We start from the raw sequence: 72,089 nt of genomic DNA, 5'->3' as shown, positions 1-72,089 counted from the left end.
ATAACGAAGACCTCCCCACGCCGCCATGCACACTCCACACGGGCACTCTGTGATCAGGCGATCCCTCTGACGGTTATGTTCAGCTGTCGTTTCCAAGCCCAAAAGAGTCGTGCAGACCACGCGAGGCGTCCTGTTTTTGTGAGTATACATTTATCTATTTATTGTACATAAAATAACATGTAGGTATATTATAACACACAAACGTTTGCGCGTGTATATTATAAATATATGGATAGGCGGACGCATGTTTTACACTCGGGTTTATAATTTATTTGCCGCCCCTAAAAAGGGTTTGTAGTCAAGCGCGGGGTAAACGTTAACGGTTGAAATATGTAAACGATAATATTTTTTTAAAAATTTAAACACTTATTTCGATTTCAACTGAACACTTGGGTACAGCTGTTGTTGTGTGACAAATATATTTTAATAAAACGCAAACATTGTTGGTCATGTAAAAAAAAAAAATGTTTGTGTACATATTATACCATATTTGCTTACAAATATACATTATTTTACACATTACATGTAGATTTGTATGTAAGAAACATTGTCACGAAGGTATTCATCAACTAGTTTTTAGTCTAGTTGTCTTAAGAGTAAAAACACTGATCTGATAATATTTCTGGAATGCTCATCGGCGGATATATTTAAGAATATAGAAAAACTAGTGTATTGTTTGTGAAAACCCTTTCAGTTTTTAAAAACTGCCAACGTATTGACCTTAGAGGTATGCACTAATATGTCATTATTATATCAAAATAAATTATGTTGTACTTTATAAATTAACTTGACAAAATGCACTAGTACGCAGTGTAGGGTTGATTGAAGGGTCCATAGTAAGAACCAGGTTATCTCCTTATTTTGAAATTGTTCAGGACAGCCAAAAGAAAATCCATTGTCCCATTTACCACGATTGGCGGGAAAAAATGCGTTTTGCAATATCTTTGTAGGTAATTGTCCGATTTTATGATTTGTTTGATGCACGAAAGGGTAAATTATTTTTCCATGAACATCTTCCCATAAAAAAAACAATTTTTTATAAAAAGTGAAGATATGACCTGGTTCTTGCTCTGGCCCGTTCAATTAATATTTATTTCATTTTCAGCTTAATAACTAAGCCTTTGTGAACAATTTTCTTTTTAAGTAGTTTTACAATTATACTTGTGGATTTTTATTCATATCATTCCCGATATTACATTTCCTAGTTATTTCTAAAATGTTATGTGTAGGTGATTTTAATCGGGTACTCTTTTTTTTTTTACGGTAACAATTAGTTTAGGAAATAAATAAAATATAGCATCTGAAATTGTTACTTAAGCAACACTTTACCATTTTCCCAGATAATTGTTATGTTTTTCAAGGTTTGATCACAATAAGTCTATTAGGTATTAATTATTTGTTACCTGAATTAGTCGTGTAACGTTTATTGAATAGTTTCGTCTGGTCATTATTTATATAACAGGATTTTATCCATTTACAGACATGAAACTCGCTAGTTTAAAATAACAGAAACAACCGATTTCCCAAAACTACTTTAAACCACGGTGTAATTTTTTGTAGACAATTTACAAGGGGTTTTGAAAGTATTAAAAATAATTTAAAGAGGTCTGGATTACCTACAGTATTTTTCTTGGATAATATGGGTTGTTTACTCGGTTGCATATGATGTGCATGTTGTCAGCTTTAAAACAATTGCGTCTTGTTTATACTTATATAAATAAAATAACAAATCAAATATTTTAATACAAAATAATTTTTTTTCATATCACAATGGCATATTAGCGCATTAAGATTTAAACTTTCTGAAAAATACATACAAGTATTAGGTCCGCCGATGTGCAGTCCAGAAATATTATCAGATCAATGTTGTTACTATTAAGACAACTAGCTAAAGAATAGTTGATGAACACCGATCTTCGTGATAATGTTTCTTACATACAAATGTGTTTGTATACGCCGTATAAAATTTAAATATTACTTTTAAAATAATTGCAACTTTTTAGCGTTTCATTTTGGAATCATTTTTATTTATGTTATAGTACAGTTTTAGACGATATTCAAATTTTTTTTTTTTTTGTATTTGGTAGAGCCTTTTCAACTTACAAAACTTAATTGGCACCGTTTTATTTAATTTGATTTTTAAATTAAGAATAATTTACTGTCAAATTTGACTGGTTCAAAACCAGTTATGAATAATTATTTTTGAAGTGGGCAAATAAAAAAATAACTCTTTAATCTCCACACTTCCTCCCGTCCTAAATTTTAAACGTTAATAACTTTAAAACTATTTATTCAATACTGATTATCGACCAGTCAACATTTTTTGCAAATTATTTTTAATACAAAAATAATAATAAAATATGCAGTAGACTGTACAATGAAAAATGGGTATATTTTGGTAAAAAAAAAAATACTTTCCGATTTTTTTTTTGGCTAGTCGCATTTTCTATTTAAATAACCTACAAAATATACTGTTATATTAATTATATAAAATAATGAATATTGTCTCATTTAACAATATAGCATAAATAAAAATGTTTAAAAAATAAAAGACACTACTAAAATTAAATTATCTTAAGAGTAAACCAGTGCAGGGCGTTCAAAGAATCGCTTGGTTTATATGTTAAAATTTTTTTGCATTTATTGATATATTTAAAAAACCACCGAAGACATTACGGGAAATAGTTGTAACTTATAAGCCTCCAATTCCCTATCCTGGATAGTGAATAATGGATAATATGTTACTGAAACAGTGTGAGTACAACATTGTCTGGTTTTTTCTTGGTTCGTTTTGATTTGATTTCGGATCATAATATAACATTAAAAATTATTTTAGGTATCTTAAAAGAAAAACAGACGTGTACAATAGATGACAAAAAAAACTGTTGTTTTTTCTTAACTTTTAACAAATAAACAAATAATTGCTGTAGCGTTATCATTCAAATTTGTGCACGTGGCCTTACGGTTTACATAATCATCGTCATGCTTAGCGGGTATTTGGTTATAGTTTTTCCTCAAGTAATATATATATTAACATAACTATGGTTAAGGTACGATAAAATAAATGTTGAAGAAGGTTTTACTGAGAAGTCATTTAGTAATAGTAATATATTTAGTTCAGTGCTAGTGCCCAAATACAAAATTAACTGCTGGGTAGTGTAACATACACAATACAATTTATATTATACATCTACAGTTATTATGATAACATATTAATTATACACCAAAAACATTTAAACATGTGATGTATCAAATAAATAAAGCCCAACATCAATTTTTAACGTCTATTTTGACATGAAATTAGATTTATTGTGTAATTTAATTGAGCATCAAAACAAAAATCATGAAATTAAAATAAAAGGAATTAATGCATATTGCTTTGACCAAATAGTATCCCGTATTATACAAACCTAATGACCTAATGAAATGTGGTTTTTGAGGAAGCTACTAAAGCATACATCACATTGGTAGGTAATATATGATAAATACTACCAGTGTGATGTATGCTGAGTAATTTTCTCAAAACTCTCTACGTAAAATATACAAACTTCAGTGCGTGGATTAATAGGCTAATTGAACAATTCATACATTCAACAATTTGCAATAAGTGTCTTTTACTAGATAAACATTTAAAAAAAGATAATTTGTTTCTATTTATCATTCAATACTTTTTATTTGTTCTAAATGATGTACAGCTTATATTTATTTTGTATCAGTATAATTTTATCGATATAAAATGACCAACTGGTATCAAATATCACGTACACCTAATGACCTAATGAGATGTGGTTTTTGAGGAAGCTACTAAGGCACACATCACATTGGTAGGTAATATTTGATAAATAATACCAGTGTGATGTATGCTGGGTAATTTTCTCAAAACTCTCTACGTAAAATATACAAACTTCAGTACGTAGATTAATAGGCTAATTGAACACTTCATACATTTGACAATTTGCAATATTCGACAATCAGCACAAGAAAATCAGCAGACAAGCGAGAAAAAACTAACAACATTCACCTACACCTACATATGTGGAATGAATTTTTGAAGAAGCTACTGGAACAAATTTCGCATTTGTTGGTAATATTTGATACCACCAGTGCGGAATTTGTTTAGTAATTTACTCAAAAACCATCAACGTAAAATATACAAACTTCAGTGTGTGGATTAATAAGCTAATTGAACACTTCATATATTTAACAATTTGCAATAAGTGTCTTTTACTAGATAATCATTTCAAAAAAGATAATTTTTTTCTATTTATCATTCAATACTTTTTATTTGTTCTAAATGATGTACAGCTTATATTTATTTTGTATCAGTATAATTTTAGCGATTTTTAGAATGTGTTATGCTTTATGCTTAAGTATGTTAAGTAGATTTTTTTATAATTTAAAAACTGTGCAATTAGAAAAATCTGAGTACAACTTGAATACAAATACAAATCAAAAGAAGCGCTTGGGGAACTAAACTAGATTTGTTCCTCAATATTTTCTGTTGTACTTTTTTTGTGTACTCAAAATGAATCATAATACTAATATAAAATACTACGATTTATTTATTTGATACATCATGTGTTTAAATGGTTTTGGTTTATATTTAATATGTTATCATAATAACTGTAAATGTATAATATAAATTGATTTGTGTATTGTATTTACACTACACAGTAGTTAATTTTGTATTTCTCTAGTACTGAACTAAATATATTAATATTACTAAATGACTTCTCGGTAAAACTTGATGATGATTATGTGAACCGTACGGCCACGTCAACATGTTTGAATGATAACGCTCTAGCTATTATTTTTTCTATTTGTTAAAAGTGAAGAAAAAACAATTTTTAAATAAAATACAACACAGTATTTTTTGTTATTCATTGTACACGTCTGCTCTTCCTTTAAAATACCTAAAATAGTTTTTAGTGTTATTTTAAAATCTGAAATCAAAACAAATCGAACCAAAAGATAACCAAACGTTGTTGGCAAAAATTGGTGAAGTACAAGGGTATTTTAGTGGGAATATATTAATATAAACTTTATCAATTAATAATAATTATTAAGGGTTTATAATCATTGTTTTTTACCTTTTATAGGCAAGTGACAGATTTATTGGAATTATAAAATATATCAATTAATGCCAAAAATGTTAACATATAAACCAAGCGATTCTTTTAACGCCCTACACTGGTTTACTCTTAAGATAATTTGTGTAGTGTTTTTTTTTTAACTTTTTTGTTTATGATATATTGCTAAATTAGACAATATTAAAATTTCTATCTATCTTTTTTATGTATTTTTAGAGCTTTATCAACTTTTGAAACTTAAATGATACCCTGTATATTAGACTGGTTTAAATAAAATTGTTTTTTTTCCACCTCCACAATAAAAAATGAGTACTTTGGCATTTTTCATTTCCAATTTAAGTAACCCACAAAATATACTAGTTTTTTTTTTTTTAAATTAAACATAACTTATTCAATTTTTAAGATGTGCGGTTTTAACATACAGCGTTTTAAAGCTTATAAAAAGTTGTCTAAGATTGATTATAACTATAATTGAGTTTTGACAAGTAGCATTTAAAACCCTCGGAATATCGAAACAAAAAAACAAATTTTAATATAAATATCGAATTAATTTTATTGTTACAGCTCTTATCTTATCTTCTTTTGTTATTTTTTCAATATTCCGAGGGTTTTATCGGCTAAACTACTTGTCAAAACTCAATTACAGTATATTAATATTTTATTTTAATTGAAGTAATTGAATGCTTACTGGGCGATTTGTTATTTATATTTATATTTGTTATCTGAAACCGTCATAATAAATTTCCGTTTATATTCACATTATTACCAGCACCGCAGGTGTCATAAAGCGAGAAGAGGTCGCTTTCCCATAGCTTTTATAAATTTAAATTTAAGTGCTAAAAACAATAGGGTTACAACTTAAAAATATTTAAACAAGGTTTACTGGATACCATTTTTTTAATTCATAGAGAATCGTAAGAAATGTTTGTTTTAGGTTTTCGTTACTTGCAATAGAATAATATTAACTTAACTTCATGTTTGTTTATGTCAGAACTTTCCGTATAATTCCTAAAAACAATGTTATTAACTTGGACTATTATCTTTAAATACCGAAACGAAAATCTCTGATGATTCTTATAGGTCTTCAATACGGGCGTTTTTTTATAAAAGGAAATCACATGAACACATAGTTAATAATTAAGCATATCTATAATAATAGTAGCATAATATTCATAGTAGGTATCCAAAACCTGGTTATTAAAACCAACATTCGTGATTTCAAAAAATGACATAGATCACTGTTTTTACAAAAACTTATTAATCAAATTTGATATTTAGGTGGTATGTACTTTTTAATTATTTTTAAACTATTTTATTTTTTTACCTAAATTTAAAAAAAATTAGTTGCTTTATTTCCCAACAAAATAACATAATTCGAATATGTTTTATATTGCTTTAGACAAAGGTAAAACTATGATTTATGAATGACAGATCATAAAAAATAAATTTAATTTTAATTGTTAAGATTTATGGAAAAATTAAGTCATTTGTGTTTAGTTTATATTATTATATTAACCACTTTGTTATCGCCCTTGAAAAATTGTGCTTAGAGTAGATAACCAATTATATTTTATATTTTTTTCTGGTGACGGGTAGTAGTGATGAGAATAATATAATGTCACGTTCTCTCTCCTTTCTTTGATTTTTTTTTATGTTAAACAATTGTGTGGAAAATACATACACATATAATAGAGTTTTTAAAATGTTTACCGTATTAATAAAATTATCACGCAATAGATTTTATTAAAATAAAAGATAACACGCTCTAATTTTGTACTTAAAAATTATAAATAAACATGAGAAAAACAAATATTTGGGGAAAAAGGACCTCTTGTCACAAAAATCAAATTTTAAGTTATTATATAGTTGTTTTTAATTCTAATTTTAAAAATGTTGAGACCAAAATCATTCTCCTATCTTGTTAATTGGCCAAAATATATATAAACTTTTTTTCGGAAAAAATGGTTGTTTTAAGAAAAAAACTCTTTAAGTTTTGTAATGATGCCAACTTTTAATTTCCATACTAAAGGAATGAAACTTAATCAAAAATTAAAATAAAGTGCCCTTAAGCAGATAATTTAATTTTTTTTCATAAAAATGTTTCCAACCCGGATAGATGTTTTAGCCTCTCCTGCTATTCTCGCTGGAACATGTCACTTTTCCCTTTCCGCCTCACAAATGCTTGTGTATTTTTTTTATGTATATAAGTTATTAGTCATACAGAAAGGTAGTTATAGCGTAGCATGGTGTAATCAATCATTATATTTTCAGGCGTACTGTGGTCGTTGAAATTAACAATGAACAATAAAATAGACATGGAACCCAATTTGGACGATACACAAAAGTATGTTTACCGTTGTAATCAGTGGAATAAGTGCAGATAACTCAAGTTGTGAACTAATTTTATTTTTTTTTTTCATAGAGAGAATAAAAATAATACTGCTTGTGTCAGCGATTCAAACTTCGAAGTAGTTGAAAATGTCGAAGGAGATATTCAGCCATCTCATTCCAACGCCGACGGGCCTTCTGTGACAACCGGTGTAAACGGTGAATCGACATCAGCGACTGTATCCGTCGGGCCGATAAAAAAGCAGTCGTCCAAATAGAGAAGAAAAATAAAGAAAACAAATCTTAACAAATTGAAAAGGAAAAGTAGAAGACTACGCCAAAGGTTGAGGGATTTATTTAACCTTAGGGCGGTGGCAAGAAACAATATACAAACATCCAAGTCTCGTGCTGCATGCCGTCGACCTGTGCCAAAACGACATCGACAAAAATGGGAAAAAAAAAACCGAAATCGGTAAAAACAAAGGGCGAAGGACTGTTGTCGCGACAGCACCCGACCAGGAGCCGAACAGGCTTTGTACGATAGAAGACTGTGAAGTAATAATCATATCGGAAAACGAAGACGACGAATACCAACAGCCGACCTGTTCTACAGCAGCAGGACCAGAGATGAGCCCCGAAACGATTCCAACCTCGGCCATCATTGATTTGACTACTTCTGACGAAGAGGACGCGGGCTACGTTTTAGCTGACTATTCGCCGGTCGCCGACCAGCATGGAAACGATGACGATGACGATGAACTGATGATTGAAATCGATGTAGGCCGTCCTTCGGAACACGCGGAACCTTGGTTAGTCAGTCATGCCGACGTGGAACTTCCTCTGCCGCCGGACATCGTGGAGCTCAGAGAGTTCTTTGGCATAGGCATGACGGTCAGAAGTTCGCGGCCCAGGGTGCCGTCGACTGTACAGCCGCAGGCTACACGACCACCGCGGCCAGCGCCGACCGGTGTTATCGCACAGTCGCCGAACGCGACTTCACTGGAAAGCCAAGTGGTTAAGTTGAAGAATAAAATCCGGGGGACCGTGGTCGAATACGCGTACTTGTACGAACCGAACTGCATCGTAGACATGCTGGTGGCGCGATTGCGGAACGGCGATTTTGGAGAACGTGGATGACCACCGAACACTTTCTGTACGGGTGTTGCTACGTCGACCACGTGCTGTACAGCAGAGCGGCCAAATACCGATCTATGGAACGTCGGATCAAATGGAACAAGGTAATGGCGTTCAAGTGGTATTTCCGGATAGCGTCGTACCACGTCCCGTTGCCGTCACCGTCCACCGAAAATCAAACCAGCATCCACAGGATAACATTTAGAAGCCTCACACCTCCATTGACTGAGCAGCCAGGAAAAATAAATATGGTTGACCAAGCCGTCCAAGTGAACATAGGATCTGAACCAAACCTAGCTTCTATATTAGGTAAACATTTAACTTTACGAGTATACTTAGGGAAAAGTCTTAAACGATGACCAACAGACGTAGAAAAAAACATTTTTTTTTTTTATACAAACTTAAGCTAATATAACAAAACTATTCTGTAAATAGTATTCTTTGCCTTGCTAATATTAGTTTAAATTCCAATTTCCCAACATAGTTCGCCCAACATAGTTTATCTTTTATATTTTAGTTTTATTAATTTTACATATTTTATAAATATTTTCGTACTTCATTCTATTTATATATTAAATAATACCTATGTCTATGTGTCTGTTTAACTCTATAAATCGCAAATTTCATCTAGTTGGTACTTTGGGGGGGTAAAAGTTGAAAAAGTTTAATTCTTCTCAGACGAAAGTTGAAAAAACAAAAAAAAAACCGTACGAGTTTTTAGTTTAGAACTTTTACTGGCTATAATTTCGAGAAAAATAGTCGGATCGAGTTGAAATGTATAAGAAATAATTATTTGGTATGCCCGCACACGTCAGTTGTGTCAAACTTAAACTATACCCATTTTCCACCCCCCTAGGGGTGGTACAATTTTTTTTGTTTTTCGGGGTTTTTAGCGGTAATTTTGAAACTTTTGGGTTGAAAATTTGCCAGTAGTTGGAACTCATATGTACCCATAACATATTAAACGGGAAAAAAATTCGGCACTACAGTTTTTTTTTAATTGCCGGGGAACTGTGTTTTCGCTGATTTCGTATATTTTAATTTGATATTTAGGTGGTATGTACTTTTTAATTATTTTTAAACTATTTTATTTTTTTACCTAAATTTAAAAAAAATTAGTTGCTTTATTTCCCAACAAAATAACATAATTCGAATATGTTTTATATTGCTTTAGACAAAGGTAAAACTATGATTTATGAATGACAGATCATAAAAAATAAATTTAATTTTAATTGTTAGATTTATGGAAAAATTAAGTCATTTGTGTTTAGTTTATATTATTATATTAACCACTTTGTTATCGCCCTTGAATAATTGTGCTTAGAGTAGATAACCAATTATATTTTATATTTTTTTCTGGTGACGGGTAGTAGTGATGAGAATAATATAATGTCACGTTCTCTCTCCTTTCTTTGATTTTTTTTTATGTTAAACAATTGTGTGGAAAATACATACACATATAATAGAGTTTTTAAAATGTTTACCGTATTAATAAAATTATCACGCAATAGATTTTATTAAAATAAAAGATAACACGCTCTAATTTTGTACTTAAAAATTATAAATAAACATGAGAAAAACAAATATTTGGGGAAAAAGGACCTCTTGTCACAAAAATCAAATTTTAAGTTATTATATAGTTGTTTTTAATTCTAATTTTAAAAATGTTGAGACCAAAATCATTCTCCTATCTTGTTAATTGGCCAAAATATATATAAACTTTTTTTCGGAAAAAATGGTTGTTTTAAGAAAAAAACTCTTTAAGTTTTGTAATGATGCCAACTTTTAATTTCCATACTAAAGGAATGAAACTTAATCAAAAATTAAAATCAAGTGCCCTTAAGCAGATAATTTAATTTTTTTTCATAAAAATGTTTCCAACCCGGATAGATGTTTTAGCCTCTCCTGCTATTCTCGCTGGAACATGTCACTTTTCCCTTTCCGCCTCACAAATGCTTGTGTATTTTTTTTATGTATATAAGTTATTAGTCATACAGAAAGGTAGTTATAGCGTAGCATGGTGTAATCAATCATTATATTTTCAGGCGTACTGTGGTCGTTGAAATTAACAATGAACAATAAAATAGACATGGAACCCAATTTGGACGATACACAAAAGTATGTTTACCGTTGTAATCAGTGGAATAAGTGCAGATAACTCAAGTTGTGAACTAATTTTATTTTTTTTTTTTTCATAGAGAGAATAAAAATAATACTGCTTGTGTCAGCGATTCAAACTTCGAAGTAGTTGAAAATGTCGAAGGAGATATTCAGCCATCTCATTCCAACGCCGACGGGCCTTCTGTGACAACCGGTGTAAACGGTGAATCGACATCAGCGACTGTATCCGTCGGGCCGATAATAAAGCAGTCGTCCAAAGAGAGAAGAAAAATAAAGAAAACAAATCTTAACAAATTGAAAAGGAAAAGTAGAAGACTACGCCAAAGGTTGAGGGATTTATTTAACCTTAGGGCGGTGGCAAGAAACAATATACAAACATCCAAGTCTCGTGCTGCATGCCGTCGACCTGTGCCAAAACGACATCGACAAAAATGGGAAAAAAAAAACCGAAATCGGTAAAAACAAAGGGCGAAGGACTGTTGTCGCGACAGCACCCGACCAGGAGCCGAACAGGCTTTGTACGATAGAAGACTGTGAAGTAATAATCATATCGGAAAACGAAGACGACGAATACCAACAGCCGACCTGTTCTACAGCAGCAGGACCAGAGATGAGCCCCGAAACGATTCCAACCTCGGCCATCATTGATTTGACTACTTCTGACGAAGAGGACGCGGGCTACGTTTTAGCTGACTATTCGCCGGTCGCCGACCAGCATGGAAACGATGACGATGACGATGAACTGATGATTGAAATCGATGTAGGCCGTCCTTCGGAACACGCGGAACCTTGGTTAGTCAGTCATGCCGACGTGGAACTTCCTCTGCCGCCGGACATCGTGGAGCTCAGAGAGTTCTTTGGCATAGGCATGACGGTCAGAAGTTCGCGGCCCAGGGTGCCGTCGACTGTACAGCCGCAGGCTACACGACCACCGCGGCCAGCGCCGACCGGTGTTATCGCACAGTCGCCGAACGCGACTTCACTGGAAAGCCAAGTGGTTAAGTTGAAGAATAAAATCCGGGGGACCGTGGTCGAATACGCGTACTTGTACGAACCGAACTGCATCGTAGACATGCTGGTGGCGCGATTGCGGAACGGCGATTTTGGAGAACGTGGATGACCACCGAACACTTTCTGTACGGGTGTTGCTACGTCGACCACGTGCTGTACAGCAGAGCGGCCAAATACCGATCTATGGAACGTCGGATCAAATGGAACAAGGTAATGGCGTTCAAGTGGTATTTCCGGATAGCGTCGTACCACGTCCCGTTGCCGTCACCGTCCACCGAAAATCAAACCAGCATCCACAGGATAACATTTAGAAGCCTCACACCTCCATTGACTGAGCAGCCAGGAAAAATAAATATGGTTGACCAAGCCGTCCAAGTGAACATAGGATCTGAACCAAACCTAGCTTCTATATTAGGTAAACATTTAACTTTACGAGTATACTTAGGGAAAAGTCTTAAACGATGACCAACAGACGTAGAAAAAAACATTTTTTTTTTTTATACAAACTTAAGCTAATATAACAAAACTATTCTGTAAATAGTATTCTTTGCCTTGCTAATATTAGTTTAAATTCCAATTTCCCAACATAGTTCGCCCAACATAGTTTATCTTTTATATTTTAGTTTTATTAATTTTACATATTTTATAAATATTTTCGTACTTCATTCTATTTATATATTAAATAATACCTATGTACTATGTGTCTGTTTAACTCTATAAATCGCAAATTTCATCTAGTTGGTACTTTGGGGGGGTAAAAGTTGAAAAAGTTTAATTCTTCACAGACGAAAGTTGAAAAAACAAAAAAAAAACCGTACGAGTTTTTAAGTTAGATCTTTTACTGGCTATAATTTCGAGAAAAATAGTCGGATCGAGTTGAAATGTATAAAAAAAATTCGGCACTACAGTTTTTTTTTAATTGCCGGGAAACTGTGTTTTCGCAGATTTCGTATATTTTAACAAAAACACCTAAAATCTATAAAAAAAATTGATCAAATCATTAAAACTATTTTATTTATATCTATGCAGAATGATACTATTAGGTTTTGTGCTCAAGTACCACTTTTGACTTAAAGTTTACACAAATTCAATTTTTTTTTTTTTTTTTACTTAAGTTCTTTCCGGATGATTAAAATTGAGAACTGATAACAAATTCGTAATCACCGACCCCAAAAACATATAATTTGACCACTTTTGATGTCTTTTACACAAAAATCCAGAAAAATGTTTTAGCTTCGATGCAAAGCGAGAAGGTATTGGTTTTACTCTGATGTGTGTTTTTTTTTTATCTGTATACACTGTAAGTTTTTTAATACTGGACCAATTCCTTCGAGTAGCAACTCTATAAATCGCAAATTTCATCTAGTTGGTACTTTGGGGGGGTAAAAGTTGAAAAAGTTTAATTCTTCTCAGACGAAAGTTGAAAAAACAAAAAAAAAACCGTACGAGTTTTTAGTTTAGAACTTTTACTGGCTATAATTTCGAGAAAAATAGTCGGATCGAGTTGAAATGTATAAGAAATAATTATTTGGTATGCCCGCACACGTCAGTTGTGTCAAACTTAAACTATACCCATTTTCCACCCCCCTAGGGGTGGTACAATTTTTTTTGTTTTTCGGGGTTTTTAGCGGTAATTTTGAAACTTTTGGGTTGAAAATTTGCCAGTAGTTGGAACTCATATGTACCCATAACATATTAAACGGGAAAAAAATTCGGCACTACAGTTTTTTTTTAATTGCCGGGGAACTGTGTTTTCGCTGATTTCGTATATTTTAATTTGATATTTAGGTGGTATGTACTTTTTAATTATTTTTAAACTATTTTATTTTTTTACCTAAATTTAAAAAAAATTAGTTGCTTTATTTCCCAACAAAATAACATAATTCGAATATGTTTTATATTGCTTTAGACAAAGGTAAAACTATGATTTATGAATGACAGATCATAAAAAATAAATTTAATTTTAATTGTTAGATTTATGGAAAAATTAAGTCATTTGTGTTTAGTTTATATTATTATATTAACCACTTTGTTATCGCCCTTGAATAATTGTGTTTAGAGTAGATAACCAATTATATTTTATATTTTTTTCTGGTGACGGGTAGTAGTGATGAGAATAATATAATGTCACGTTCTCTCTCCTTTCTTTGATTTTTTTTTATGTTAAACAATTGTGTGGAAAATACATACACATAAAATAGAGTTTTTAAAATGTTTACCGTATTAATAAAATTATCACGCAATAGATTTTATTAAAATAAAAGATAACACGCTCTAATTTTGTACTTAAAAATTATAAATAAACATGAGAAAAACAAATATTTGGGGAAAAAGGACCTCTTGTCACAAAAATCAAATTTTAAGTTATTATATAGTTGTTTTTAATTCTAATTTTAAAAATGTTGAGACCAAAATCATTCTCCTATCTTGTTAATTGGCCAAAATATATATAAACTTTTTTTCGGAAAAAATGGTTGTTTTAAGAAAAAAACTCTTTAAGTTTTGTAATGTTGCCAACTTTTAATTTCCATACTAAAGGAGTGAAACTTAATCAAAAATTAAAATCAAGTGCCCTTAAGCAGATAATTTAATTTTTTTTCATAAAAATGTTTCCAACCCGGATAGATGTTTTAGCCTCTCCTGCTATTCTCGCTGGAACATGTCACTTTTCCCTTTCCGCCTTACAGATGCTTGTGTATTTTTTTTATGTATATAAGTTATTAGACATACAAAAAGGTAGTTATAACGTAGCATGGTGTAATCAATCATTATATTTTCAGGCGTACTGTGGTCGTTGAAATTAACAATGAACAATAAAATAGACATGGAACCCAATTTGGACGATACACAAAAGTATGTTTACCGTTGTAATCAGTGGAATAAGTGCAGATAACTCAAGTTGTGAACTAATTTTATTTTTTTTTTTTTCATAGAGAGAATAAAAATAATACTGCTTGTGTCAGCGATTCAAACTTCGAAGTAGTTGAAAATGTCGAAGGAGATATTCAGCCATCTCATTCCAACGCCGACGGGCCTTCTGTGACAACCGGTGTAAACGGTGAATCGACATCAGCGACTGTATCCGTCGGGCCGATAAAAAAGCAGTCGTCCAAAGAGAGAAGAAAAATAAAGAAAACAAATCTTAACAAATTGAAAAGGAAAAGTAGAAGACTACGCCAAAGGTTGAGGGATTTATTTAACCTTAGGGCGGTGGCAAGAAACAATATACAAACATCCAAGTCTCGTGCTGCATGCCGTCGACCTGTGCCAAAACGACATCGACAAAAATGGGAAAAAAAAAACCGAAATCGGTAAAAACAAAGGGCGAAGGACTGTTGTCGCGACAGCACCCGACCAGGAGCCGAACAGGCTTTGTACGATAGAAGACTGTGAAGTAATAATCATATCGGAAAACGAAGACGACGAATACCAACAGCCGACCTGTTCTACAGCAGCAGGACCAGAGATGAGCCCCGAAACGATTCCAACCTCGGCCATCATTGATTTGACTACTTCTGACGAAGAGGACGCGGGCTACGTTTTAGCTGACTATTCGCCGGTCGCCGACCAGCATGGAAACGATGACGATGACGATGAACTGATGATTGAAATCGATGTAGGCCGTCCTTCGGAACACGCGGAACCTTGGTTAGTCAGTCATGCCGACGTGGAACTTCCTCTGCCGCCGGACATCGTGGAGCTCAGAGAGTTCTTTGGCATAGGCATGACGGTCAGAAGTTCGCGGCCCAGGGTGCCGTCGACTGTACAGCCGCAGGCTACACGACCACCGCGGCCAGCGCCGACCGGTGTTATCGCACAGTCGCCGAACGCGACTTCACTGGAAAGCCAAGTGGTTAAGTTGAAGAATAAAATCCGGGGGACCGTGGTCGAATACGCGTACTTGTACGAACCGAACTGCATCGTAGACATGCTGGTGGCGCGATTGCGGAACGGCGATTTTGGAGAACGTGGATGACCACCGAACACTTTCTGTACGGGTGTTGCTACGTCGACCACGTGCTGTACAGCAGAGCGGCCAAATACCGATCTATGGAACGTCGGATCAAATGGAACAAGGTAATGGCGTTCAAGTGGTATTTCCGGATAGCGTCGTACCACGTCCCGTTGCCGTCACCGTCCACCGAAAATCAAACCAGCATCCACAGGATAACATTTAGAAGCCTCACACCTCCATTGACTGAGCAGCCAGGAAAAATAAATATGGTTGACCAAGCCGTCCAAGTGAACATAGGATCTGAACCAAACCTAGCTTCTATATTAGGTAAACATTTAACTTTACGAGTATACTTAGGGAAAAGTCTTAAACGATGACCAACAGACGTAGAAAAAAACATTTTTTTTTTTTATACAAACTTAAGCTAATATAACAAAACTATTCTGTAAATAGTATTCTTTGCCTTGCTAATATTAGTTTAAATTCCAATTTCCCAACATAGTTCGCCCAACATAGTTTATCTTTTATATTTTAGTTTTATTAATTTTACATATTTTATAAATATTTTCGTACTTCATTCTATTTATATATTAAATAATACCTATGTCTATGTGTCTGTTTAACTCTATAAATCGCAAATTTCATCTAGTTGGTACTTTGGGGGGGTAAAAGTTGAAAAAGTTTAATTCTTCTCAGACGAAAGTTGAAAAAACAAAAAAAAAAACCGTACGAGTTTTTAGTTTAGAACTTTTACTGGCTATAATTTCGAGAAAAATAGTCGGATCGAGTTGAAATGTATAAGAAATAATTATTTGGTATGCCCGCACACGTCAGTTGTGTCAAACTTAAACTATACCCATTTTCCACCCCCCTAGGGGTGGTACAATTTTTTTTGTTTTTCGGGGTTTTTAGCGGTAATTTTGAAACTTTTGGGTTGAAAATTTGCCAGTAGTTGGAACTCATATGTACCCATAACATATTAAACGGGAAAAAAATTCGGCACTACAGTTTTTTTTTAATTGCCGGGGAACTGTGTTTTCGCAGATTTCGTATATTTTAATTTGATATTTAGGTGGTATGTACTTTTTAATTATTTTTAAACTATTTTATTTTTTTACCTAAATTTAAAAAAAATTAGTTGCTTTATTTCCCAACAAAATAACATAATTCGAATATGTTTTATATTGCTTTAGACAAAGGTAAAACTATGATTTATGAATGACAGATCATAAAAAATAAATTTAATTTTAATTGTTAAGATTTATGGAAAAATTAAGTCATTTGTGTTTAGTTTATATTATTATATTAACCACTTTGTTATCGCCCTTGAAAAATTGTGCTTAGAGTAGATAACCAATTATATTTTATATTTTTTTCTGGTGACGGGTAGTAGTGATGAGAATAATATAATGTCACGTTCTCTCTCCTTTCTTTGATTTTTTTTTATGTTAAACAATTGTGTGGAAAATACATACACATATAATAGAGTTTTTAAAATGTTTACCGTATTAATAAAATTATCACGCAATAGATTTTATTAAAATAAAAGATAACACGCTCTAATTTTGTACTTAAAAATTATAAATAAACATGAGAAAAACAAATATTTGGGGAAAAAGGACCTCTTGTCACAAAAATCAAATTTTAAGTTATTATATAGTTGTTTTTAATTCTAATTTTAAAAATGTTGAGACCAAAATCATTCTCCTATCTTGTTAATTGGCCAAAATATATATAAACTTTTTTTCGGAAAAAATGGTTGTTTTAAGAAAAAAACTCTTTAAGTTTTGTAATGATGCCAACTTTTAATTTCCATACTAAAGGAATGAAACTTAATCAAAAATTAAAATAAAGTGCCCTTAAGCAGATAATTTAATTTTTTTTCATAAAAATGTTTCCAACCCGGATAGATGTTTTAGCCTCTCCTGCTATTCTCGCTGGAACATGTCACTTTTCCCTTTCCGCCTCACAAATGCTTGTGTATTTTTTTTATGTATATAAGTTATTAGTCATACAGAAAGGTAGTTATAGCGTAGCATGGTGTAATCAATCATTATATTTTCAGGCGTACTGTGGTCGTTGAAATTAACAATGAACAATAAAATAGACATGGAACCCAATTTGGACGATACACAAAAGTATGTTTACCGTTGTAATCAGTGGAATAAGTGCAGATAACTCAAGTTGTGAACTAATTTTATTTTTTTTTTTTCATAGAGAGAATAAAAATAATACTGCTTGTGTCAGCGATTCAAACTTCGAAGTAGTTGAAAATGTCGAAGGAGATATTCAGCCATCTCATTCCAACGCCGACGGGCCTTCTGTGACAACCGGTGTAAACGGTGAATCGACATCAGCGACTGTATCCGTCGGGCCGATAAAAAAGCAGTCGTCCAAAGAGAGAAGAAAAATAAAGAAAACAAATCTTAACAAATTGAAAAGGAAAAGTAGAAGACTACGCCAAAGGTTGAGGGATTTATTTAACCTTAGGGCGGTGGCAAGAAACAATATACAAACATCCAAGTCTCGTGCTGCATGCCGTCGACCTGTGCCAAAACGACATCGACAAAAATGGGAAAAAAAAAACCGAAATCGGTAAAAACAAAGGGCGAAGGACTGTTGTCGCGACAGCACCCGACCAGGAGCCGAACAGGCTTTGTACGATAGAAGACTGTGAAGTAATAATCATATCGGAAAACGAAGACGACGAATACCAACAGCCGACCTGTTCTACAGCAGCAGGACCAGAGATGAGCCCCGAAACGATTCCAACCTCGGCCATCATTGATTTGACTACTTCTGACGAAGAGGACGCGGGCTACGTTTTAGCTGACTATTCGCCGGTCGCCGACCAGCATGGAAACGATGACGATGACGATGAACTGATGATTGAAATCGATGTAGGCCGTCCTTCGGAACACGCGGAACCTTGGTTAGTCAGTCATGCCGACGTGGAACTTCCTCTGCCGCCGGACATCGTGGAGCTCAGAGAGTTCTTTGGCATAGGCATGACGGTCAGAAGTTCGCGGCCCAGGGTGCCGTCGACTGTACAGCCGCAGGCTACACGACCACCGCGGCCAGCGCCGACCGGTGTTATCGCACAGTCGCCGAACGCGACTTCACTGGAAAGCCAAGTGGTTAAGTTGAAGAATAAAATCCGGGGGACCGTGGTCGAATACGCGTACTTGTACGAACCGAACTGCATCGTAGACATGCTGGTGGCGCGATTGCGGAACGGCGATTTTGGAGAACGTGGATGACCACCGAACACTTTCTGTACGGGTGTTGCTACGTCGACCACGTGCTGTACAGCAGAGCGGCCAAATACCGATCTATGGAACGTCGGATCAAATGGAACAAGGTAATGGCGTTCAAGTGGTATTTCCGGATAGCGTCGTACCACGTCCCGTTGCCGTCACCGTCCACCGAAAATCAAACCAGCATCCACAGGATAACATTTAGAAGCCTCACACCTCCATTGACTGAGCAGCCAGGAAAAATAAATATGGTTGACCAAGCCGTCCAAGTGAACATAGGATCTGAACCAAACCTAGCTTCTATATTAGGTAAACATTTAACTTTACGAGTATACTTAGGGAAAAGTCTTAAACGATGACCAACAGACGTAGAAAAAAACATTTTTTTTTTTTATACAAACTTAAGCTAATATAACAAAACTATTCTGTAAATAGTATTCTTTGCCTTGCTAATATTAGTTTAAATTCCAATTTCCCAACATAGTTCGCCCAACATAGTTTATCTTTTATATTTTAGTTTTATTAATTTTACATATTTTATAAATATTTTCGTACTTCATTCTATTTATATATTAAATAATACCTATGTACTATGTGTCTGTTTAACTCTATAAATCGCAAATTTCATCTAGTTGGTACTTTGGGGGGGTAAAAGTTGAAAAAGTTTAATTCTTCACAGACGAAAGTTGAAAAAACAAAAAAAAAACCGTACGAGTTTTTAAGTTAGATCTTTTACTGGCTATAATTTCGAGAAAAATAGTCGGATCGAGTTGAAATGTATAAAAAAAATTCGGCACTACAGTTTTTTTTTAATTGCCGGGAAACTGTGTTTTCGCAGATTTCGTATATTTTAACAAAAACACCTAAAATCTATAAAAAAAATTGATCAAATCATTAAAACTATTTTATTTATATCTATGCAGAATGATACTATTAGGTTTTGTGCTCAAGTACCACTTTTGACTTAAAGTTTACACAAATTCAATTTTTTTTTTTTTTTTTACTTAAGTTCTTTCCGGATGATTAAAATTGAGAACTGATAACAAATTCGTAATCACCGACCCCAAAAACATATAATTTGACCACTTTTGATGTCTTTTACACAAAAATCCAGAAAAATGTTTTAGCTTCGATGCAAAGCGAGAAGGTATTGGTTTTACTCTGATGTGTGTTTTTTTTTTATCTGTATACACTGTAAGTTTTTTAATACTGGACCAATTCCTTCGAGTAGCAACTCTATAAATCGCAAATTTCATCTAGTTGGTACTTTGGGGGGGTAAAAGTTGAAAAAGTTTAATTCTTCTCAGACGAAAGTTGAAAAAACAAAAAAAAAACCGTACGAGTTTTTAGTTTAGAACTTTTACTGGCTATAATTTCGAGAAAAATAGTCGGATCGAGTTGAAATGTATAAGAAATAATTATTTGGTATGCCCGCACACGTCAGTTGTGTCAAACTTAAACTATACCCATTTTCCACCCCCCTAGGGGTGGTACAATTTTTTTTGTTTTTCGGGGTTTTTAGCGGTAATTTTGAAACTTTTGGGTTGAAAATTTGCCAGTAGTTGGAACTCATATGTACCCATAACATATTAAACGGGAAAAAAATTCGGCACTACAGTTTTTTTTTAATTGCCGGGGAACTGTGTTTTCGCTGATTTCGTATATTTTAATTTGATATTTAGGTGGTATGTACTTTTTAATTATTTTTAAACTATTTTATTTTTTTACCTAAATTTAAAAAAAATTAGTTGCTTTATTTCCCAACAAAATAACATAATTCGAATATGTTTTATATTGCTTTAGACAAAGGTAAAACTATGATTTATGAATGACAGATCATAAAAAATAAATTTAATTTTAATTGTTAGATTTATGGAAAAATTAAGTCATTTGTGTTTAGTTTATATTATTATATTAACCACTTTGTTATCGCCCTTGAATAATTGTGTTTAGAGTAGATAACCAATTATATTTTATATTTTTTTCTGGTGACGGGTAGTAGTGATGAGAATAATATAATGTCACGTTCTCTCTCCTTTCTTTGATTTTTTTTTATGTTAAACAATTGTGTGGAAAATACATACACATAAAATAGAGTTTTTAAAATGTTTACCGTATTAATAAAATTATCACGCAATAGATTTTATTAAAATAAAAGATAACACGCTCTAATTTTGTACTTAAAAATTATAAATAAACATGAGAAAAACAAATATTTGGGGAAAAAGGACCTCTTGTCACAAAAATCAAATTTTAAGTTATTATATAGTTGTTTTTAATTCTAATTTTAAAAATGTTGAGACCAAAATCATTCTCCTATCTTGTTAATTGGCCAAAATATATATAAACTTTTTTTCGGAAAAAATGGTTGTTTTAAGAAAAAAACTCTTTAAGTTTTGTAATGTTGCCAACTTTTAATTTCCATACTAAAGGAGTGAAACTTAATCAAAAATTAAAATCAAGTGCCCTTAAGCAGATAATTTAATTTTTTTTCATAAAAATGTTTCCAACCCGGATAGATGTTTTAGCCTCTCCTGCTATTCTCGCTGGAACATGTCACTTTTCCCTTTCCGCCTTACAGATGCTTGTGTATTTTTTTTATGTATATAAGTTATTAGACATACAAAAAGGTAGTTATAACGTAGCATGGTGTAATCAATCATTATATTTTCAGGCGTACTGTGGTCGTTGAAATTAACAATGAACAATAAAATAGACATGGAACCCAATTTGGACGATACACAAAAGTATGTTTACCGTTGTAATCAGTGGAATAAGTGCAGATAACTCAAGTTGTGAACTAATTTTATTTTTTTTTTTTTCATAGAGAGAATAAAAATAATACTGCTTGTGTCAGCGATTCAAACTTCGAAGTAGTTGAAAATGTCGAAGGAGATATTCAGCCATCTCATTCCAACGCCGACGGGCCTTCTGTGACAACCGGTGTAAACGGTGAATCGACATCAGCGACTGTATCCGTCGGGCCGATAAAAAAGCAGTCGTCCAAAGAGAGAAGAAAAATAAAGAAAACAAATCTTAACAAATTGAAAAGGAAAAGTAGAAGACTACGCCAAAGGTTGAGGGATTTATTTAACCTTAGGGCGGTGGCAAGAAACAATATACAAACATCCAAGTCTCGTGCTGCATGCCGTCGACCTGTGCCAAAACGACATCGACAAAAATGGGAAAAAAAAAACCGAAATCGGTAAAAACAAAGGGCGAAGGACTGTTGTCGCGACAGCACCCGACCAGGAGCCGAACAGGCTTTGTACGATAGAAGACTGTGAAGTAATAATCATATCGGAAAACGAAGACGACGAATACCAACAGCCGACCTGTTCTACAGCAGCAGGACCAGAGATGAGCCCCGAAACGATTCCAACCTCGGCCATCATTGATTTGACTACTTCTGACGAAGAGGACGCGGGCTACGTTTTAGCTGACTATTCGCCGGTCGCCGACCAGCATGGAAACGATGACGATGACGATGAACTGATGATTGAAATCGATGTAGGCCGTCCTTCGGAACACGCGGAACCTTGGTTAGTCAGTCATGCCGACGTGGAACTTCCTCTGCCGCCGGACATCGTGGAGCTCAGAGAGTTCTTTGGCATAGGCATGACGGTCAGAAGTTCGCGGCCCAGGGTGCCGTCGACTGTACAGCCGCAGGCTACACGACCACCGCGGCCAGCGCCGACCGGTGTTATCGCACAGTCGCCGAACGCGACTTCACTGGAAAGCCAAGTGGTTAAGTTGAAGAATAAAATCCGGGGGACCGTGGTCGAATACGCGTACTTGTACGAACCGAACTGCATCGTAGACATGCTGGTGGCGCGATTGCGGAACGGCGATTTTGGAGAACGTGGATGACCACCGAACACTTTCTGTACGGGTGTTGCTACGTCGACCACGTGCTGTACAGCAGAGCGGCCAAATACCGATCTATGGAACGTCGGATCAAATGGAACAAGGTAATGGCGTTCAAGTGGTATTTCCGGATAGCGTCGTACCACGTCCCGTTGCCGTCACCGTCCACCGAAAATCAAACCAGCATCCACAGGATAACATTTAGAAGCCTCACACCTCCATTGACTGAGCAGCCAGGAAAAATAAATATGGTTGACCAAGCCGTCCAAGTGAACATAGGATCTGAACCAAACCTAGCTTCTATATTAGGTAAACATTTAACTTTACGAGTATACTTAGGGAAAAGTCTTAAACGATGACCAACAGACGTAGAAAAAAACATTTTTTTTTTTTATACAAACTTAAGCTAATATAACAAAACTATTCTGTAAATAGTATTCTTTGCCTTGCTAATATTAGTTTAAATTCCAATTTCCCAACATAGTTCGCCCAACATAGTTTATCTTTTATATTTTAGTTTTATTAATTTTACATATTTTATAAATATTTTCGTACTTCATTCTATTTATATATTAAATAATACCTATGTCTATGTGTCTGTTTAACTCTATAAATCGCAAATTTCATCTAGTTGGTACTTTGGGGGGGTAAAAGTTGAAAAAGTTTAATTCTTCTCAGACGAAAGTTGAAAAAACAAAAAAAAAACCGTACGAGTTTTTAGTTTAGAACTTTTACTGGCTATAATTTCGAGAAAAATAGTCGGATCGAGTTGAAATGTATAAGAAATAATTATTTGGTATGCCCGCACACGTCAGTTGTGTCAAACTTAAACTATACCCATTTTCCACCCCCCTAGGGGTGGTACAATTTTTTTTGTTTTTCGGGGTTTTTAGCGGTAATTTTGAAACTTTTGGGTTGAAAATTTGCCAGTAGTTGGAACTCATATGTACCCATAACATATTAAACGGGAAAAAAATTCGGCACTACAGTTTTTTTTTAATTGCCGGGGAACTGTGTTTTCGCAGATTTCGTATATTTTAATTTGATATTTAGGTGGTATGTACTTTTTAATTATTTTTAAACTATTTTATTTTTTTACCTAAATTTAAAAAAAATTAGTTGCTTTATTTCCCAACAAAATAACATAATTCGAATATGTTTTATATTGCTTTAGACAAAGGTAAAACTATGATTTATGAATGACAGATCATAAAAAATAAATTTAATTTTAATTGTTAAGATTTATGGAAAAATTAAGTCATTTGTGTTTAGTTTATATTATTATATTAACCACTTTGTTATCGCCCTTGAAAAATTGTGCTTAGAGTAGATAACCAATTATATTTTATATTTTTTTCTGGTGACGGGTAGTAGTGATGAGAATAATATAATGTCACGTTCTCTCTCCTTTCTTTGATTTTTTTTTATGTTAAACAATTGTGTGGAAAATACATACACATATAATAGAGTTTTTAAAATGTTTACCGTATTAATAAAATTATCACGCAATAGATTTTATTAAAATAAAAGATAACACGCTCTAATTTTGTACTTAAAAATTATAAATAAACATGAGAAAAACAAATATTTGGGGAAAAAGGACCTCTTGTCACAAAAATCAAATTTTAAGTTATTATATAGTTGTTTTTAATTCTAATTTTAAAAATGTTGAGACCAAAATCATTCTCCTATCTTGTTAATTGGCCAAAATATATATAAACTTTTTTTCGGAAAAAATGGTTGTTTTAAGAAAAAAACTCTTTAAGTTTTGTAATGATGCCAACTTTTAATTTCCATACTAAAGGAATGAAACTTAATCAAAAATTAAAATAAAGTGCCCTTAAGCAGATAATTTAATTTTTTTTCATAAAAATGTTTCCAACCCGGATAGATGTTTTAGCCTCTCCTGCTATTCTCGCTGGAACATGTCACTTTTCCCTTTCCGCCTCACAAATGCTTGTGTATTTTTTTTATGTATATAAGTTATTAGTCATACAGAAAGGTAGTTATAGCGTAGCATGGTGTAATCAATCATTATATTTTCAGGCGTACTGTGGTCGTTGAAATTAACAATGAACAATAAAATAGACATGGAACCCAATTTGGACGATACACAAAAGTATGTTTACCGTTGTAATCAGTGGAATAAGTGCAGATAACTCAAGTTGTGAACTAATTTTATTTTTTTTTTTTCATAGAGAGAATAAAAATAATACTGCTTGTGTCAGCGATTCAAACTTCGAAGTAGTTGAAAATGTCGAAGGAGATATTCAGCCATCTCATTCCAACGCCGACGGGCCTTCTGTGACAACCGGTGTAAACGGTGAATCGACATCAGCGACTGTATCCGTCGGGCCGATAAAAAAGCAGTCGTCCAAAGAGAGAAGAAAAATAAAGAAAACAAATCTTAACAAATTGAAAAGGAAAAGTAGAAGACTACGCCAAAGGTTGAGGGATTTATTTAACCTTAGGGCGGTGGCAAGAAACAATATACAAACATCCAAGTCTCGTGCTGCATGCCGTCGACCTGTGCCAAAACGACATCGACAAAAATGGGAAAAAAAAAACCGAAATCGGTAAAAACAAAGGGCGAAGGACTGTTGTCGCGACAGCACCCGACCAGGAGCCGAACAGGCTTTGTACGATAGAAGACTGTGAAGTAATAATCATATCGGAAAACGAAGACGACGAATACCAACAGCCGACCTGTTCTACAGCAGCAGGACCAGAGATGAGCCCCGAAACGATTCCAACCTCGGCCATCATTGATTTGACTACTTCTGACGAAGAGGACGCGGGCTACGTTTTAGCTGACTATTCGCCGGTCGCCGACCAGCATGGAAACGATGACGATGACGATGAACTGATGATTGAAATCGATGTAGGCCGTCCTTCGGAACACGCGGAACCTTGGTTAGTCAGTCATGCCGACGTGGAACTTCCTCTGCCGCCGGACATCGTGGAGCTCAGAGAGTTCTTTGGCATAGGCATGACGGTCAGAAGTTCGCGGCCCAGGGTGCCGTCGACTGTACAGCCGCAGGCTACACGACCACCGCGGCCAGCGCCGACCGGTGTTATCGCACAGTCGCCGAACGCGACTTCACTGGAAAGCCAAGTGGTTAAGTTGAAGAATAAAATCCGGGGGACCGTGGTCGAATACGCGTACTTGTACGAACCGAACTGCATCGTAGACATGCTGGTGGCGCGATTGCGGAACGGCGATTTTGGAGAACGTGGATGACCACCGAACACTTTCTGTACGGGTGTTGCTACGTCGACCACGTGCTGTACAGCAGAGCGGCCAAATACCGATCTATGGAACGTCGGATCAAATGGAACAAGGTAATGGCGTTCAAGTGGTATTTCCGGATAGCGTCGTACCACGTCCCGTTGCCGTCACCGTCCACCGAAAATCAAACCAGCATCCACAGGATAACATTTAGAAGCCTCACACCTCCATTGACTGAGCAGCCAGGAAAAATAAATATGGTTGACCAAGCCGTCCAAGTGAACATAGGATCTGAACCAAACCTAGCTTCTATATTAGGTAAACATTTAACTTTACGAGTATACTTAGGGAAAAGTCTTAAACGATGACCAACAGACGTAGAAAAAAACATTTTTTTTTTTTATACAAACTTAAGCTAATATAACAAAACTATTCTGTAAATAGTATTCTTTGCCTTGCTAATATTAGTTTAAATTCCAATTTCCCAACATAGTTCGCCCAACATAGTTTATCTTTTATATTTTAGTTTTATTAATTTTACATATTTTATAAATATTTTCGTACTTCATTCTATTTATATATTAAATAATACCTATGTACTATGTGTCTGTTTAACTCTATAAATCGCAAATTTCATCTAGTTGGTACTTTGGGGGGGTAAAAGTTGAAAAAGTTTAATTCTTCACAGACGAAAGTTGAAAAAACAAAAAAAAAAACCGTACGAGTTTTTAAGTTAGATCTTTTACTGGCTATAATTTCGAGAAAAATAGTCGGATCGAGTTGAAATGTATAAAAAAAATTCGGCACTACAGTTTTTTTTTAATTGCCGGGAAACTGTGTTTTCGCAGATTTCGTATATTTTAACAAAAACACCTAAAATCTATAAAAAAAATTGATCAAATCATTAAAACTATTTTATTTATATCTATGCAGAATGATACTATTAGGTTTTGTGCTCAAGTACCACTTTTGACTTAAAGTTTACACAAATTCAATTTTTTTTTTTTTTTTACTTAAGTTCTTTCCGGATGATTAAAATTGAGAACTGATAACAAATTCGTAATCACCGACCCCAAAAACATATAATTTGACCCCTTTTAATGCCTTTTTCACAAAAATCCAGAAAAATGTTTTGGCTTCGATGCAAAGCGAGAAGGTATTGGTTTTACTTTGATGTGTGTTTTTTTTTTATCTGTATACACTGTAACTTTTTTAATACTGGACCAATTCCTTCGAGTAGCAACTCTATAAATCGCAAATTTCATCTAGTTGGTGCTTTGGGGGGTAAAAGTTGAAAAAGTTTAATTCTTCACAGACGAAAGTTGAAAAAACAAAAAAAAAACCGTACGAGTTTTTAAGTTAGAACTTTTACTGGCTATAATTTCGAGAAAAAGAGTCGGATCGAGTTGAAATGTATAAAAACGTATATCCGTGTTAGATTAGTTTAGGGCCCAATGATCGGTATCATAATATTGTGTTTATTACATGATATCACAGGCGACTAAATCGTGTAACTGACTATAGTAGAAACTCGATTTATTGGGAAAAAAACCTATCCGTGTACTTATTAAGACACTTAATGATTCTGATACGACAAAACCACTGTCGTTATCTCGTTATTTTATAGCCTGCGTTATATAACCTTACCGAAGTGTAACTATGAGTATATTATGTCCAACTACCTGCAAATAATGAAGAGGACTGTTGTTTTTTGGATTCAGATTAAGTGTTGTTTTTTATGCAGTATACCGCCTCAAAATGTTTTTTTTATTATACAATTTTTTTAAAGGAAAACTAATGTTTTGTATATTGTTATACTGATATTCATTTAAAGAGATTCACGCTTCATTGTTTAAATTGTCTAATATTAGATAATCTGCTTCGTGCTTATTTTAATTTTTTAGTTTATCAACTTGTAGCTCTAATTTTGTATAAAATATTTCATTATTTTAATACTATGTACTATTACTATTAAGATAAATTTTAATAATAATTAAGTCATAAATGATAATACTTTATTTTATGACTAGATCAAATCTCGTGAACATTTAACATCATGATATTGCTCCTATGCTATTATTAAAAAAACACAATTTTTAAAATCTCCATAAAAGGTAATTGTTAAATAACAGGCAACAGCCGATTGCTAGTGGTTATACACGTTAGTAATATTTAACTAATAAGTAATATATGTAGGTAAAATTTGTTGTTTTCTCCATCACAGTACCAGTATACGATTTATTTTAATTTAAATGTAAGAAAATCGATTTTTCTTTAGAAAATATCAAGAAATTAATATACAGGATGAGGCAGTAAAACGGCGATTTTCTAATGTATTTAAATGGTAAAACCCGTTTCACTATCCCACCCTTTACATTTTAAGGATCTATGAAAAGGTTTTTTTAGTTGCATTTTATTTTGTACATTGTCAATCTAGTAAAATAGAAGTATAATATAGCTTTGAAATAATATAATCTGTGAAGTATAAATAGTTTGTGTGAGATTGCTTTAATGGAAGTATATAATACATAAATATTAATTTTATTGAGAATAAGCGATTATAATTTAAACTATGGAGTACAAACGATTGAAACATGAATCGTCGACCATTCCAACAAAATATAACAAGACATTGTGTATGTGTTATTTGGTCCACTAAGTTTTTGCAAAAAAAACCAGTACAGTGGGGTCGGTGCATAGTGGGGACGGAGCATAGTTGGGTCGGGGCATAGTGGTGACGGGGAGGTCACAGGTTTACAGGAATTTTTAAATCTGAAAGTGATAAAATCACTTTCGAAAAAACGTTTCGATGCAAATCGGTAGTTAGTATTTTCAAGCCAGTACAGTCCAAACCAAGCACAGTATAAACCAGCAAAGTTAGAAAGTTTTAAATGAAGATTCTGTATTTACAAATGAGCATCAAAGCGTTTATTTGAAAGCGATTTTATTCAATTTTATCACTTTTATTTATAATAATTCTTGTAGACCTGTGACCTCTCCGTTTCCTCATTGCTTTGATTACATTATGCCAACACACATCAGTTTTTTTTTTTTTTTTTTTATTTTACAAAAGAAATATACAATTTTTCCAGTTGGAAGAAGAATTTTACCTTGGTAAAATTGCTGTACCTTGTTCTTTTGAACCGCAACCCCTCTTCATTGATGTCGTCTAGTTGTACCTCTGACTCCGATTGTTTATCTCAAATTGCAGATCTACTTCAACAAATTCAGATACAAACTCAAAATACATCAAATTTTTCAACTCCACTTTTCATAATAATCTGTTTCGTTCTACTACTAATAACTCAAATTCTACACCTCATTTTAAAATTTTCAATAGTATGGCAAAACAACAGAAATGTAAGAAATCAAAACCCCAGAATCGCAGACCCAGACGACGACCCATTAATAGATCCATAGGCACTATCGGCACTAGAACATTTCAATCGACACGCGAAGTATCTTCCAAGATACCCGGAACCGCACTCGACGATAACATGATTGACTTAGTCTTCACAGTTGTCGGCCGCACTTATAATCATGGAACAAATGAGAGTCAGCAACTCACAACGTATGCTAAGGTTACAGGACTATCAACTATGTTCTTTCTAACTCCATCTCTCCTGCTAGGACAATGTCCGTACGCAGTCACTGCATCTGGTCCCACCGATAATTCAAATGTTTGTTCAGTTACGACTAACTATTGCGAGTCAAAACTAACGCATTTTAGAATTACAGCTAAGAACGCTGGCTCCTCCTCCGTCCACGGAGTTTGGGGTTTGGGATACTGGCCTTTCCGAACGGCCACCAGCAGAGGGTCGATGGATAGGTGTTATACCTTGGCTGAAGCCAGGAATGCACCATTTTATGTTGAAGCGCCTGCTACAAAACCGCTCTCTCTCCATTATAAAATAACATCAGCGGCTCCATTCGCTAATGAAGTAGGAGATCACACTAGAGCAATTGGTGTTGCATGCTTGGTGTACTCTGAACCGAATCGATCGACAATGCCTTTGTTTTCCAGTATTGACTTCGACCCGATTATTACACATCAGAGTAAAACCAATACCTTCTCGCTTTGCATCGAAGCTAAAACATTTTTCTGGATTTTTGTGAATAAGCCATTAAAAGTGGTCAAATTATATGTTTTTGGGGTCGGTGATTACGAATTTGTTATCAGTTCTCAATTTTAATCAGCCAGAAAGAACTTAAATAAAAAAAAAAAAAAAATGAACTTTGTGTAAACTTTAAGTCAAGAGTGGTACTTGAGCACAAAACCTAATAGTATCATTCTGTAAAGATATAAATAAAATAGAAGAAAAAGGGGGTTTAAAAATACTGTTAATGGACCTTTATTTTATACAGCCGACTAAATAAAATATCTCCATGATGCCACTTCATCTTTCAATTATTCACTGAACAATTTTTGTTTTTTTTTTCAAAACGCCGAAAATTTTTAATAATGCTAATTATGCCTGTACTCGAATTGCATCCAAATTTGTTGGAGAAGTTGTTTGAGAGGGTACCCTCAAGACACACATATCACTTACAGTTTTTTAGAAATAATATTCACTATTAGACTACATGCACAAGTATTCTACTCATTCTCGATAGATTTAGTTATCTCAATATGTAGTTAAAAAAAAAAAATCAAAAATTAATTCTAAAAAGTCGCTAAAAGTCAAAAACATTTTTTATAATTCATATTATATTATGTAGCATTATAATTGACGTCTTATTGTTACAAAAGAAAATATGACATTTGTATATGATATTAGGCCATCAGATCTCGTCAGTTGCCTTCGCCCTATCCTTTATAAATATATATATATATATGAATATTAATTGTAATACCCTTAATGATTTTTAGTTGCAAGCAAATGGTACACGAATGTATTTTACCAACAAGTTGTTCCTGTGCCTTAACAGACCACGGTTATCGACCAGAAATTCGTCACATGGTCGTTGGGTACATCAGGGTGATTTTGGTTGGATCGTCTGGCCTGTACCACCGATGTATCTGTTTCGTAGATATGCATACGAAGTGTGAGTATGTTATAGATAAACTTTACATATCGTTAGTAGTATTTCACTAATGAGTTAAATAGTAACACATTAAGTTTGGAATATTAAATAATTACCAAGTTCAAAAAATATCTTCCTGTTTTGGTGATAATTATTTGTTGATCAAGAAAAATTTAACTTTCCGTAAAGATAATTGCGAAAAATCCGTGACTCTCTGATTCCACAATGCCGGCTATTTTATTATTTCAATTTATATTGAAAATTGACGATTATTTATTAAGACAATTTGTTATTTTAATTGTCATTTCCATACCTGTTATTCAACCTAATCTAGGGGATTCAAAAAATATTTGTGAATTCATTTTAAAATCAAAAGAGAAGAAGAAAAGGGGGTTTAAAAATACCGTTTATGCACCTTTATTTTATACAGCTGACTAAATAATATAGCTTCATGATGACACTTCATCTTTCGACTAATCAATGAACAATTTTTTTTTTTTCAGAACGCCGATAATTTTTAGTAATGCTAATTATGCCTGTACTCGAATCGCATCCAAATTTAGTTGTTTGAGGGGTACTTCAAGTCGCACATATCACCTACAGTTTTTTTAGAAATTATATTCACTATTAAACTATATGCACAACTATTTTGCACTCATTCTAAAAATCGATTTAATTTTAATTTTATCGAATTATAAATATAAAGTTATTATACTCATTCGGTGTGTTATGACAAAAATATATATTGAGTAAAAATAATATGTCTAATACTTGTATTTGATTAACTAATCTTATTATGATAGAAAATTTAAAATAGATTTACATTAAATATTTTTAAAGATTGCAACATTCACAAGGATACTATAACAATTGAGACAAATTGTTTGTAAAGACGATTCAGGTGATTTAAACAAAATATTTACTTCTTTTACGTGTTTATCAAAAAATAGATAACATTAAGTAGGTGTTTTTGTTTTTAAATTAATCAGGTAAGGATAACCAGAACATGTTTCGAAACAATCGTCATTAAATATTTCAAACAGGTTCTGTATTTTAAATAAAAGTATTCGGTATTCGGTTTCTAAAATAATATTCACAAACGATAATGAAATTTACTCAATCAATGTTAGCTTTACAAGTAGATCAATGTACAATACAATGTTTTACATACAATCAAATTGTAAACATCAATTTAGTATTAACGAAAAAAAAAATTGTTAAAAGATGAAGTGGCATACTTACAATTTTTTTTTTCAGGACGCCGAAAAAATTGAGTAATACTAATTATGTCTGGACTCAAATTGCAACCAACTTTAGTTGTTTGAGAAGATACCTCAAGTCACACATATCACTTTAGAAATTATATTCTCTATTAGACTTTATGCACAAATTCAACTCATTCTAAAAACCAATTGTGTTATAATTTTATACAATTATAAATATTAAGTAAATATAAAATATCATTATAAAGTTAAATTAGGTGTGTTATGTCAAGAATATATCGTCGATGGTTGGTCAAAACGTGATAAGTCAAAATTATCAACTTTTCAGGAGGATTATCTAAACATTCATAAGTTCCATGTAAATCCAAGTTCCATTATAAATTGCATAATAGATGCACACAAAATATTTGTAAAGAATGCATTATGCAATATTCAACAAGGATACAATAACAATAATATTCATCTTATACATTATTTTAAAAATGACATGCAAACTTGCCCGATATATTTAACTTTAAGGACCGAAGCCTACACAACAACTTAAAAATTCCAACAATACCTGATCTAGCTACCCAATTCTATAAAAACTTTCACAACAACACTTTCAATCACCAAAATTACGATAGTTAAAAAAAAACAAAAATTTACAACCCAATCCCAACTGTGTGACACTAATAGTGTAGGTATCTCTATATTAGCATACATTATTTTATCAAGCTGGATTTGTCATGCAATATCATGTTCTCAGCAGTAGCGTATCTAGAATTTTTCAACGGTTAGGGAGGGGGAATACAGATTATAACATCCATACCTATTCAATATAAACATTTATTCATATTATTATATACATGTTGCATGTAAACAAAAGTTTGGATTCTTAATTACAAAACAAAGTCTAATTTTCTCGAGGACAGTGAAAGAATATTGAGTACTTCATTAGGTGTGACTGTTATATTTTTGTGTACTGTTAGGGCCCGGGGGGGATACAACCCACGTATACCCCCCCTCCCGTAAGTACGCCACTGGTTCTCAGTAATAAGACCATTAAGACAATTACAATTTTAGTCTAAATAAAAATAAAATTAAAAAAAACATACTCCAGTGTACCCTTTTAAATGAATAATTTCCAATTGGTCACGCAATGTTTGCGGAATAAATGTCACTTTTAAATAAATATATATAGTTTTATTAATCGTTTGATGTCCAGTCTTCTTATAAAATATTTATTGTTGATAATTTTTAAAAATAATCTACACTTTATTCCACCTAAGTAAAACAACTATACTGTCTCTCTAAACTAATAATAATCAATTAATTTTTCTAACAGCGATAGAGTGTAATATTCTTTGTTTCAAATTGCACATACCGTAATGATTATCCTGCAGAATCTCAATAAAATTGTTTTATTTAAATTACGAATATACGAAACCAATAATTAATTTAATTTATTAATAAAAATAATTGGAACAAATCGACTTTACCACCCCAGACCCGAATTTCGATTTTTTTTTTCAATCAATTTGTTTTTTAATGCTGAAAACGATGGCACAAAAAAAAATAAGGACAGGTAGTGTAGATAGTAGATAATCTCTTGTTTTGTTCAGAAAAATCACCTAAAATAGGTTTCGAATTAATTAAAATGTCATACGTAAGTATAGTCTCTACGTGTTAACACGTATTATTTTCACTTAGTTCTCTTTCTTTCTTTTATTTAAAAAAAATGAATGAGTTAAATTTATTTAAAATTTACAAATTGTTTGAATTTGAAACCAAAACTCAAATTAACATAAATGTTTTAAATATGTGTCAAACTTGGACACTAATACATAAGGAAGGCGATTACAAATGTACAAGGAATCATGTTATGAAAATTTTTGAACGTAACAATAATATTGATGGCTTTATTTGGAGGTAATTTTTTTCACAACAAACTTAATTTACCGGACACTTTTTTGTTTAGAAATTAATTTGATGCAAAGCGTCATATTTAATTTTTTCTTTTCAATATTTCTATAAAACAAAATGCAATTTAATTCCATACTACAAATTTTGTTTTTATCAAAATATTAAAATAAAATATAGATTACCTTACATTTATTTATCTAATATAATATAACCCTATATAATTTCATTTTTTTGACAATTTGTCCAATACTTAAATGGTAAGGGGAACAAAAAATGTTAAATACTAAGTTGCAAATAATATACAATATATGGCAAAAATTAATTTAGGTGCCATTTTTAGTATGCCAACTACTTCTAAGGTGAATAAATATTAAGTATTTCTAATTATGATACTTTTAAAGTTTTATTTTTCAAGTTATGACGGAAGTCTGATAAAAAATTACCTATTATGGCATATCAATTGGATGGATTCCATTTTTGTTTTTATGTAAAACTTAGTATTTTTTATTTGGCAATTAGAAAATCATCTGTCGTATTAGAAAACTACTTATAAACAAGTAAAATAAATAAATGCTTATGAAAACAAAATTTGATGAATTCGGTTAAGGTACATACTCCAGTAAATGACTTGGCGTTTTAGTATTTATTTTTAAAAACTTTGACGCGTTCTATTATACTTTATAGTTAGGAGACATTTTTTATTATTAGAACATTTAAGTTAAATATTTTTAATTTATTTAATTTTAACTTGAATATTGTGTTTTTACCTGGTGCGTTGATTGAAACGACATACACTTTTTGTACAATTAACTAGTTTTGTATTGTGTTAAAAAAAATATTTCACATCTATATGCATTATCTGGTTTTTCAATTTTTTAGTTAACCGCTCTATGTTTTAATAATATTAAATAAATAGAAACATGTAATAGCAAAAAATTCAAATATTGAAAGACATTTTGACTAGTTCAAAACAAAACTAAGTAATTGGCTACCTAATATTTAAGCAAACACTTGGAACGACTATAATGGTTTTTTAATTAAAATAAATTTGATAATCAACCATAAAGTTTTAGTTTATCAGTAAATTTTTTTTGCTTTGGTGTATATTTTATTTATACAATTTTTTTATAGTAAACTAATTGGTTGTTATAGGAACCCTCAAAATTGAACGAGGGAGGAAGTAGTGATTGTTTGGTCCCTGGCAGCGACGGCGGTGGTGCCATTAGACGTGATCGAGGACGTAGGCATTACAGTCAGCCTAACCCGTGCACAGCCGCCTTTAATGGAGCCACATTTAACGGCCAGGTTGTTGTGTACTCTGGGCCGGTGATAAGGCCTTCGTCCTCGTCGCGGCGCAACCGTCGAGGTATCCGGAAAACCCCACGTATTAAACATAAGTGACATTTATAAATACTAGAAACATTTTCTTTTCTACATTTAATTTGATTGATGTTTTAGGCTGTTACCAGTGTGGGGTCGATGGCCACCTCCCCAGGAACTGCTCGGCATCAGGTCCGTTGGCAACTCATTCTGGCAGTCCTACACCAAGTCCTGCTGGGGTGTCTCAGGTATAGATGTCACCATCGCCGTCACTGAACGGGGAGATGGTAAACTGCGCCAAAAATGACCCTTTTTCTATAAGCTGATATGTAAACTGCGGTAAAAAAAATTTTAACATTATACAAACTGCGACAAAAATGATAAGGCGCATTCTACAAACTGCGACAATTTATTTTGTATACATACTATATAGTATATAATATACTTATATTAGGTATGTACAATAATACATACTGATACGGTAACAAATACTCGTGTAGTACAATTTTGCGATTATTTAACAGAAACTTATATGGAAGGTATATTCCCTCCTTCTTTGTGGACATCATCATCAGAAGTTTTAACAAATAATGTAAGTGAATCTTTCCGTTCAAAATTTAATGCATATTTTTATAATCATTATCATCCGTCACTATATACATTTATACATAGTTCTACATTATATTCAAGTTGATACATACATAAAAGTTAGGAGTGCAGAAGAAGGTATAGTACAACAACGAAACAAAATTACTACTCAAAAGTACAAAATTATAAACGAACAACAAAAAAAAAAATGTATTATTATTTCAATTTTTTATTTTCTTAGACAGTATTATATTAAAGTAGTCTATAAAACATAATACTATTATTATATGTACAATTTAATGTTAGTTAAATAACAATATTTTTCAATTTAATATGTATTTTAAAATTGTATTTTATTATAATTTTTACACCTTTACTCTTATTGACTATGTGCCCACCATAGACCTATAGTAATATATGGTACAAAATAGCATTCTTATCGGTATTCGGTATGTATTATAGTATGTAATATACTATATAGTAGGTATATAAAATAAATTGTCGCAGTTAGTAGAATGTACCTTATCATCTTTGTCGCAGTTTGTATAATGTTTAAATTTTTTTTGCCGCAGTTTACATATCAGCTTATAGAAAAAGGGTCATTTTTGGCGCAGTTTACATACAGCCACTGAACGATCATTCGGAGTGGACGAGTGATTGTTCAGAGCGACGACGGAGACAGCAACATCTGGGACACCGAATGGGTCGACAACGGACTTGACGACCATTGTGACCCATTTGAATATTAACAATCAGACGAGAAATCCAGATGGGACAGACAATCCACAACAGGAAGTCTAGACGGAGGACAGTGATCAAAATTATTTGTCTTTAAGGCAAGATAAATTTATGTGCAGGATAATTTAATAATACAATTTCTTTTAAAAACCATTAAAATTTCATTATTTTTATATTATAAAATAATAAAAAATTTACTATTACTTTAGAAAACATTCATTTATTTTCCAAAGAAAAATAGTGTTTTTTCCATAACCCTCTCATATTTATATATATATAAAAACTTTCTTGTGTTGACATTTACAATAATACTTTATAAGCAATAAGTATTGTATTTGAATTTTTTTTTTTTTTTTTAGTGCTCTGTCCTCCGGCTAGACTTCCTGTTTTTTTATATAAAAAAAAATAGAAAAAAACCAAAAAATTATATTTTGTGATTTGTTAACTTATAGTACTGAGATGTTAAATACTGTTAGGAATTTGTTTTTAAACACAATGATTTCCATTGTTTTCATGTGTTTTTATACAAAGAATGTTGAATACTGTTATACATTTTTAATTTTATTTTGTGATTTGTTAACTCATAAAACTGAGATGTTAAATACAGTTAGGAATTTGTTTTATTTGTTTAACTTGTTTTAAAACACAATGATTTCCATTGTTTTCATGTGTTTTTATACAAAGTAGAATGTTAAATACTGTTATGTTAGATCACGTACCTCTTTTGATTTTATTTACTTGTTATTTTTCTTACATTGATATTTTTTAAACTTATATAAGAATTTGTAAGTAAAATACAATGATTTTCATGTGTCATAATGTTTTCATATTTTCATAAATAGATTTAAAATAGTAGGAATGTAGTTTTTAGACGGGCCAAAAAACCGTTTTGCAGCAAATTATCCAAAGTTTTAGATAAAATAATTAATGAGTATTACTGGTGATACTCAGTAGCTATTTCATAAAATAATTGAGTGCATTTTTGATACTCAAGGCGAGCGTGGCAAGTGTATGTGAGAAGCATATTTGATACACAAAGCGCTTGTAGCATGTTCAAAAAAAAAATTAAAGTCCGTCTAAACACAATAAACTGTGCACCATATAAGATACTCAAGACGAGTTTGGCAATTCTACTGAAATTGATAAGGCAGTTAACTTGGTAAAAAAACACAATTTTTAAAACCTCCATATAAGGTTATCGTATTATTAAAAATTTAAATCTAACAGCCGAACAGCTAGTAGCTATAAGCACTACTAAGGATGAACACTTTAAGGAAAGAGTATCTTATACATATTAAATGACTTATAAATCGAGAAATACTTTTTTAAAAACAAATTGTTTATTTAGGAAATTCACACGCTAGCAAACAAATTTAAAATTTAGACATTAGTGATCAAAATGATAAGCTCAGAGAGTTAACGGGAAAAAATAAGCAAAAAGATGAAGAAATCGTAAGACAAATTTAAGCTAAATTATACAATACAAATTAACTATTTACGTATTTTTCATTCATACAAATAGACATCACTTAAAGAACAAATTAAGGCACTGGCTCAAAAAGTATCAAACTTACAATTAGTAAGGCATTTCTTCATTAATTGTTTGTAAATAATTAGTAGTTACATAAATAATATTACAATTTTTTTTTAAGGAAAACCCTGTTTTGAGCCTTAACAATGAAGAGTTTTAAGTGATTCATTGGGTTTAACAAATTGGATTCTATTATTGACCAATTAAGTTTGTTAAAATTAGGCAATAATGAGAAAAAAAACGTGAATATTGCAACAAACGTAAGTCATAACTTATAATTAAACAATATTACAATTAGTGAGATGAATGGTGGTGCCCCAAGTACTCGATCTTCAGCGAGTTTTTTTTTCAAATTTTCCCACTCAATTTGAAACTTACATGCATATGTAAAATTTTCTCAGCTTTTAAAAAAAAATTTTTTTTATTATTTATGTTTTGGGCAACACAAGTAATTTTTATGAAAATTAAATATACAGTGACTCATCTGATGTAACTCCATAAATATGTAGACGAACATTTTTTAAATATTTTAACTATGAATTATTAATTTGTTCATTAATTCGTTTCTTTTTTATATGACTGTAAAGATCCACACTGTCGCTCAAAAGTTTTTTTGATTTATCGTTACAATATAAAATTCAATATTTTTTTTATGTTGACAAATGGCTAAGTTTATATTCCACACCTATGAAGGTCGGCGTGGCGGTGGTGGCGGTAGGGGAGGTCGAGGTAGAAGAAGGGGCGGCGGTGGCACCGGTGAGCCGAAGGCACCATTTCGAGGGCGTAAGTTGTTACTATATCGGTTAACCGATTTTCTCATATTATGTATAACCTCAACTAACCTTATAATATGTTTCAGGATGTAATCTGTGCACCGCCCGGGGCCACCGGGCAGCAGACTGTCTCAAGAAGAAGGGGCAGGACGGGGGTAATAAAAAAACTCCTCCTGCCTCTGCTGAAGGGGCAAATTACGCTGCTGCCTACGCCATCAATATAGACGACCCATAGACTTCACCTCCTCTAACCGCCCAGGAAGAAGAAACCACCGCCACCGATCTGGAGGAGGAGCCGTTCAATTAATAAAGTAAGATATTTTACTTAAGTACTTGAATAATATTCAAACCTGGGTTCTTTTTAATTAGGTACTTGAAACATTTACAGTAAAAAATTCAAAATATTTTTTTTTTTATCCTGATACATTATACTATACTTTTGATTCATTAATTTTCCATTTTTTTTGGTTTTGTGTTTTCTTAGAAGCTATAAACTTGATTTTTTCAATGTTCGATTTGATTTTTAATAATCGCTTTATACTTTTTTTTTTTTATTATTACTACTTTACCCAAACATTTTAGTCGTCAATTAAAAGTTTGGAAGTCGACATTTTTTTTGACACCCCCTTATGAATATTTTACGAGTATTCTTATAAATTGTATTTCTGTATGAGATTTATTTAATAAATTTGCGACCCCCACGCCCTCAATTACGGTCCTGTCTATGATTTAACTCTCAAATTTCTGATTTTTTTGTATATTTCTAACAAATATATTTCAAACTAATTTAAACTCACCTTACTTTTAGTTTATTGTAAAATAAATATAAGAAATGTGACAATATTTATTTTGTGTGTAATTAAAATATACAAATGTGATTACTTGTTTAGGAAGGTAAAAGGGGAAAACAGAAGATAATAGAAGATAAATCGGAGAAGCAACACGGTGCAAAAACATAAAATTTACTAGTAAAAACATGTTATATGTAATAAATGTAAAATTAATTTGTGTTTTACACCAAAAAAAAATTGTTTTTCTGTTTTCCATTGTAATTAATTTTAATTTGCAACCTCATTTATGTGTAATATAAACTAAAAGTAAATACAACTTCAGGGAAAGGCTTCGGTCAATGTGTAAATAATGGAGGACGCCATTTAATTGATGTATTGTTTAAAACCAAGTAATTTTTTTTTTAATGTAAAATGGCATAGAATTTGTAACTCAAAAATAAAAAATAAATTTTCTGGATCTTTGTTTGTTAGTTTGTAATTGCCTTTTGAAATCAGGGAGGTTTTTTTGCCGGACCCTGTATTTGGCATTCTCGTGTTATTTTAAACCGTAAATCCCAATGTCCATTCCAATGGACATACCTGTAACTTCTAAGCATTAAAAATAAAAATTAGAATATCATATTGAAAGGTCATAAGTTCCAGATATGAACACGGAAAATTGTTTTTTCTTCAAAAAACTTAATTCGGTTATAAAAGAAGGTTAAGCAAGTAAAATATTTGAGGAGGCGAAGATTTGATAGGATCAACACAGTTCCAGGTGCACAGTTAATGTGAAAATTCACAAAAAATTCAATTCTGAATAGCATACCTCAATTTATTGAAGGTTTACCCAAATTTATATTTCTTATTACTTTTTTCCAAGATAGAAATGAAAATTTTAATTTTTAAATTTCTTGCATAGTATTTATATTGATATATAATAATCTTATATTCAGATAGTACTTAATATTTAATAATATTATTACATTAATTAATTATAATAACGATTTCATAAACAACATCTGTTGAAAATGAAAACGTTTAAAAATTTGGATTCGTTTCACATGTTCCATATTTTAGAAATTAAAAACTCATGATAGCATCAGAAAATGTTTTTAGTTTTTTTTTTAAAAATAAGCAAGATATTTTTCACTGCTTTTTAAATTAGAAAAAGCTGCATTTAGCAGAATATATGTTTAAAAAATATTGAAGTTACCATAACTAGCCCAAGATTATAAAGAACAAAATTCAACACATTTGATTGAACAAAATGAGTGAAGTTCCATCCCTAGTTCCCTTTTAAAATAATATTTGTGAATTAAATATAAATTTAATGTAGAAACAATATTATAAATTTTTAATTCTAGGAGTCATTGTTTTGATATATAATATATATATATTTATATATTTAGACATAATTTTGATTCTAATAGTCTGTGATTAACCAGTCAAAGTTGAAAGAGTAGACAATGTTTCATGTCTGGTCTTTGCAATACCCGATTTCAACAATAGAGTAATTACGTTTATTCATTATGGCGTGGTTCCGCTTTTGTTCTTACAGTTTAGTTGGCCTGCGGTCGGTATGTGGCTTGACAACGATATAGCGTAGTGTTTAGAAGTGTGGCTTCTAAATACTGAATAAATATTTATAAATTAACCATGGAGAGCAGAATTAATGCATTTCATTAACAACAATATTGTATATTTTCGAATCAAGTTTGTTTTTTAAGTTTAGCGATATTAAAGCATACATAGCATTTAAAGCGTTGTTACAAACACTAATACAGTAAGTGAAATTCAATAGCAGTATGGTTTTATGAATGTTAGTGTATTTTTTTTTCAAATATTCGCATAGATACTCTTTTTGCTTTAAATTTTGTATAATGGTACCTTAATTGTTTTAGCACCGTTACTTTTATCAACAAAAACTTGTAACTCATGTAGAGCTTTCTACGTAAATAATATTATCATCGCAAGACTGTGAAACATTTTGAGTTTTGCCAATCGCTAGGAAATACACATACGTTTACTGCTACCCATTGAAATAATGTATGTTATTTAAACAAAGCACAGAAGTTTATAAAATTATTTTGTTTTGTAATAACAAGCGACTGTAAGTGACTTATAAAAAACGTTTTTTAAAGACCTATGTGAATTAGTACATGTTTTGCGATGACTCGTTCTGTGCCGGTTGCACTGCACCGACGGGGCGTCCGGTGTTCAGACAATGGGAAATACGACGCTATAGAAATCACAATAAAGATTATTATAGCTTATGCACACTGCTCAATTTGTATTAATTGTTCCGGTCTGGAAACGAGGTCAAACGGATATACCAACAAAGGGAACCCGTTGATAAATTGAAGGGTCGATGAATACAAGCGTTTCTCGCAGATGGATTAATAAACGGCAATAATTGTCAGGACGACTTTGCCTGTCAAACAATTATTACTAGAGGGGTCGGCTGAGGTTTGTGTCACACACCAGCTCTGGCAATCGTCATTCGATCACGATGGCTTTACTCGTTCGGTCACGAATTTCTTTTGCCCATTTTTAGTGAATTTCCCATCATAAAAACAGTTTCGTTTGTGTGTATTCGACAACGTCATCATGTTCAAAATCTATATTGTCTTATCGGTTGCACTGCTATGGCTTTCGTTGGACATTGGTACCGCCACGGGTGGATGTGGGCTTCAACACGAATATACTCACGACGACCATGTTTATGCCGTGCTATCAGCAAACGTTGTCAACTTTACCATCGTCGATAAAAACCAATACGTCGAAATTACATTGTTAGTAGAAGGCGTAGGTCTCACGAAAGATGTAATGGTGCGTACGACTTCAGCTTTTAAGGGGCGTGGATCATTATGCTTCACAGATCAACAATATAAGTATGCCGACTCCGAGAAAAACTCGTTTGAAATAGTAAGTCCCACATTTATGTTTTCAATACTTTGAATATAAATAATATCGGCTTGTACATTTTTTAAATACCATCGTACCCGTGGAGCATTACTTTTAACAAAACAATTCCAGTTAGTTTAATACTGATATATTCTGTTCGTTCATATAGTATAAGACATAAAAAAGTGTCAAAATTGTTTTTAGTCAGTAGTTTCGTTAGGTCTAGTTTAGATGACAGTTGTATTGATAAAATACGTTGGTATACGCTTTAAACACTTGGTCGTACTGTTAAACGTAAAAATGCTGTGCTTGTGCGTTACGTTTTATTTTTCATTATGAATTTCGATAGATTTGGTTATCTCAATATGTAGTTAAAAAAAAAAAATCAAAAATTAATTCTAAAAAGTCGCTAACAGTCAAAAACATTTTTTAATTCATATTATATTATGTAGCATTATAATTGACGTCTTATTGTTACAAAAGTAAATATAACATTTGTATATGATATTAGGTCCTCAGATCTCGTCAGTTGCCTCCGCCCTATCCTTTATCAATATATATATACAGGGTGATCCAACTAACGTAAGACACTCATTTTCTCGGAAAATATAAATATTTTGAAAATTATTTTTTTTTTATTCTTTTAGTTATAAGCTTTACTATATTTTTCAATACTTTGAAAATTTATATCTCCATCCCTTATACGATAAAAAGGTTCTAAGTTCGCGTTTTCAAATGGCAACATATGTTTTTAATTCAATAAATTTGTAGTAAAAAAATTTTAAAATATGTTATCGTTTGAATTATTAATTTTCATCCATCTAGTCGTGAGCTTAACTTTGTAAAGATATTACATTTTCTCTTAAATATTGTTATATTTCTTTGGTTTTCCAAAGACCGGGAGCCAATAAAATACTTATTTATGATCGCATTGTCCGATAGGTGAGTACACAGATAACCAAACACAATAAAATGTTTTGTGATATTTTAGTTGACCAGCGATTCATATTTACAGATTACCGACTTTTCTAACACACCGTCATGATAGGTAGGTTGACAGACCTATATTGACAGCGGCTAACGAATGGCTATTCAACCACAACAATTAAAAACCGTGGTACAAGTAGGTTGATAACTGCTACTATGATGATAATACATAATATTATTATCATTCATAGATATATATAATATTATGTATATCTGTGTTATCATTAAACTAGTTATCATATTATTCTACTATCTATATTCTACATTCAAAAAGTAACAGCACAGACGGCACAGTACAACAGATTAATATTAGGCTATTATGAAAATTATAATGTCTATAGTTTTTATAGGTAGTAAACAATAGCTTTAAAATTTGGCTTACAATCTCATAAGTGCATACATTAAATGGACAATCGTCGGGAAGTGTTACTATTATTTGTTTAGTTATATTGAATTTATTCAAAATATGTTTTGTGCTCAAATAATTGTTTCAAACAATTTACACTAAATAAGGAATTTTAGATTTAAATTGCTTACTATTTTAATTCTACAGTAAATATTTAAAATGTTGCTTATTTTACATTTATAACTAACTTTTTTTTTTTATAAACAACTTTATTAATAAAATAATGCAATCAAGTGGACTGTGTTTAAATGATTAAGTAGTCTAAGACTAGATATTTTTAAACAGTGTTAAGATTTCTTGTTTCCGTAACGGTAAATTCTTCAACAACACTGACTTTTATGTAAAAGTAGCAATATTAAATCAAAAATAGCCTTTGCTAAATTGTAGTCTCTAAATTTAATAATTATTCTGTAATAAAACTCATTTTTGAGGATTTAAATTTTACGGAATTTGTACGCGACAAGTTTGTCTGATTTTATACACATACATGTATGTTTATTACATTCATTTATAAATACAAATATTTATAAAATAAATTATACTGACTTATGTCTTATAATGCATAGTTGTTAAAAATAAAATTTGTTTACATTTAATGATACAAATAATGGTTAAAAGAATATTTGCAACATTTTTCCTACTTTAAAGATTTAAAAACAATTTGCATTAATTTTTGCTGTGTGGACTTTACAAAATTTAAAAATTTAAAAATTTACAATTATATAATTGTAAGGTCTTGGGTCCAATTGAAAAGACATTTCCATAGTAATTGGTATAGCCTAATCTCAACGCCATTGATTTTTCTGACATGATAACATTGGTTTTTAAAAGATGAAATATTTTCAGTAAAAAAGCATGCAACCTAAATTAAAAAAGCTAATTGAAATCGTATTGTATTAAATTACCCATTAAACTCTAATAAACTTACATATTAAATTAATGCTTTATATTTATAATTTACACCTTGATATAAAATTGTAAGGTCTTCAGTCTTGGGTCCAATTGAAAAGACATTTCCATAGTAATTGGTATAGCCTATTCCCAACGCCATAGATATTTCTGACATGATAACATTGATTTTTAAATGATAAAAGATTTTCGGAAAAAAGCATTCAACCTAAAATAAAAAAGCTAATTGAATTAGTATTGTATTAAATTATCTATTAAACTTTAATACACTTACCTATTAAATTAATGGTGTGTCCAAGAATGTAACGTCAAAATAAAGTCGAGAGCAAATATTATCAATTGATATATTTAAAAAATTATAAAATAACGAGTTATGACATAACTACAATAAGCATGCTATCATATTTACTATAAAGTAAAATTTAAATTTACTAACATTTTTTAATTAAGTATGTAAATTCTCATTTCACAAATGGAAAACGTGTGAACTGTGAAGTCAAAATTTGTTAGCGATAGAGGTTATGTACAAATAATAAATAAAATGCGATTTTGTACAAATAATAAAATATATTATAGTTACTGGTCACTCGATTATTCCGTGGTAACTGATGCATAGTTTAGATACTAGATTGCTATCCGAGATGTGTACAGTGTAAAGTCCGTTATCCGTAACAGTCTACCTTTCGTCTAATAATGTGTGGTAATTGTTATATCTGATTATGATACGGAATGCGTTAACATCAAATTATTATTACATTTGATGTGATGGCCGTCATAATAAAACTACTTGTCTTTGTCAAATCGAATAAAACTATTAAGAAATATAGAAAAAAATTCAAATCTTTACAAAGTCATAAACAGGGAACAAATAGATGAAAATTGAAAATTGAAACGCTAACATTTTTTTAGATTTTTTGTCTTTATATTTATGGAATTTAAAACATATGTTCCCATTTGAAAAAACGAAGTTCGTACTTCTTTAACGTATAAGAATTAGTTTTAGATTTTTAGTTGCAAGCAAATGGTACACGAATGTATTTAACCAACAAGTTGAAGATCGATGAAAATGTCGTGGAAGGAAAGTTGTTCCTGTGCCTTAACAGACCACGGTTATCGACCAGAAATTCGTCACATGGTCGTTGGGTACATCAGGGTGATTTTGGTTGGATCGTCTGGCCTGTACCACCGATGTATCTGTTTCGTAGATATGCATACGAAGTGTGAGTATGTTATAGATAAACTTTACATATCGTTAGTAGTATTTCACTAATGAGTGAAATAGTAACGCATTAAGTTACTTAAGGAATATTAAATAATTACCAAGTTCAAATAATATCTTCCTGTTTTGGTGATAATTATTTGTTGATCAAGAAAAATTTAACTTCCCGTAAAGATAATTGCGCAAAATCCGTGACTTCGATTCTACAATGCTGGCTATTTTATTATTTCAATTTATATTGAAAATAGACGACTATTATTTAAGACAATTTTTTATTTTAATTTTCATTTCCATACCCGTTATTCAGCCTAATCCCCTAGGACTGAACCTGGGCAATTTTTATTTAAATAACAAGTTGTTTGAAATTATTACTTGAACATTGTATTTGTTAATATAATGCTCAGGTTCGATTGCAATATTCGTGCACCGATGGTAATCATTAATCTTGATTAAATAATTGTCGGTTTACAGCACCGAACCTGCAAGTAAATCTAACTCATTTGAGACAACAACGAGCGACTATGGAAAAAAATACAAACATCGCGGTAACAAGTTACATTTTTTAAATGACACGGCTTGGTCCTATACAAAAACGAACCGGACGAACACTTTAGTCACCGGTAATGGCCTCAGGTGCAAATTCCTCGTGAAAGCCGTTAAAAAGGTAGACTTTTTTTACGCTCGAGTCTCGTTCTGTCAAACATCAGAAAACTATCAGATTCTATACATTATATAAACTCATATATGTTTTTTACAATCACCTTTTTTCAGCCAAACTTATTGGACGACTACAGCCAGACGGAACCCTCAAACCTTCAGCGTGAAACAGTTTATTTATGTGAGCACTAGTCGGCCGTAGCGGATAAATACAGAAAAAGCGATAATAGATGTAAGTAAAGGTTTTAGGTTTTCTTTTCGTTTTAGCTGTAACTGTCCATTTTATTTGACGTTTTACAATTATTTCCCTTTCCTTAAGTGTTCTTCAGGCGGTTAACTACTTCAAAATGATTTGTGAATTTAAAAAAAAAATTAACGAATTTTAGTAATTATTTAAAAGTGTAAACAATTTAAAAATCAAAATAGAAGAAGAAAAGGGGTTTAAAAATACCGTTTATGCACCTTTATTTTACACAGCTGATTAATAATATAGCTTCTTGATGACACTTCATCTTTCGACTATTCACTGAACAATTTTTTTTTTTTCAAAACGCCGAAAATTTTTAATAATGCTAATTATGCCTGTACTCGAATTGCATCCAAATTTAGTTGTTTGAGAGGGTACCCTCAAGACACACATATCACTTACAGTTTTTTAGAAATTATATTCACTATTAGACTACATGCACAAGTATTCTACTCATTCTAAAAATCAAATGTGTTATTATATTTATCAACGGAACCCGTTGATAAATTGGAGGGTCGATGAATACTAGCGTTTCTCGCAGGATGGATTAATAAACGGCAATAAGTGTCAGGACGACTTTACCTGCCAAACAGTTATTACTAGAGGGGTCGGCTGAGGTTTGTGTCACACACCAGCTCTGGCAATCGTCATTCGATCACAAAGACTTTACTCGTTCGGTCGCGAATTTCTTTTGCCCATTTTTAGTGAATTTCCTACCAAAAAAACAATTCATCATGTTCAAAATCTATATTGTCATATCGGTTGCAGTGCTATCGCTTTGGTTGGACATTGGTACCGCCACGGGTGGATCTCGGCTTCAACACGAATATACTCACGACGACTATGTTTATGCCGTGCTATCAGCAAACGTTGTCAACTTTACCATCGTCGATAAAAACCAATACGTCGAAATTACATTGTTAGTAGAAGGCGTAGGTCTCACGAAAGATGTAATGGTGCGTACGACTTCAGCTTTTAAGGGGCGTGGATCATTATGCTTCACAGATCAACAATATAAGTATGCCGACTCCGAGAGAAACTCGTTTGAAATAGTAAGTCCGACATTTATGTTTTTAATACTTCGAATATGAATAATATCGGCTTGTACATTTTTTAAATACCATCGTACCCGTGGAGCATTACTTTTAACAAAACAATTCCAGTTAGTTTAATACTGATATATTCTGTTCGTTCATATAGTATAAGATATAAAAATGTGTCAAAATTGTTTTTAGTCAGTAGTTTCGTTAGGTCTAGTTTAGATGACAATTGTATTGATAAAATACGTTGGTATAAGCTTTAAACACTTGGTCGTACTGTTAAACGTAAAAATGCTATGCTTGTGCGTTACGTTTTTTTTATTATTTTGAAAAAAAAATCAAAAATTAATTCTAAAAAGTCGCTAAAGGTTAAAAACATTTTTTATAATTCATATTCTATTGAATATGAATCATTATAGGTGACGTCTTATTGTAACAAAAGAAAATATAACATTTGTATAAGATATTAGGCCCTCATATCTCGTCAGTTGCCTTCGCCCTATCCTTTATAAATAAATAAATATATAAAAATATATATATATATGAATATTAATTGTAATACCCTTAATGATTTTTAGTTGCAAGCAAATGGTACACGAATGTATTTAACCAACAAGTTGAAGATCGATGAAAATGTCGTGGAAGGAAAGTTGTTCCTGTGCCTTAACAGACCACGGTTATCGACCAGAAATTCGTCACATGGTCGTTGGGTACATCAGGGTGATTTTGGTTGGATCGTCTGGCCTGTACCACCGATGTATCTGTTTCGTAGATATGCATACGAAGTGTGAGTATGTTATAGATAAACTTTACATATCGTTAGTAGTATTTCACTAATGAGTGAAATAGTAACGCATTAAGTTACTTAAGGAATATTAAATAATTACCAAGTTCAAATAATATCTTCCTGTTTTGGTGATAATTATTTGTTGATCAAGAAAAATTTAACTTCCCGTAAAGATAATTGCGCAAAATCCGTGACTTCGATTCTACAATGCTGGCTATTTTATTATTTCAATTTATATTGAAAATAGACGACTATTATTTAAGACAATTTTTTATTTTAATTTTCATTTCCATACCCGTTATTCAGCCTAATCCCCTAGGACTGAACCTGGGCAATTTTTATTTAAATAACAAGTTGTTTGAAATTATTACTTGAACATTGTATTTGTTAATATAATGCTCAGGTTCGATTGCAATATTCGTGCACCGATGGTAATCATTAATCTTGATTAAATAATTGTCGGTTTACAGCACCGAACCTGCAAGTGAATCTAACTCATTTGAGACAACAACGAGCGACTATGGAAAAAAATACAAACATCGCGGTAACAAGTTACAATTTTTTAAATGACACGGCTTGGTCCTATACAAAAACGAACCGGACGAACACTTTAGTCACCGGTAATGGCCTCAGGTGCAAATTCCTCGTCAAAGCCGTTAAAAAGGTAGACTTTTTTTACGCTCGAGTCTCGTTCTGTCAAACATCAGAAAACTATCAGATTCTATACATTATATAAACTCATATATGTTTTTTACAATCACCTTTTTTCAGCCAAACTTATTGGACGACTACAGCCAGACGGAACCCTCAAACCTTCAGCGTGAAACAGTTTATTTATGTGAGCACTAGTCGGCCGTAGCGGATAAATACAGAAAAAGCGATAATAGATGTAAGTAAAGGTTTTAGGTTTTCTTTTCGTTTTAGCTGTAACTGTCCATTTTATTTGACGTTTTACAATTATTTCTCTAGCCTTAAGTGTTCTTCAGGCGGTTAACTACTTCAAAATGATTTGTGAATTTAAAAAAAAAATTAACGAATTTTAGTAATTATTTAAAAGTGTAAACAATTTAAAAATCAAAATAGAAGAAGAAAAGGGGGTTTAAAAATACCGTTTATGCACCTTTATTTTACACAGCTGATTAATAATATAGCTTCTTGATGACACTTCATCTTTCGACTATTCACTGAACAATTTTTTTTTTTTCAAAACGCCGAAAATTTTTAATAATGCTAATTATGCCTGTACTCGAATTGCATCCAAATTTAGTTGTTTGAGAGGGTACCCTCAAGACACACATATCACTTACAGTTTTTTAGAAATTATATTCACTATTAGACTACATGCACAAGTATTCTACTCATTCTAAAAATCAAATGTGTTATTATATTTATCAACGGAACCCGTTGATAAATTGGAGGGTCGATGAATACTAGCGTTTCTCGCAGGATGGATTAATAAACGGCAATAAGTGTCAGGACGACTTTACCTGCCAAACAGTTATTACTAGAGGGGTCGGCTGAGGTTTGTGTCACACACCAGCTCTGGCAATCGTCATTCGATCACAAAGACTTTACTCGTTCGGTCGCGAATTTCTTTTGCCCATTTTTAGTGAATTTCCTACCAAAAAAACAATTCATCATGTTCAAAATCTATATTGTCATATCGGTTGCAGTGCTATCGCTTTGGTTGGACATTGGTACCGCCACGGGTGGATCTCGGCTTCAACACGAATATACTCACGACGACTATGTTTATGCCGTGCTATCAGCAAACGTTGTCAACTTTACCATCGTCGATAAAAACCAATACGTCGAAATTACATTGTTAGTAGAAGGCGTAGGTCTCACGAAAGATGTAATGGTGCGTACGACTTCAGCTTTTAAGGGGCGTGGATCATTATGCTTCACAGATCAACAATATAAGTATGCCGACTCCGAGAGAAACTCGTTTGAAATAGTAAGTCCGACATTTATGTTTTTAATACTTCGAATATGAATAATATCGGCTTGTACATTTTTTAAATACCATCGTACCCGTGGAGCATTACTTTTAACAAAACAATTCCAGTTAGTTTAATACTGATATATTCTGTTCGTTCATATAGTATAAGATATAAAAATGTGTCAAAATTGTTTTTAGTCAGTAGTTTCGTTAGGTCTAGTTTAGATGACAATTGTATTGATAAAATACGTTGGTATAAGCTTTAAACACTTGGTCGTACTGTTAAACGTAAAAATGCTATGCTTGTGCGTTACGTTTTTTTTATTATTTTGAAAAAAAAAATCAAAAATTAATTCTAAAAAGTCGCTAAAGGTTAAAAACATTTTTTATAATTCATATTCTATTGAATATGAATCATTATAGGTGACGTCTTATTGTAACAAAAGAAAATATAACATTTGTATAAGATATTAGGCCCTCATATCTCGTCAGTTGCCTTCGCCCTATCCTTTATAAATAAATAAATATATAAAAATATATATATATATGAATATTAATTGTAATACCCTTAATGATTTTTAGTTGCAAGCAAATGGTACACGAATGTATTTAACCAACAAGTTGAAGATCGATGAAAATGTCGTGGAAGGAAAGTTGTTCCTGTGCCTTAACAGACCACGGTTATCGACCAGAAATTCGTCACATGGTCGTTGGGTACATCAGGGTGATTTTGGTTGGATCGTCTGGCCTGTACCACCGATGTATCTGTTTCGTAGATATGCATACGAAGTGTGAGTATGTTATAGATAAACTTTACATATCGTTAGTAGTATTTCACTAATGAGTGAAATAGTAACGCATTAAGTTACTTAAGGAATATTAAATAATTACCAAGTTCAAATAATATCTTCCTGTTTTGGTGATAATTATTTGTTGATCAAGAAAAATTTAACTTCCCGTAAAGATAATTGCGCAAAATCCGTGACTTCGATTCTACAATGCTGGCTATTTTATTATTTCAATTTATATTGAAAATAGACGACTATTATTTAAGACAATTTTTTATTTTAATTTTCATTTCCATACCCGTTATTCAGCCTAATCCCCTAGGACTGAACCTGGGCAATTTTTATTTAAATAACAAGTTGTTTGAAATTATTACTTGAACATTGTATTTGTTAATATAATGCTCAGGTTCGATTGCAATATTCGTGCACCGATGGTAATCATTAATCTTGATTAAATAATTGTCGGTTTACAGCACCGAACCTGCAAGTGAATCTAACTCATTTGAGACAACAACGAGCGACTATGGAAAAAAATACAAACATCGCGGTAACAAGTTACAATTTTTTAAATGACACGGCTTGGTCCTATACAAAAACGAACCGGACGAACACTTTAGTCACCGGTAATGGCCTCAGGTGCAAATTCCTCGTCAAAGCCGTTAAAAAGGTAGACTTTTTTTACGCTCGAGTCTCGTTCTGTCAAACATCAGAAAACTATCAGATTCTATACATTATATAAACTCATATATGTTTTTTACAATCACCTTTTTTCAGCCAAACTTATTGGACGACTACAGCCAGACGGAACCCTCAAACCTTCAGCGTGAAACAGTTTATTTATGTGAGCACTAGTCGGCCGTAGCGGATAAATACAGAAAAAGCGATAATAGATGTAAGTAAAGGTTTTAGGTTTTCTTTTCGTTTTAGCTGTAACTGTCCATTTTATTTGACGTTTTACAATTATTTCTCTAGCCTTAAGTGTTCTTCAGGCGGTTAACTACTTCAAAATGATTTGTGAATTTAAAAAAAAAATTAACGAATTTTAGTAATTATTTAAAAGTGTAAACAATTTAAAAATCAAAATAGAAGAAGAAAAGGGGGTTTAAAAATACCGTTTATGCACCTTTATTTTATACAGCTGATTAATAATATAGCTTCTTGATGACACTTCATCTTTCGACTATTCACTGAACAATTTTTTTTTTTCAAAACGCCGAAAATTTTTAATAATGCTAATTATGCCTGTACTCGAATTGCATCCAAATTTAGTTGTTTGAGAGGGTACCCTCAAGACACACATATCACTTACAGTTTTTTAGAAATTCTATTCACTATTAGACTACATGCACAAGTATTCTACTCATTCTAAAAATCAATTGTGTTATTATATTTATCAACGGAACCCGTTGATAAATTGGAGGGTCGATGAATACTAGCGTTTCTCGCAGGATGGATTAATAAACGGCAATAAGTGTCAGGACGACTTTGCCTGCCAAACAGTTATTACTAGAGGGGTCGGCTGAGGTTTGTGTCACACACCAGCTCTGGCAATCGTCATTCGATCACAAAGACTTTACTCGTTCGGTCGCGAATTTCTTTTGCCCATTTTTAGTGAATTTCCTACCAAAAAAACAATTCATCATGTTCAAAATCTATATTGTCATATCGGTTGCAGTGCTATCGCTTTGGTTGGACATTGGTACCGCCACGGGTGGATCTCGGCTTCAACACGAATATACTCACGACGACTATGTTTATGCCGTGCTATCAGCAAACGTTGTCAACTTTACCATCGTCGATAAAAACCAATACGTCGAAATTACATTGTTAGTAGAAGGCGTAGGTCTCACGAAAGATGTAATGGTGCGTACGACTTCAGCTTTTAAGGGGCGTGGATCATTATGCTTCACAGATCAACAATATAAGTATGCCGACTCCGAGAGAAACTCGGATTGTACAATATCGGCTTGTACATTTTTTAAATACCATCGTACCCGTGGAGCATTACTTTTAACAAAACAATTCCAGTTAGTTTAATACTGATATATTCTGTTCGTTCATATAGTATAAGTTATAAAAATGTGTCAAAATTGTTTTTAGTCAGTAGTTTCGTTAGATCTAGTTTAGGTGACAATTGTATTGATAAAACACGTTGGTATAAGCTTTAAACACTTGGTCGTACTGTTAAACGTAAAAATGCTATGCTTGTGCGTTACGTTTTTTTAATTATTTTGAAAAAAAAAATCAAAAATTATTTCTAAAAAGTAGCTAAAGGTTAAAAACATTTTTTATAATTCATATTCTATTGAATATGAATCATTATAGTTGACGTCTTATTGTAACAAAAGAAAATATAACATTTGTATAAGATATTAGGCCCTCATATCTCGTCAGTTGCCTTCGCCCTATCCTTTATAAATAAATAAATATATAAAAATATATATATATATGAATATTAATTGTAATACCCTTAATGATTTTTAGTTGCAAGCAAATGGTACACGAATGTATTTAACCAACAAGTTGAAGATCGATGAAAATGTCGTGGAAGGAAAGTTGTTCCTGTGCCTTAACAGACCACGGTTATCGACCAAAAATTCGTCACATGGTCGTTGGGTACATCAGGGTGATTTTGGTTGGATCGTCTGGCCTGTACCACCGATGTATCTGTTTCGTAGATATGCATACGAAGTGTGAGTATGTTATAGATAAACTTTACATATCGTTAGTAGTATTTCACTAATGAGTGAAATAGTAACGCATTAAGTTACTTAAGGAATATTAAATAATTACCAAGTTCAAATAATATCTTCCTGTTTTGGTGATAATTATTTGTTGATCAAGAAAAATTTAACTTCCGTAAAGATAATTGCGCAAAATCCGTGACTTCGATTCTACAATGCTGGCTATTTTATTATTTCAATTTATATTGAAAATAGACGACTATTATTTAAGACAATTTTTTATTTTAATTTTCATTTCCATACCCGTTATTCAGCCTAATCCCCTAGGACTGAACCTGGGCAATATTTATTTAAATAACAAGTTGTTTGAAATTATTACTTGAACATTGTATTTGTTAATATAATGCTCAGGTTCGATTGCAATATTCGTGCACCGATGGTAATCATTAATCTTGATTAAATAATTGTCGGTTTACAGCACCGAACCTGCAAGTGAATCTAACTCATTTGAGACAACAACAAGCGACTATGGAAAAAAATACAAACATCGCGGTAACAAGTTACATTTTTTAAATGACACGGCTTGGTCCTATACAAAAACGAACCGGACGAACACTTTAGTCACCGGTAATGGCCTCAGGTGCAAATTCCTCGTCAAAGCCGTTAAAAAGGTAGACTTTTTTTACGCTCGAGTCTCGTTCTGTCAAACATCAGAAAACTATCAGATTCTATACATTATATAAACTCATATATGTTTTTTACAATCACCTTTTTTCAGCCAAACTTATTGGACGACTACAGCAAGACGGAACCCTCAAACCTTCAGCGTGAAACTCCAGTTAGTTTAATACTGATATATTCTGTTCGTTCATATAGTATAAGATATAAAAATGTGTCAAAATTGTTTTTAGTCAGTAGTTTCGTTAGGTCTAGTTTAGATGACAATTGTATTGATAAAATACGTTGGTATAAGCTTTAAACACTTGGTCGTACTGTTAAACGTAAAAATGCTATGCTCGTGCGTTACGTTTTTTTTATTATTTTGAAAAAAAAAATCAAAAATTAATTCTAAAAAGTCGCTTAAGGTTAAAAACATTTTTTATAATTCATATTCTATTGAATATGAATCATTATAGTTGACGTCTTATTGTAACAAAAGAAAATATAACATTTGTATAAGATATTAGGCCCTCATATCTCGTCAGTTGCCTTCGCCCTATCCTTTATAAATAAATAAATATATAAAAATATATATAGTGATATTATTTTAAAAAAATAAAAAATAATAAAATTGTTAACGACACTAAGTAATGTAATTAAAATTTACAATAAGGTAAACGAATAAAATCAATAAAATAAAAGTTATTAAAGTTTAGATCCGTAAACACCGGTCGTATAAAATTAAATGTATTTAAGCGCACAAAAGAAAAAGAAAATAAAAAGAGATAAATTGAAGTTAAGTACGATGATTCTCGACGCGAAGTTCTGTTGATAAAAGTAGTGTAGTGAACAGGGCGATGAGAACGACTGATCGTGAGACGCTCCTGTATCTAGCGAGAGTCACGGCTACTGGCTTATCGGTAAACAGAAGTGTTTACCAAGCATTTCATTGTCTTTTCCCATCGGGTGGCAGCATCTGATTAAATTCTTTTTCAGTATTTACTCCGTGTTTCTTCAAAGTAAAAAATTCAATGTTTGTATTGAACTCTTTGTCCTTTTCTAGTTTCTGTAGTTCGTCTCTAATTTGTACATCGTTAGGTTTTATTTTTTTTGGCGTGCAAAAGTTTCTCTTTAGCATCGGCAAAACTTTTAAGCAAACGTAAAGCTTTACCCCAAGTATAATGCAATTTGGCATTGTGTTTAGAATAACGATCGGCATATTGTCTTTTCCCATCAAACGCGTTGCTACTGCCTGGGAAAATTTCATTGTCCCTATCAAATTTCGCTTTGGTAATTTATTCGTTATGATTGAAAAAAAAATAATATTGTAGCGTACATATAGCGTGAGAATTATTTTTTATTTAATAAAGATAAGAAATTAACGGCTTTGTGCCGAACAAAATTAGGGAAGTGCTGAAAGTGAAAGTAGAATGATATAAAATTATTAATTTATTAATTTTCCCGAGAGTTGTATGGCTTGATTTGGTCTACATGGACTGGTGCATCCACCAGTTGGCCATGTTTTGGTAACTTAACTAAATAGCTGTAAGGGCCTAACTTCTTCATTACTTCATAGGGGCCTTCGTAGCGATTAGAGAACTTATTGTCACGTACAGGGACTTTTACCAAAATTTTTTCACCTATGTTATATGAAATATTATTATCCAAATTAGTTTTCTTCAAATCAGACTTTAACGCTGCATTTTTTTATAATTTCTGGTAATGTTTTCCTAACATGCTTTATCTTATCTATTTCTGATATAATGTTTTCATCGGTGGGTGGTATAAGCGCGATATCGTAAATGCTTTTCGGGTTATACGCGTGCAATAAATAGTGCGGTGTATATTGCGTTATTTCATGCTTGGAAGTGTTATAAGCGAAAACTATATAAGGTAGATAGTCAACCCACTTATTATTTTCTTGTACGTACGGTGCTAACATGTCAATTAAAGTTTGGTTCTGCCTCTCTACTTGGCCTTGCGAAGTCGGTTTGAAAGGTATTCCGAATTTCTTATCAATGTGTAGGGCTTCTAAAAGCTCAACCACTACTTTTGCAGAAAAATGTGTACCGTTGTCACTTCGAACGATTTTCATTGGGCCGTACTTTAATATGAATTCTAATAGAAATTTAACTGTGGACCTAGCGTTTGCGTGCTGATAAGCTTTGGCTACACAATATTTAGATACGCGATCAGTAGCGACTAAAATGTATTTATTTCCCCTTGAACTTTGTAGTGGTCCTACGTAATCCAAATAAACTTCTTGCATAACCTCCCCTTTATCCAACGGATAATGCCCTATCTTAGGTGGTTTAGGCTGTTTATGGGGTTTTCGTTTTTGGCACGCGGAACAAGATAAAACATAATTTTTAATGTCTTTGCGCATCTTAGGCCAAAAATATTTTTCTTTTATTTTAGTATAAGTCCTACTAAAACCTAAATGCGCGCTTAGGGGACTATCATGATTCTCCCTAATAATATCATTAATATATTTGCCAGGTAATGCCAATGTTAATTTATTGGAATTTGTATAATTCGACTTATAGTATAAAACGTTGTTATTCTTAAATAAGTAATTCTTAGCTTTACTTAACCATTTTTGATCGCTTAGATCAGGGTACCTAACGGCTGTTATAATATGCTGTAAATATGCATCATTAGCCTGATCAGATTCTATAATTATAGGTTGAACTAAATTAATATCTAAAATGTCGTCAAATTCATTATTATCTTCAAAACCTAATTTATCGTCGCAAGGATAACGTGAAAGATGATCTGCAGCCCTATTAAAAATGCCTTGTTTATATATAATATTAATGTCATAGCCCATTAATTTTGTTTTTAATCGCTTTACCACATCCGACTCTGTTTTTATCTTAAGTAAACCCGTTAAGTTCTTATGGTCAGTCCAGACCTCGACTTTTCTCCCGTGAACGTACTGGCGAAAAGTTGTAAAAGCAAAATGTAGCGCTAAAACCTCAATTTCCATGGCGCTATAATTATGTTCTGACGCGCTTAACTTTTTTGAAGCATATGCCACAGGGTGTAATTCATTATTTGAATTCCTTTGGCTTAAGATAGTCCCTAGCCCTAACTTAGAACCATCTGAAATAATAACAGTTTGACAGCTTTCATCGAAATGCGCGAGAACCGGTTTGCTTGTCAATTTATCTTTAAGTTCCTGAAAGGCTAAGTCGTGCTCGTGTTCCCACGCTATAGGCGATTTTTTGTTTTTAAAAGTTCCCTTAGTTAAGTCAGTTAATGGCTTAGCTATCTTACTATAGCTAACCACAAATCTACGAAAAAAGTTGGCGAGGCCCAAAAATGATCTTAGCTGCTTAATTGTGCGCGGGGTGGGAAACTTTCTTATAGACTCTAATCCTTCATCAGTCGGTCTGATACCCCTAGTGTCAATAATATTGCCTAAAATTTTTATTTCTTGATAGCCGAACTTACATTTGGAAGGCTTTAGTTTTAAATTATACTTTAAGAAGCGCTCAAAAGTTAATTCTAACGAAATCAAATGGTCATCAAAAGTTTTCCCGTAGGCGACGGTGTCGTCGATATAATTCACTACATGCTTATACATTAAACCTGCTAGTATTCTACACGCCGCGCCTTGATAGATTTCTACTGCATTACATATTCCCATTGGTAACACGCGAAAAGCGTAATGGCCCGTTGCTGTCGAATATGCGGTAAAAGCTCGCGAGTTTTCGGCCAACGGTATCTGATAATAACCTGCGTTTGCGTCCATACATGAAAAGTATTGGTTTCCGCCTAATGTATCGTAAATATTTTGAATCAGCGGCACTGGAAAACTTTCCTTATAAATAATAGAATTAAGTTGCCTATAGTCTAAAACCATTCGATATTCTCGCGGGATTATACGCATGCTTATTACCTTGGGGCATATTTTCACCTACTAAAAATACAGGATTAGAATATGGACTATTTGATTTTTCAATAATACCGGCTTTTAGTAATTCCTGTGTCTGTCTTTCAACTTCATCTCTTTCGACGCGGCTTAACTTAAAATTAGGGATGTTAATTATCCTATCACTTGATAACTTAAATTCAACGGGTTTAATTCTCACTTCCCCTAAATCATACTTAGATTTAGAAAAAATTGCGCTATATTTGGTTAAAAGGACATGCATTTTTTTATATTGTAAATCGGATAGCGCCGGGTTGATATCAAATTCTATGTTGGGAACACTTTCATCGCGTGGGGCCCGTTCGTGGAATTTATTACTGACCGTTAGCGCCTGCTCTGTGACGCGCGCGTCCTGAGTACAATCGCCGTGTCGAATTTCGTCTGGACCGTTACCATTTACAATATTGTTCTCACAAGTGTAGTCATGATTTTTAATTCGTTGTTTTAATATTTGCTTTCTGACGGTTAAATCATCGTAATCATTTATTATAGTTATTGTTTGAAATTCATTAATTTTATTAGCGTCGGGTTTGAATATAAGAGGTGTCCAATGACGGTGTGAGAACAATATCATAACGTAATTGCGATTTGGTTTTGAAAAGGCAATGGTACCTTCTTCATATGCCCTATCGGATTTCGATATAACAATTAAGTTATAGTTAAAAAAATCGGCTACTGCAGCGAGATCTTCTGCTTCTAACCACACGGCAGTTTTTTCAAACTGTATTTCCAATAATTCCATAATATCGTGAGAACTAACTTCTACATACTGCTCATTTAATACGCTAACGAGTGCATTGACTCCACAATAACCGTCGCGAGGGATTTGCGCTAATACACAGGCCGATGTTGCCATTTCTTGTATTCTTTCCCTGTCATCGAAATTTGAATTGTTCATCTCATTTATAACGGTGTTAACTGTATTGTCATTACCGCTAAGAAAATTGATTTGTATTTTTTCATTATTAACATTAAGTTCTATTTTAGAATCAGCGAAATTAATAATTCCCTTAAATTTATTTAAAAAGTCCACCCCTAAAAGACTGTTACAATTCAAATTTTGGACGACCGCGCATTGTATTTTTACAAGTATACCGTTGAAATATACTTCTATGACTGTTCTACCAATCAATTTTAATTTTTCTCCATTAGCAGCATATAATTGTGTCGCGCCATAGGATTTAATTACTTGTTCTTTTGGAAGTATCTTATCACTAACAACACTGACGCTCGCTCCACTGTCCAAAACAAACTTATATAATACATTATTTAGATTGCCTATTATTACTGGGTCTTTCCCTATATAATTTACATCATTAAATATACAACTACTTATGCGCTCTATTTGGGGGGGGTTATCTAAAGTTGCTTGATTTACATTAAAGTCAGGTTTTTGAGAATGTTTAGTATCAAAACTCGACCTGGCTTCCGGGTTTTGACCCATTAGTTTTTTGCGTTGCTTTGCTGATCGCCCGAGTTATTATCTCTATCGTCTCTCCTGTCATTGTTTTTAAAACGCGAGTTATAGTTTTTTGAATTGCGCCTATCAAAGTCATCCTCATGACTATCCGAAAAATTTCTGTTTCTACCCCTATCGTCTCCATTATCGCGTCTTGTATCCCTATAATTTTCGTTGTTATTATTACGATTATTGTAATTTCTACCGCCGCTATTACCGCTAGATCTGTTATTATTACCATTATTATTGTTATTGTAATTACGATTCCGGTTATTATTACCGTTATCGTCATCTCTAGGCCTGTTACTGTTATCTGAATTATTGTTATTGTTAAAATTGCGGTTCCTAAAATTATTACCATTATATCTGTTGTTATTGTTGTAGTTCCTATTTCTGGAATTGTTATCGCTAGCCCTATTATAATTGTTATAATTGCGGTCCCTAGTATTGTTACTATTATTATTAGGATTGCCCCTAAAGTTACCAGTATTATTAGAATTGCCTCTAAAATTATCATTATTTCTAAATGGCCTGTTATTTATGCTTGCTTTGACCCTTTCAAGCTCTTCCTTCAACTGTCTTACCTCATCGCTGCTGTTGCTTTCTCTGCTGACCCTGAGTTTCTCCATTTCCCTTTTTAAAAACTCAATCTCCTTTGCTGGGTTTTTTCGGATCGCATTAGCCACTTCATACGCCTTTACATTCTTCGTTATCTTATCTACTGACGAATTATCCAGTGAATATATTTTCCAGTAGACATCCTCTGGTAGACCTTTCAATATCAGTTTTGTTATCTCCTCTTCAGTCATTTTATCGCTCACTTGACTGCATTCGGTAACCACATTCAGAATGTATTCCTGTAAGCTCTCTTCCTCCTGTTTCTCTCTCTTATTTAAATTTTCTCTCAACAGTATTCGTTGCTCTTCTGAGTTGTAGTATTCTAAAAATTCCTTTTTCAAATCCGCCCATTTCAAATCTGCAGTTTTGGCCTCGATTCTCTTATACAATTTTTTTGCTTGTTCTCTCAAATACAGCGGAAACATTATTAGTCGTTGCGCCTCGCTCCAACCATTCGCGGCTGATATCCTATCATAAGTTTCCAGGTAATCATTAATATCTTCGGTCAGTCGACCGGAAAAACACTGCGGGGTAATACTCATTTTTACTTTGTGTGCGTCGAATACGAATCGTCCTGCCTCAGGACTTCCTTTAACACTATCGGAAAAACTAGACGCTTCCGCTGATGTAGAGGGCTTATCAGTTGCGGGCGCGTCTGTCTTATTATCAGAAGGGATTACAGTATTATCTAAAACGTCAGACGATGTGGTACTATCAGAAGTGTCAGATATGTAACTATGGGGTTTAGCTTCCAAAACCTTATCTAGATTATCACTATCACTGTCCTCGTCCGAATTATGCGCGTCTACCAAAGGATTTTGCTTAAATGTCTCCCTTAACCTATTTTTTAAGACCCCTATTAGAGAAGATACTGGCGCTTCTTCTCCTAATTGCGCTAATATATTGATAAGATCGTTTTTCGTACAGTACCGATACAAATAACCCTTCTTATCTTGTTTCAGTAAACTCATTTTTTCAGCTAATGACCTACTATGAAATTGTGATAAAGTGTACTTTGCAGTACTAACGGCTTTTAACACAACAAAGTTGTCGTATTTATGAATAGGCACACTAACAAATGGAGTTTTAATATTCCTACAAACTTGTAACGCTTCTAGAGTATTAATTTGTTTTGCCTGTTTAAAATGCTCAACTAAGTCTGATGCCGATATGTCTTGGACATCAACGTTGCGATCAAAACCTAATATTCCCCACGATCGCGAATTTATACGAATCGTTTGATTATTTTCAACCCTTTTAATATAATAATTATACAGCGTCATATGTTACATATTAATCAAAATAATAAAAATGTATATTAAAAATAAAATCGTAAATTGTATTTAAGTGTGTTACTTAATGTCCAATATGACTAATAATTGTATTATAAAATATTTACTGTATTATGTATACAATGTCATGAATTTAATAATTAATTTGCTGTATAATATGTCGCCTTATAATTTTTTAATTCTCCAAAGCAATTTGTACCCTAAATTACAAACCTCTACACAACCTGAGGGTAATACGTATATATTTAGTGTAGTTGTTTGGGGATCGTGTCCGTAGTCTCAAAAAATGGGCTCTCCCCTAGAGTAGAAATAAAACTAACGGAAAACGGCGCCTCCACCAAATTGTAACGTCGCTACTTGACTAGCTTACCAAACTAGTCTGAGTGCTCGTCGATAAGGTTAAAGTAGACGGCCCCTGACGGGAAACGGTTGGCTAGTCCGCTTTACGCCTAAGCAACCCTAAAGTCTCCTTTATAAATTTACTATATCGCCCGAGGAGCTTAACGGGCGATCACACTAAAATAACGGTAGTCGACACTCAGGTTATGCAGGCTACAAAGTATTTATTAATAACTAAAAAGCAGTGGCAAATCAATATACAAAATATGCAATATATATATATATATATATAGTCTGACCTGAATACTGGCTGGTGATGATTGGGATCAGACCGGAGTCGAGCGGTGCGCACACAGAGATGACCGGTGATAACCGTAGGCGAATTAAGGTACACAAATAATAATCAAGAAGGCTGTATGGATGCGTAGGCGCGTGATGGTAAATCTCGACTGGTTAATTAGATGATACGCGAATGTCATCTCAGTGTGTCAGCGCTCCCTACCTAATTAGGTCATTAGTGATGTGTCCATAGTTCGGGGCGCGAAGTAACGGTCGGGCTAAATGTGACCGTTACATATATATATGAATATTAATTGTAATACCCTTAATGATTTTTAGTTGCAAGCAAATGGTACACGAATGTATTTAACCAACAAGTTGAAGATCGATGAAAATGTCGTGGAAGGAAAGTTGTTCCTGTGCCTTAACAGACCACGGTTATCGACCAGAAATTCGTCACATGGTCGTTGGGTACATCAGGGTGATTTTGGTTGGATCGTCTGGCCTGTACCACCGATGTATCTGTTTCGTAGATATGCATACGAAGTGTGAGTATGTTATAGATAAACTTTACATATCGTTAGTAGTATTTCACTAATGAGTGAAATAGTAACGCATTAAGTTACTTAAGGAATATTAAATAATTACCAAGTTCAAATAATATTTTCCTGTTTTGGTGATAATTATTTGTTGATCAAGAAAAATTTAACTTCCCGTAAAGATAATTGCGCAAAATCCGTGACTTCGATTCTACAATGCTATTTTATTATTTCAATTTATATTGAAATTTGACGATTATTTATTAAGACAATTTTTTATTTTAATTTTCATTTCCATACCTGTTATTCAGCCTAATCCCCTAGGACTGAACCTGGGCAATTTTTATTTAAATAACAAGTTGTTTGAAATTATTACTTGAACATTGTATTTGTTAATATAATGCTCAGGTTCGATTGCAATATTCGTGCACCGATGGTAATCATTAATCTTGATTAAATAATTGTCGGTTTACAGCACCGAACCTGCAAGTGAATCTAACTCATTTGAGACAACAACAAGCGACTATGGAAGAAAATACAAACACCGCGGTAACAAGTTACATTTTTTAAATGACACGGCTTGGTCCTATACAAAAACGAACCGGACGAACACTTTAGTCACCGGTAATGGCCTCAGGTGCAAATTCCTCGTCAAAGCCGTTAAAAAGGTAGACTTTTTTTACGCTCGAGTCTCGTTCTGTCAAACATCAGAAAACTATCAGATTCTATACATTATATAAACTCATATTTGTTTTTCACAATCACCTTTTTTTCAGCCAAACTTATTGGACGACTACAGCAAGACGGAACCCTCAAACCTTCAGCGTGAAACAGTTTATTTATGTGAGCACTAGTCGGCCGTAGCGGATAAATACAGAAAACGCGATAATAGATGTAAGTAAAGGTTTTAGGTTTTCTTTTCGTTTTAGCTGTAACTGTCCATTTTATTTGACGTTTTACAATTATTTCCCTTTCCTTAAGTGTTCTTCAGGCGGTTAACTACTTCAAAATCATTTGTGAATTAAAAAAAAAAAATTAACGAATTTTAGTAATTATTTAAAAGTGTAAACAATTTAAAAATCAAAATAGAAGAAGAAAAGGGGGTTTAAAAATACCGTTTATGCACCTTTATTTTACACAGCTGATTAATAATATAGCTTCTTGATGACACTTCATCTTTCGACTATTCACTGAACAATTTTTTTTTTTCAAAACGCCGAAAATTTTTAATAATGCTAATTATGCCTGTACTCGAATTGCATCCAAATTTAGTTGTTTGAGAGGGTACCCTCAAGACACACATATCACTTACAGTTTTTTAGAAATTATATTCACTATTAGACTACATGCACAAGTATTCTACTCATTCTAAAAATCAATTGTGTTATCATATTTATCAACGGAACCCGTTGATAAATTGGAGGGTCGATGAATACTAGCGTTTCTCGCAGGATGGATTAATAAACGGCAATAAGTGTCAGGACGACTTTGCCTGCCAAACAGTTATTACTAGAGGGGTCGGCTGAGGTTTGTGTCACACACCAGCTCTGGCAATCGTCATTCGATCACAAAGACTTTACTCGTTCGGTCGCGAATTTCTTTTGCCCATTTTTAGTGAATTTCCTACCAAAAAAACAATTCATCATGTTCAAAATCTATATTGTCATATCGGTTGCAGTGCTATCGCTTTGGTTGGACATTGGTACCGCCACGGGTGGATCTCGGCTTCAACACGAATATACTCACGACGACTATGTTTATGCCGTGCTATCAGCAAACGTTGTCAACTTTACCATCGTCGATAAAAACCAATACGTCGAAATTACATTGTTAGTAGAAGGCGTAGGTCTCACGAAAGATGTAATGGTGCGTACGACTTCAGCTTTTAAGGGGCGTGGATCATTATGCTTCACAGATCAACAATATAAGTATGCCGACTCCGAGAGAAACTCGTTTGAAATAGTAAGTCCGACATTTATGTTTTTAATACTTCGAATATGAATAATATCGGCTTGTACATTTTTTAAATACCATCGTACCCGTGGAGCATTACTTTTAACAAAACAATTCCAGTTAGTTTAATACTGATATATTCTGTTCGTTCATATAGTATAAGATATAAAAATGTGTCAAAATTGTTTTTAGTCAGTAGTTTCGTTAGATCTAGTTTAGGTGACAATTGTATTGATAAAATACGTTGGTATAAGCTCTAAACACTTGGTCGTACTGTTAAACGTAAAAATGCTATGCTTGTGCGTTACGTTTTTTTAATTATTTTGAAAAAAAAAATCAAAAATTAATTCTAAAAAGTCGCTAAAGGTTAAAAACATTTTTTATAATTCATATTCTATTGAATATGAATCATTATAGTTGACGTCTTATTGTAACAAAAGAAAATATAACATTTGTATAAGATATTAGGCCCTCATATCTCGTCAGTTGCCTTCGCCCTATCCTTTATAAATAAATAAATATATAAAAATATATATAAATATATTTATATATATATGAATATTAATTGTAATACCCTTAATGATTTTTAGTTGCAAGCAAATGGTACACGAATGTATTTAACCAACAAGTTGAAGATCGATGAAAATGTCGTGGAAGGAAAGTTGTTCCTGTGCCTTAACAGACCACGGTTATCGACCAGAAATTCGTCACATGGTCGTTGGGTACATCAGGGTGATTTTGGTTGGATCGTCTGGCCTGTACCACCGATGTATCTGTTTCGTAGATATGCATACGAAGTGTGAGTATGTTATAGATAAACTTTACATATCGTTAGTAGTATTTCACTAATGAGTGAAATAGTAACGCATTAAGTTACTTAAGGAATATTAAATAATTACCAAGTTCAAATAATATTTTCCTGTTTTGGTGATAATTATTTGTTGATCAAGAAAAATTTAACTTCCCGTAAAGATAATTGCGCAAAATCCGTGACTTCGATTCTACAATGCTATTTTATTATTTCAATTTATATTGAAATTTGACGATTATTTATTAAGACAATTTTTTATTTTAATTGTCATTTCCATACCTGTTATTCAGCCTAATCCCCTAGGACTGAACCTGGGCAATTTTTATTTAAATAACAAGTTGTTTGAAATTATTACTTGAACATTGTATTTGTTAATATAATGCTCAGGTTCGATTGCAATATTCGTGCACCGATGGTAATCATTAATCTTGATTAAATAATTGTCGGTTTACAGCACTGAACCTGCAAGTGAATCTAACTCATTTGAGACAACAACAAGCGACTATGGAAAAAAATACAAACATCGCGGTAACAAGTTACATTTTTTAAATGACACGGCTTGGTCCTATACAAAAACGAACCGGACGAACACTTTAGTCACCGGTAATGGCCTCAGGTGCAAATTCCTCGTCAAAGCCGTTAAAAAGGTAGACTTTTTTTACGCTCGAGTCGCGTTCTGTAAAACATCAGAAAACTATCAGATTCTATACATTATATAAACTCATATATGTTTTTTACAATCACCTTTTTTCAGCCAAACTTATTGGACGACTACAGCAAGACGGAACCCTCAAACCTTCAGCGTGAAACAGTTTATTTATGTGAGCACTAGTCGGCCGTAGCGGATAAATACAGAAAACGCGATAATAGATGTAAGTAAAGGTTTTAGGTTTTCTTTTCGTTTTAGCTGTAACTGTCCATTTTATTTGACGTTTTACAATTATTACCCTTTCCTTAAGTGTTCTTCAGGCGGTTAACTACTTCAAAATCATTTGTGAATTAAAAAAAAAAAATTAACGAATTTTAGTAATTATTTAAAAGTGTAAACAATTTAAAAATCAAAATAGAAGAAGAAAAGGGGGTTTAAAAATACCGTTTATGCACCTTTATTTTACACAGCTGATTACTAATATAGCTTCTTGATGACACTTCATCTTTCGACTATTCACTGAACAATTTTTTTTTTTTCAAAACGCCGAAAATTTTTAATAATGCTAATTATGCCTGTACTCGAATTGCATCCAAATTTAGTTGTTTGAGAGGGTACCCTCAAGACACACATATCACTTACAGTTTTTTAGAAATTATATTCACTATTAGACTACATGCACAAGTATTCTACTCATTCTAAAAATCAATTGTGTTATTATATTTATCAACGGAACCCGTTGATAAATTGGAGGGTCGATGAATACTAGCGTTTCTCGCAGGATGGATTAATAAACGGCAATAAGTGTCAGGACGACTTTACCTGCCAAACAGTTATTACTAGAGGGGTCGGCTGAGGTTTGTGTCACACACCAGCTCTGGCAATCGTCATTCGATCACGATGGCTTTACTCGTTCGGTCACGAATTTCTTTTGCCCATTTTTAGTGAATTTCCCATCATAAAAACAGTTTCGTTTGTGTGTTTGTGAATTTCCTACCAAAAAAACAATTCATCATGTTCAAAATCTATATTGTCATATCGGTTGCAGTGCTATCGCTTTGGTTGGACATTGGTACCGCCACGGGTGGATCTCGGCTTCAACACGAATATACTCACGACGACTATGTTTATGCCGTGCTATCAGCAAACGTTGTCAACTTTACCATCGTCGATAAAAACCAATACGTCGAAATTACATTGTTAGTAGAAGGCGTAGGTCTCACGAAAGATGTAATGGTGCGTACGACTTCAGCTTTTAAGGGGCGTGGATCATTATGCTTCACAGATCAACAATATAAGTATGCCGACTCCGAGAGAAACTCGTTTGAAATAGTAAGTCCGACATTTATGTTTTTAATACTTCGAATATGAATAATATCGGCTTGTACATTTTTTAAATACCATCGTACCCGTGGAGCATTACTTTTAACAAAACAATTCCAGTTAGTTTAAAACTGATATATTTTGTACATATGTATGATACAATCAAATTGTAAACATCAATTTAGTATTAACGAAAAAAAAAAATTGTTAAAAGATGAAGTGGCATACTTACAATTTTTTTTTTCAGAACGCCGAAAAAATTGAGTAATACTAATTATGTCTGGACTCAAATTGCAACCAACTTTAGTTGTTTGTGAAGGTACCTCAAGTCACACATATCACTTACAGCTTTGTATATAAATTAGCCCTAAATTTTACTTATGGTATATATAAATACAGATTGTAAATATTTAAAAAAAAAAAATGTATAAAGAAAATTATTTAAAAAATGCAAAAAATACAATAGGTCAAACCAAAATTATTTTTTTAACCATTTTTTTTAAAAATTACTTTTTTGATTTTTTTTCTTGTACTAGTTTTCTAGCATTCTTTAATTGATAATAGCTAAAATTAAAGATATAAAATTGCAATAATTTAACTTATTAAAAAACTGTTTGTCCACTGGACACCGGCCTGTCACCGTTGTGCCTACATCCCCACAATAAATTACAAGTGGTTTATTTGTAGAATTCAGTAATAATTATAGTCTGTAATAACCGTTAAAACTAAAATACTCATTAACTGGAACCTTGCATAGTTTATGTCATACATATTGGCAGCTTGCAACAGTTTTTAAAAAATAATGAGTAATTAAGTATGAATAATAATAAATGTTACTGAATGTGTTGTATCTACAATTGATACTAGTTACCTTGAACCCAATTTTTGCAAGTTAAAACACCGATAATATAAGTATACATATATCATTAAGGAACCCTTAATTGTGAACTCAATGAAGAGTAGAGACTGTGTACACATTATGACTTCCAGTTTTTTAGAAATTATATTCACTTACAGACTTCATGCACAAATTAAACTCATTCTAAAAATCAATTGTGTTTTAATTTTACATAATTCTAAATATAATGTTATTTTACCGATTAGTTGCAGAATAGCTGTCCAAATACTGTTTAGGCTAAAAATACTGTCCTAACAGTCTGGAACCAATTTTTAAATTAAATGTTAAAAACTTCTAAAAGCTGAACTTTGACATTGCTTAATCAAGGAATAATTTTTCAATTGTTAACTCCTAACATCATTCTGATCTAGTTACTCCATCCATTAGTTACTTAGTCGATCTTCTTGAACACACAAATCTTGTAACCCTATGCTATAGGTTACAATAAAATTGGTCCTGGTTCAGTGTTAACTTAAGCTTGTTTGTTTAATAACAAACAGTGAGTAAAACTGTACATTTTTAGTATAATAATAGTCAATACCTATATTATAATATTTTAGCAATATGCAATGTGTCGAAGAGGTTTGCCATTATATTTTATATTAAAACAATTACTTTTTTTAACGACAAACATAACTGTCATAGGGTACCAAAATTTTGGACATACCTTCAAGCTATTCCAAAAAGATCCTAAGCGTGATACCAAATATATATTTAGCTAACGATAAGCAGTGTGTCAAAGCGTGTTAACATTGCAACCGTCTTGATTGCATTAGTACATACGAATCAAGAAAAAAGTGTAACATTTCATACGTTGTTTATTCAAGTCTGTAGTAAAGACAATGGGTAAACTAAATTTCAATTTTCTGTTCAGCACATCACAACTGTTTAACACAAGAAAAGTTTAATCAATTATGTGTAATCCGGTATAATTATCGTTTACAACAGCGAATGGTGAAATATACGGTTTACTAAATTACAAAGCCGATAATAGTTTTTAAATCTTGGCTACCGACAACCTTGATAAATGCTCGTTTTTTACAATTATGGTTTATTATACACATTGTATTTGACCAAAAAACGTATATCGTTCTTGTTATACATTATAATACGTGACATTCGGTGATGTCATATTTCTTATTACCTTTAACACGGACAAGACTATACGAGTACACCATTTCATGTCGGGTATGTTAACAATGTGTAAGTCATAATATAAGGTTTTTTATTATATTCGTACGAATAGTATACCGTATTTACACCACAAACGCATCGGTTTAACGAAAAAGATGTAATAGCATAAAAGCTTTCTTTTCGACAAAGACCAGTGTTTTTTTGTTTTTATTAAGTAAAAGAATCGTGTCAACAACAAAGTCACCGGTCTATCGGGACTCAAAAAACGTACAATACGAAATACTAGCCGGCGTCTGCACTCGCAACCAATCGATACGTACGATTGAATTGAAGGAAAAATATTAAGTACAAATTTGTAATACCTAGTTTTTTAATTATACAAAATTATTAACTACGAGGCACGAACAGCAAAGTATCCGAAATGCGAAATGAAAGAAAATAGTGATAAACGACTGGGATAGGGACGGCAATTGTTATCTAGCATGGTTAGGTCGAACTCGGTTATAAATGATAACGCGGTAACTGATAAGCCGTACACACTTCGTACGGCGGTAAACACATAGTTTATTCAAATATTATAGGATTTTCTTGTGAACAAAATATTAGAGCTCATAACAAAAAACAAATTAATAAACACATTCAATCGAATAGTATGTAGTTTTCTCACTTCCTTCGATAAAATCCATTTTTAAATAGTTAGAGTATTACAAAATGCGATGCTGTAAATATTTTATACAGCAACATGTACGATATAAAATACAGTATGTATATATAGGTATTGTTAATTAAATAAAAGTTAGCTATAAAATTACTTTTAACGAAACAATATAACATAGTTTATTAATAGTATCTGACGATTTTTTACGAAAACTTAATTACGATAGTTAAAAAAAAAACGAAAATTCACAACTCATATGTATCCATAACATATTAAACGGAAAAATAATTCGGCACTACAGTTTTTTTTTAATAGCCGGAAAACTGTGTTTTCGCAGATTGCGTATATTTTAACAAAAAACACTTAAAATCTTAAAAAAATTGTTATCAAATCATTAAAACAATTTTATGTAGATCTATGCAGAATGATACTATTGAGTTTTGTGCTCAAGTAACACTTTTGACTTTAAGTTGACACAAAGTTCAATTTTTTTTTTTTTTTACTTAAGTTCTTTCTGGCTGATTAAAATTGAGAACTGATAACAAATTCGTAATCACCGACCCCAAAAACATATAATTTGACCCCTTTTGATGCCTTTTTCACAAAAATCCAGAAAAATGTTTTAGCTTCGATGCAAAGCGAGAAGGTATTGGCTTTACTCTGATGTGTGTTTTTTTTTTATCTGTATACACTGTAACTTCTTTAATACTGGACCAATTCCTTCGAATAGCAACTCTATAAATCGCAATTTTCATCTAGTTGGTACTTTGGGGGGGGGGGGGGGGTAAAAGTTGAAAAAGTTTAACTCTTCACAGGCGAAAGTTGAAAAAAAAAAAAAAAAACCGTACGAGTTTTTAAGTTAGAACTTTTACTGGCTATAGCTTCGAGAAAAAGAGTCGGATCGAGTTGAAATTTATAAGAAATATTTATTTAGTATGCCCGCGCACGTCAGTTATATCAAATTTGAATTTAACCCAATGCCCACCCCCCCTTTACACAAATTCAATTTTTTTTTTTTTTAACCGAAAACCCGGTGTACCAGATGTGAGAAACGAACAGGCACTAAAAACTATCAGTTGGTAACGTCTATCCGTGTTAGATT

General features: G+C 32.6%; 2 protein-coding genes across 8 annotated transcripts; both read left to right on the top strand.

Annotated features, from left to right (window-relative positions):
* The first annotated feature begins 47,099 nt into the window (after positions 1–47,099).
* LOC126839979 (uncharacterized) lies at positions 47,100–64,427 on the top strand. Of its 6 annotated transcripts, none has more exons than XM_050575452.1 (5): positions 47,100–47,182; positions 50,698–50,981; positions 51,549–51,757; positions 54,917–55,109; positions 64,338–64,427. In XM_050575452.1, exons 2-5 carry the CDS (start codon positions 50,883–50,885, stop codon positions 64,413–64,415), a joined length of 579 nt encoding a protein of 192 aa, XP_050431409.1. In that variant the 5' UTR covers positions 47,100–47,182; positions 50,698–50,882; the 3' UTR covers positions 64,416–64,427. The 6 variants fall into 6 exon arrangements, with proteins under 6 accessions (XP_050431409.1, XP_050431410.1, XP_050431407.1 ...); XM_050575453.1 differs by lacking the exons at positions 50,698–50,981; positions 51,549–51,757 and adding exons at positions 47,966–48,249; positions 48,816–49,024; XM_050575451.1 differs by lacking the exon at positions 47,100–47,182 and adding an exon at positions 49,831–49,913.
* Positions 52,561–67,169, top strand: LOC126839980 (uncharacterized). 2 transcript variants are annotated; one of them, XM_050575455.1, is made up of 5 exons: positions 52,561–52,646; positions 65,240–65,523; positions 66,105–66,313; positions 66,780–66,972; positions 67,080–67,169. In XM_050575455.1, exons 2-5 carry the CDS (start codon positions 65,425–65,427, stop codon positions 67,155–67,157), a joined length of 579 nt encoding a protein of 192 aa, XP_050431412.1. In that variant the 5' UTR covers positions 52,561–52,646; positions 65,240–65,424; the 3' UTR covers positions 67,158–67,169. The 2 variants fall into 2 exon arrangements, with proteins under 2 accessions (XP_050431412.1, XP_050431411.1); XM_050575454.1 differs by lacking the exon at positions 52,561–52,646 and having other exon boundaries at positions 65,180–65,523.
* Positions 67,170–72,089: the final 4,920 nt, after the last annotated feature.

Source organism: Adelges cooleyi, unplaced genomic scaffold (assembly GCF_023614345.1).
Source record: "Adelges cooleyi isolate 19-005CV unplaced genomic scaffold, UGA_ACOO_1.1 ACOO_flye_CR_arks_rails_tigmint_CR_PRNA_329, whole genome shotgun sequence".
Lineage (NCBI taxonomy): Eukaryota > Metazoa > Arthropoda > Insecta > Hemiptera > Adelgidae > Adelges > Adelges cooleyi.
Note: the sequence above shows the minus strand (reverse complement) of the source record. Positions and strands in the feature narration are given on the sequence as shown.

What these genes read in the sequence shown, in the direction of transcription:
- LOC126839979 (XM_050575450.1), top strand. Translation starts at nt 47,932, where the DNA reads ATGTTCAAAATCTATATTGTCATATCGGTTGCAGTGCTATCGCTTTGG. An exon ending in CGTAGATATGCATACGAAGT is followed by an intron (nt 51,758 to 54,916) that starts GTGAGTATGTTA and finishes GTCGGTTTACAG; the next exon opens with CACCGAACCTGCAAGTGAAT. An exon ending in TCGTCAAAGCCGTTAAAAAG is followed by an intron (nt 55,110 to 64,337) that starts GTAGACTTTTTT and finishes CCTTTTTTTCAG; the next exon opens with CCAAACTTATTGGACGACTA.
- LOC126839980 (XM_050575454.1), top strand. Translation starts at nt 65,206, where the DNA reads ATGTTCAAAATCTATATTGTCATATCGGTTGCAGTGCTATCGCTTTGG. An exon ending in AGAGAAACTCGTTTGAAATA is followed by an intron (nt 65,524 to 66,104) that starts GTAAGTCCGACA and finishes AATGATTTTTAG; the next exon opens with TTGCAAGCAAATGGTACACG. An exon ending in TCGTCAAAGCCGTTAAAAAG is followed by an intron (nt 66,973 to 67,079) that starts GTAGACTTTTTT and finishes ACCTTTTTTCAG; the next exon opens with CCAAACTTATTGGACGACTA.